The 72,089-nt window shown below is 39.4% G+C and overlaps 2 protein-coding genes across 3 annotated transcripts; both read right to left on the bottom strand.

Moving 5' to 3' along the window:
- Nucleotides 1–1,954: 1,954 nt before the first annotated feature.
- On the bottom strand, nt 1,955–2,731 carry LOC149186343 (uncharacterized). Its single transcript, XM_089409308.1, has one exon. The coding sequence runs from the start codon at nt 2,729–2,731 to the stop codon at nt 1,955–1,957; it is 777 nt and encodes a 258-aa protein (XP_089265434.1).
- Nucleotides 2,732–21,214: 18,483 nt separating this feature from the next.
- On the bottom strand, nt 21,215–59,053 carry LOC149186344 (short-chain dehydrogenase/reductase 2-like). 2 transcript variants are annotated; one of them, XM_089410970.1, is made up of 5 exons: nt 58,856–59,045; nt 58,417–58,693; nt 58,225–58,308; nt 57,543–57,716; nt 21,215–21,784 (listed from the first exon to the last, which is right to left on the bottom strand). In XM_089410970.1, exons 1-5 carry the CDS (start codon nt 58,900–58,902, stop codon nt 21,401–21,403), a joined length of 966 nt encoding a protein of 321 aa, XP_089267096.1. In that variant the 5' UTR covers nt 58,903–59,045; the 3' UTR covers nt 21,215–21,400. The 2 variants fall into 2 exon arrangements, with proteins under 2 accessions (XP_089267096.1, XP_089267097.1); XM_089410971.1 differs by lacking the exon at nt 58,225–58,308 and having other exon boundaries at nt 58,856–59,053.
- Nucleotides 59,054–72,089: the final 13,036 nt, after the last annotated feature.

The following is a 72,089-nucleotide window of genomic DNA, read 5'->3' on the forward strand; positions in this document are numbered from 1 at the left end:
TAATGTCAAAAATTAGAAATTGAGCTTGTTTCTACAAGAAATGAGCTGGATACAAAGAGAAGACAATATGAAAAGTTAGAAGAGGAGGTTGTCTCCATGTGAAATAAGTTGGAGAAAAATAGTATCTTAAATGCAACCACATAGGATAATAAAGTAACTCCAAAAAGGCTTGTAGGAGAAGATACCATCAACATGATTCATAAGGGAACAAACAAGACATAACAACATGATTAGTAAGGGAACAAACAAGAACAAGAAGCGGAATCAAAAGCAGATGAATGAGTCAAATAAAGTGTATTTTGCAAGAAGGCCATTTTCTCTTGGAGGTGAGTTCCTTGACGACTATGTTAGTGTTGTTGACCAATGTTAGTGGGGCTCCAAGGATCCCTCCATTCCCCTGAAAAATTTGCACAAAGAGAATTGCATAGAGGCGAAGGCCATGCCCTCGTGGAGTTTATAAGTAAATAACTCACAACCTTCAATGGATTAAGTATAATTTTGAATTATCAATGTTGTTGTTATAAGTATTTGCATCACATAGGATTTGGTGCCTATATTAATCAAATCATATGATCCTTCACATTATAAAATAAATCTAATTTAAAATATTAGAAGTGGCACCTGTAACTTAAAGTATCAAAATATTCCTTACAAATCCAAAGGTTTAATTATTCAACAAGTACATTTATTAATCCATAAATTTAAATTGGAAATTTATTTTTAAAAATGTTATTAACTTTTGACTAGGGGGAGGAAGGAAGGAAGTTACACACACACAAATCCTAAATTCAAACTGAAGTGATTATAACAAAAAAAAATATTAAGTAAAAAAGGAAGAATTTTAGAAAACGATACTTTATTAAAAAAAAAAAAAAGTATTTTTCATTTATATATATATCTATATATATATATATATATATATATATATATATATATATATATATATATATATATTATAGTGAAATAATTAAGAAGTTAAAAATAATTCAAGAAGTGGGTTTCACACTTATTATGAAGAATACATAAACTTCATAATTAACTTACCATTTGACGAAATTATCGATGAGCGCGAAATGGATACCGGTAATGGAATATTTCCTAAAAAATTTGGTAAAAGTGTTAATGTGCTATTTAAAATCAAATGATCACTTCTAGGAAAGGATATTATAATCTCTATCTATCTTACTCAAGATAGTAATTATGTTAGTACTGAATGTGCTAACCAATTAGTGATTTAGGAATCAAATATAATTGAAACAATGGATTCGATGAACAAAAAACAATATGACATAGGCAATCTACTACTAAGTATTGGAGACTATACTTTTGTCTTGAAATTCACTGTTAAATACTTTTTTCGTGACGATAGTGATATAATTTGGTGTTCATGTTGGATGGAATCAACAGGGTCCTTCATCATAAACATGGAAAATAAGTTTTTGAAATTTTCCTACAAAAAGAAAAAAATAATGCTACAAGATGTTACATTGAAGCTAGATTCAATAAGAAGAGAAAATGTAAAAGATATCTCAAAATTAATTCTTCAATAAATCAGAAGGCAATGAAAAATATGTAGAAGGAAGTTGAAATGATTACTGTACAAAAAAATGAAGAGGTTACTTTCCTCAAACACCATAGCGAGAAATTACTGACACAAATTAAGAAGCTTAAGAAAGACAAGAAGTTGCTGGAAAACAAATTACAACAATTTTTTTTTTTTTGACAGAAACGAGTAGGTTGATGTATTAATTCTTGGCTGGAAAGCCATAATTCAGATTACAAAGAGGTGCACAGAGATCAGATTTCTCTTCTATCAGGATCCAATTGACTTCCCCTCCACTAAGCCTGCGATTTTTACTAGCTGTAGTTCTTGTAACTTTATCTATCTTTCCTAAATTGCTGATACAAACAAACTGCTTCATTAAAAGGCAGTAAAACATTTTAAACAGGCTATTTAAGGGATGGGGTCCCAACTTTCGTCTCCATCTCTTAGGAGCGCTCCAGGGGGGAGAAGCACCGCTTTGTTGGCTTCAGCATCGGCTTCTTTATTGTTTTCTCTCTTAACATGAAGGAACTCCAGATTCTGGAAAGTGTTTGTCAGGACTCTAATTCTGCTCAGGAGTCTTGATAATCTTAAATCTGAGGGAGAGGATTTATCCACCATGGCCTTAATTATGGACTGGGAGTCCCCAAAAATAATTGCATCTTTGATGCCCAGAGAGATGAGCATCTTGAGTCCCTGGAGGAGAGCCAAGGCTTCAGCTTGAATGCTGGAGTTGAAGCCCACTCCCCAAGCATATCTAGATTCGATTCTGCCATCTGCATTTTTAATGACACCACCTGCTCCAGAACTGTCGGGATTGCCCTTTGCGGCTCTGTCAAAGAAAAGAGTTTTTCTTGCCTTCTTTTTGCATAACTCAACGAGTTCTTCAGTCTTGAGACGGATTTGCCAATGCTTTAGGGGAGGAGGAAGCCTGACTTTGTCAACGAACTGGAGGCCCAGAGAATCTCCCCAAGCTGCGTCTTGATCGCTAAGATCTTCCCTGTCCAACTGATCTCCCACACAGTCCTTCAGGTGACTTTTAATTTTAATCCAGATTATTTTAGGATCGCTCTTTTTATCATTAAAAATCCTTTTGTTTCGTTCCAACCAAATGTGCCAGCAGGTAATTTTAGGCAGGGCGAGCCAGGCGGTTTTGATATGAAGGTTTTGAGTGCCACCAGGATACATGCACATCCAATTTGCAAACAAGTCTGAGCAATGATTAGGAGTAGTGAAGTCAGTGTTCAGGGGACTTAACGCCTCCTTCCAAAGAGCAGCTGCGAATTTGTAGGAGAGCATCAAATGAGTGGTTGTTTATTCATGGTCTTCACACAGCGACCAGCGTGAGGGACCGTTAACGCCTCTTTTGCGAAGTCTGTCTTCAGTCAATATCCTGTGATGGCAAAGAAGCTAGCAGAAGGTATCTATCTTGGGGATCATTGAATGGGACCAGATCCCCTGCCAAGGCCTCGAATCAGGTGGCACGTTCGGATGCTGAGTGAGCTGTTTGTAGCCCTGCGAGACTGTGTACTTACCCGGGATCGATCCCCATCCTCGTGCGTCTGCTTTGCTGATGTTTAATGGAGCTTTGCCTTTTAAGTGGATGAGGAGGTTGGAGTATTCTTTGGACAGATGCGATGGCACCTCAAGATTTCCCCAGCTCTGCCAGTTGTTGTTTTCCCATTGAGATAAGTCCCACAGCGTTTTGACGCCAGCTCTATCCATCCAATCTTTTAACAGGATCAGAGAACGATCATCAACGATGGGGTCGCTGCCCATAATGCGGTCCTCCCAAATGTTAATACGCTTCCCATTTCCAGGGATCCAGTGCATGTGCTGTTTGATTAAGGCAGAGGCTCTGTCACACAGCTTATGAATCATAGTTCTAGGGGTGGTGATAGGATTGTCAAGGTAGCGGGCTCTCTGCCCACGGAAGTACTTTTTCCATAACACAAGCTGAGCCCAACCCGGATTTGGAGCAATTATCCTCCATAACAGCTTTGCGCCCAAAGCAATATTTTGCTTGTTGATATTCTTGAATTGCAGTCCCCCTTCCATTCTGGGCAAGGAGATTGTGTCCCGGCTTACTAATGGAATTCTATTCTCATTAGCTTTCCCACCTTTCCAAAAAAAATTCCTAATATACTCCTCAATTTTCCTTGTGATGCCAAGAGGAGCCATCATCACTGCAGCCTGATAGATGGGAAGGCTATTTAGAACAGCTTTTATTAGCACAGTCTTACCTGCTAGGTTGAGCCAGTTGTATCCCCAAGAACAGATTTTAGACTTGATTTTTTCCAGCAGAGGCAACCAGTCTTTACTGAGGGCTCTTTTTTGGAAGACAGGGAGACCCAGATATTTGAAGGATGACCAAGCAGAGGAGGCTGCAAAACCAAAGCAGTTAGAAATGGCTTGGATCATTCTGGCCTTTATATTCCAGCAGAAAATGTGACATTTGCCTTTATTGAGGTTACTTCCTGAGTCCTCACAATAGACATCCAGCACTTCCTTGAATTTTTTAGCCGAAGGAAGGGAGGCAGCACCCAGGAGAAGAGTGTCATCCGCGAACAGTGCATGGTTTATGCTTTTGACGCCTCTTACGATGCTTATTCCCATTATTTCTTGATCAACCTGCTTTTTATTCAAAAGGAAACTAAGGACGGAGGCTTGGAGGACGAAGAGCAAGGGTGATAGAGGGCACCCTTGCCTCAGCCCTCTAGAGGCTTTGAAAAAGTTTGTGGCCCTCCCGTTCACCAAAGGGGCGATCCAAGGCTCACTGATGCATGCCTTGATCTAGGTGGTGAATTTGGGGCCAAACCCAAATTTGTGCAAGACATCCAGCAGAAATCTGTGCCTTACCCTATCAAAGGCACTTTCAAGGTCCAGTTTGACAACCATACCTTTCTCTTTCCGGGTCAAGCTTGAGTGGATCGCCTCTTGGACTAGGATAAAGTTGTCCACAATCTATCTTCCCTGAATGAAACCTCCCTGATTCTCTGGAATAATGGAAGGAAGAATAAATTTCAACCTGTTGGCAATCACTTTTGTTATTAGTTTGTAACCTATGTTACAAAGGAAGATAGGGCGAAATCTGGAGAAAGTGTTGGCTCCTTTTTCCTTAGGGATAAGGGCTAAGAAAGCCGAGTTGGTACCTCCTCCTATTTTCTGGCAAGCTTGAGATTTTCGACCATTCTGCCTAAATCTTTTTCCACAATCTGCCAGCAAGTCTGCAAGAATCTGGTAGTGAAGCCATCTGGGCCCGGAGCCTTATCAGGCTCCATGGCGAATAGAGCGGATTTAATTTCATCATTAGTGACATCTGCTTCCAAGAATTGGTTCTTTCTGGCCGAGATCAGAGTGGGTACCTCATTCACTAAGGATGAGGTCTGCCCCTGGCCCTCTTTTTCACTATACAGACTTTTGAAATGAAGGAAGGCAGCATTTTTTATGCTTTGGATATCTCTGTGGGTGTTGTTCTCTTCCTTGATTTCAGAGATGGAGTTGAAATTTTTTTGAGCTTGGGATTGCTTGTGAAAGAAAGCAGAGTTCCTATCTCCTGCCTTGAGCCAAAGCCTACGAGATTTGACCCTCCAATACTCTTCCTAGGCCAAGCTTGCTTTTAGAAGCTTTTGCTGGAGCTCAGCCTCCTTATCAAGGACTTCTTTTGTGATCACTTCATTTTCCGCATTCAAATGGTGGTTCTCGAGGCATTCTTGAATCTTTTTCCTTTCCACTGCTGGATTGGGAAGGGATTTAGCCCAAGTTTTCAATGCAGCCTTCACTCTCCTAAGCTTTTCTTCCCAAACGAAGAAGGCAAAGCCATTGACAGGCTGCTTCCATGTGTTTTTTACTAGTTGCATAAAGGTCTGCTCCTTGACCCATAGGGGGTTGAATTTAAAAGGAATAGGGCCTTGATCCATATGGGCCACGAGATCAAGTTTGATGGGTCTGTGATCAGATACGCTGCAAGGGAGAATATGCATTCTAGATTCTAAACCAAGAAGAAGAAAAGAACTTTGAACAAGAAATCTGTCTAACCTTGCAGCAATGTGACCCGGGCCGAGCCTTCTGTTGGACCAGGTGTATTTGCCCAATGAGGGTTTGATGTCGATCATATCCCAATCCTGAAGCAGATCCTCCACCCATTCGCGCGTCGGGTCCCTTACTATGCTTCCTCCGCGTTTTTCAGCCAAGGATAAGGTGAGGTTTAGATCCCCGACAATGATGATGTTTGCCAGGTCTTCAGAATCTGCCAATCCTCTAATGGATTCCCAGCAGATCTTTTTCTCTCCAGCGCTAACTGGAGCATACACATTAATAAGGCAAAGGGTCTCATCTGAGTCCACATGTTTTAGCATTGTGAACAGCCAGTGAGAGTTGGCAACCTCTAGAACCTTTAGAATTTGTCTGTGTTCCATAGAGTGCCCAGGCCTCCTGAGGCACCCCGGGCTGAGACTGCTTGTCCTTCACTTCTTTTCCATAAATTTTTGCCTATGTGGAGGAAGGCCTTATCCTCCATTTTAGTCTCTTGGATGAGGAGTATGTCAGGAGAATCAGATCTTATCAGACTTTTGATGGCTTCTTCTTTTATTTTGCTCCCCATACCCCTACAGTTCCAGGAGACGATCTTCATCACTTGCTTTTGGAGTGGGGAGCTCCTTTGGAGCTCTGGATCTGGTTTCTAGTCATCTTCGGTGTTTTAGCCAAGAGTTTCTCGAGGGTAGGCTAGCTTCCTTGCACTTTGTCTTTGTATGTCTCCTGCTCTCTCTTTTCTCGGGCAGATTTCCGACCTCTCATTGATCGTCTGGTCGAAGATTGTGCACCTGCTATTTCTCCTTCTTCTTCTGAATCCTCCGAACTTTGCACATCCTCAGCCTCTTCTGAGGGTATCTCTTCCGTTATGACTGCATTGTTTTCGACTTGCTTTGGCTCCGGCGGGGGCTCATTGTGAGATGGTCCTTCATTCTGTATCTCTACTCCTTGAGAATCCTCTGTTGCTGAACTTAATTGAATAAATTTATTTCCTTGTTCTTCCATGTGAGGGGTTTGGAGCCCAGAGCCAGTCTGTGGGACTTTGGCATTGTTATTGCCAGATCTTGGTGCTTTGTTTTTGGATCTTTTAACCTGAGTCCATCCTTCCTCCTTACCCTTCTCTGCTTCACTGTTTTTCGGACAGCCTCTAGCAAAATGGTCATAGACATGGCATTTCCTGCACTTAAACGGGAGCTGCTCATAATCCAGTTTTTGAACATGCGACCAGCTTCCCACCTTAATCTTTATTGCCTCAGGCAGACCGACCTCCAGGTCAACTTCAACACAGATTCTAGCGCAATCGAATTGATCTTTGCTGTTGGCACGATCGATGAATTTACCTAAGGTATTTCCGATGTGCATGAGGGATTCCCAGTTCCAGCAATGCATTGGCAGATTGGGCAAACGAACCCACACAGGGACGGCTGAGGGGACGTCAACTGCTGGATCGAAATCAGGCGTCCATTTGTTAAGATACAGCCCTTAAGGTCCCATGAAATAGGGGCCATTGCGGAATATCAGCTCCTTATCTTCTTTTTCAGCAAATTCAAACAGGAAGAAACCCTTCCCCAGAAAATACGAAGTAACTCTGCTTTTAATGAGCAGCGCCCAGTTCCTTGCGACCTAGCTCTCTGTAGATTTGGGGGAGGGCCAGAGCCCAGTGAACTGCCCAACCAAAGCACGCTCAGCAAGAGAGAGGGCGACCTGGATCGGCTTCTCGGGAGGAAGCGAGATCTCAGGGATGTCATCCAAGCGTTTTACAAATTTCGCAGCCTCGGACGTTTTCTTTTTAGGAAGAGATCTCAGCAGGTTAACAAAAGCCTCGGCTTCAGAAGGGGCCGAAGGAGGCTCCATTGGAGCAGCTTTAGCTCGATCCAGTCGAGCTCACCCTAGAACAGCGGGCATAGCCCCCAGATCAGCTCAGGGTAGAACGATCAGGGGAGCAGAGTCCGGATCGCCAAAGAGGAAGGAGCAGCGTCGCGCAGAGGGCCGAGGCGGCGGATTCAGCAACAAATTACAACAATTTATTGAGAAGGAAGCATTGAAATATTGATGTTCAAGTTGATGAAAATGGAACGAATATTGATCTTGTCAATATTACAACACAAAAAAAAAATGATAAACCAATTGAAAGTCAAACATATTTAGATTTTGCAATTCAGATGATGAAAATTCCAAATTAAGATTATGCAACCAACTCAACAACATCAGTACCTGAAGTAAATCAAGAAATTTCCACACCGATAATAAAGGAAAATCAAATCACAAGAATTCCTTATCAATATCTTAATCACAAGAGAAAATATCTAAATCACTCTATGTATATGTATCATCATAATGGAAACAACAAACCTGTGTTCCAAAAAATACTGATGCAACCAACCCAACAATATCAATACCTGAAGTAAATCAGGAAAATTCCACAAAACGATAAGGTAAAATGAAATCACAAGAAGTCCTTATCGACATCTGAATCACAAGAGAAGAAATTTGAGTCACTTTGCGTATCTATATCACTTAGAACAAAAACAACAAACAACAAAATTGTGATCCAAAAAATACTAATGTCTGCAAAATATAGTCTTACAATAACAATTTATTCCAACTATCAAATAATTGCAAAGTTCCAAAGAAGATTGATTTAGGATGGTTAGATCCCTTCTTAGTTAAAAAATTTTATTTATCACTCAAAGGATCCTATCAGTTTATATCATCAAAGATGACAACTTGGAGAACTCCGAAGGATCCTATCTTTTTCCACAATCTGCCAGCAAGTCTGCAAGAATCTGGCAGTGAAGCCATCTGGGCCCGGAGCCTTGTCAGGCTCCATGGCGAATAGAGCGGATTTAATTTCATCATTAGTGACATCTGCTTCCAAGAATTGGTTCTTTCTGGCCGAGATCAGAGTGGGTACCTCATTCACTAAGGATGAGGTCTGCCCCTGGCCCTCTTTTTCACTATACAGACTTTTGAAATGAAGGAAGGCAACATTTTTTATGCTTTGGATATCTCTATGGGTGTTGTTCTCTTCCTTGATTTCAGAGATGGAGTTGAAATTTTTTCGAGCTTGGGATTGCTTGTGAAAGAAAGCAGAGTTCCTATCTCCTGCCTTGAGCCAAAGCCTACGAGATTTGACCCTCCAATACTCTTCCTCGGCCAAGCTTGCTTTTAGAAGCTTTTGCTGGAGCTCAGCCTCCTTATCAAGGACTTCTTTTGTGATCACTTCATTTTCCGCATTCAAATGGTGGTTCTCGAGGCATTCTTGAATCTTTTTCCTTTCCACTGCTGGATTGGGAAGGGATTTAGCCCAAGTTTTCAATGCAGCCTTCACTCTCCTAAGCTTTTCTTCCCAAACGAAGAAGGCAGAGCCATTGACAGGCTGCTTCCATGTGTTTTTTACTAGTTGCATAAAGGTCTGCTCCTTGACCCATAGGGGGCTGAATTTAAAAGGAATAGGGCCTTGATCCATATGGGCCACGAGATCAAGTTTTATGGGTCTGTGATCAGAAACGTTGCAAGGGAGAATATGCATTCTAGATTCTAAACCAAGAAGAAGAAAAGAACTTTGAACAAGAAATCTGTCTAACCTTGCAGCAATGTGACCCGGGCCGAGCCTTCTGTTGGACCAGGTGTATTTGCCCGATGAGGGTTTGATGTCGATCATATCCCAATCCTGAAGCAGATCCTCCACCCATTCACGCGTCGGGTCCCTTACTATGCTTCCTCCGCGTTTTTCAGCCAAGGATAAGGTGAGGTTTAGATCCCCGGCAATGATGATGTTTGCCAGGTCTTCAGAATCTGCCAATCCTCTAATGGATTCCCAGCAGATCTTTTTCTCTCCAGCGCTAACTGGAGCATACACATTAATAAGGCAAAGGGTCTCATCTGAGTCCACATGTTTCAGCTTTGTGAACAGCCAGTGAGAGTTGGCGACCTCTAGAACCTTTGAGAATTTGTTTGTGTTCCATAGAGTGCCCAGGCCTCCTGAGGCACCCCGGGCTGAGACTGCTTGTCCTTCACTTCTTTTCCATAAATTTTTGCCTATGTGGAGGAAGGCCTTATCCTCCATTTTAGTCTCCTGGATGAGGAGTATGTCAGGAGAATCAGATCTTATCAGACTTTTGATGGCTTCTTCTTTTATTTTGCTCCCCATACCCCTACAGTTCCAGGAGACGATCTTCATCACTTGCTTTTGGAGTGGGGAGCTCCTTTGGAGCTCTGGATCTGGTTTCTAGTCATCTTCGGTGTTTTAGCCAAGAGTTTCTCGAGGGTAGGCTGGCTTCCTTGCACTTTGTCTTTGTATGTCTCCTGCTCTCTCTTTTCTCGGGCAGATTTTCGGCCTCTCATTGATCGTCTGGTCGAAGATTGTGCACCTGCTATTTCTCCTTCTTCTTTTGAATCCTCCGAAATTTGCACATCCTCAGCCTCTTCTGAGGGTATCTCTTCCGTTATGACTGCATTGTTTTCGACTTGCTTTGGCTCCGGCGGGGGCTCATTGTGAGATGGTCCTTCATTCTGTATCTCTACTCCTTGAGAATCCTCTGTTGCTGAACTTAATTGAATAAATTTATTTCCTTGTTCTTCCATGTGAGGGGTTTGGAGCCCAGAGCCAGTTTGTGGGACTTTGGCATTATTATTGCCAAATCTTGGTGCTTTGTTTTTGGATCTTTTAACCTGAGTCCATCCTTCCTCCTTACCCTTCTCTGCTTCACTGTTTTTCGGACAGCCTCTAGCAAAATGGTCGTAGACATGGCATTTCCTGCACTTAAACGGGAGCTGCTCATAATCCAGTTTTTGAACATGCAACCAGCTTCCCACCTTAATCTTTATTGCCTCAGGCAGACCGACCTCTAGGTCAACTTCAACACAGATTCTAGAGCAATCGAATTGATCTTTGCTGTTGGCATGATCGATGAATTTACCTAAGGTATTTCCGATGTGCATGAGGGATTCCCAGTTCCAGCAATTCATTGGCAGATTGGGCAAATGAACCCACACAGGGACGGCTAAGGGGACGTCAACTGCTGGATCGAAATCAGGCGTCCATTTGTTAAGATACAGCCCTTGAGGGCCCATGAAATAGGGGCCATTGCGGAATATCAGCTCCTTATCTTCTTTTTCAGCAAATTCAAACAGGAAGAAACCCTTCCCCAGAAAATACGAAGTAACTCTACTTTTAATGAGCGGCGCCCAGTTCCTTGTGACCCAGCTCTCTGTAGATTTGGGGGAGGGCCAGAGCCCAGTGAACTGCCCAACCAAAGCACACTCAACAATAGAGAGGGCGACCTGAATCGGCTTCTCGGGAGGAAGCGAGATCTCAGGAATGTCATCCAAGCGTTTTACAAATTTCGCGGCCTCGGACGTTTTCTTTTTAGGAAGAGATCTCAGCAGGTTAACAAAAGCCTCGGCTTCAGAAGGGGCCGAAGGAGGCTCCATTGGAGCAGCTTTAGCTCGATCCAGTCGAGCTCACCCTAGAACAGCGGGCATAGCCCCCAGATCAGCTCAGGGTAGAGCACTTAGGGAGGCAGAGTCCGGATCGCCAAAGAGGAAGGAGCAACGTCACGCGGAGGGCCGAGGCGGCAAATTCAGCAACAAATTACAACAATTTATTGAGAAGGAAGCATTGAAATATTGATGTTCAAGTTGATGAAAATGGAACGAATATTGATCTTGTCAATATTACGACACAAAAAAAAAAATGATAAACCAATTGAAAGTCAAACATATTTAGATTTTGCAATTCAGATGATGAAAATTCCAAATGAAGATTATGCAACCAACTCAACAACATCAGTACCTGAAGTAAATCAAGAAATTTCCACACCGATAATAAAGGAAAATCAAATCACAAGAATTCCTTATCAATATCTTAATCACAAGAGAAAATATCTAAATCACTCTATGTATATGTATCATCATAATGGAAACAACAAACCTGTGTTCCAAAAAATACTGATGCAACCAACCCAACAATATCAATACCTGAAGTAAATCAGGAAAATTCCACAAAAAAGATAAGGTAAAATGAAATCACAAGAAGTCCTTATCGACATCTGAATCACAAGAGAAGAAATTTGAGTCACTTTGCATATCTATATGACTCAGAACAAAAACAACAAACAACAAAATTGTGATCCAAAAAATACTAATGTCTGCAAAATATAGTCTTACAATAACAATTAATTCCAACTATCAAATAATTGCAAAGTTCCAAAGAAGATTGATTTAGGATGGTTAGATCCCTTCTTAGTTAAAAATTTTTATTTATCACTCAAAGGATCCTATCAGTTTATATCATCAAAGATGACAACTTGGAGAACTCCGAAAGATAAAAATAGATTACAAGACAAAGAAATATATGTCACATCTTGTCAGCAATAAGCGTCGGGGACAAAGCTTTTAAGAAGAAGAAGGCAATGCTATGAATATTATATATTAAAATAATATAAATAACATAAATAATAATAATCAAACATATTGATTAATTAAATAATGATTAGTATACTAAAGAGGCATGTCTTTAAGGACATGACCATTCATGAAGGGCTATCTACCTAGGTATATAAGAGGGCACTCATTTGTAATCAATATCATCATATAATATCTCATATTTTTTGTATTCAAACATTATTATATAAATCTATTATTTTCCCCATGATGGACATTCTTATATTCTAGATATTATGAATATTTCGCTACATATACAAACCTTGCTCATTTCAACTACTAAGAAGATAAAGAATTGTTGAGTTAGTGGAAGAGGTGGTTGGCCACTAATATCCACTTGGATCAGTCCTCCTAGAAAAGAACTGGTATCTATAACATCAATTACCCGCATTAGATGGGGAAACTTCTAATGAACTTGGCTCCTAGTGAGCCACTTACTTTGGTGAAGAAATTACTCTACTTCGAAAACCCAATAGAGTTATACATGCTTTTAGCATGTATCATTTATTTTGGTGTCCATGATCCAATCCATTATACCAATCAAGAAGGTTTGTCCAACTCCCAATGATGTTCAATTGATATGAGTAAGTTTATTTTTCTAAAATTGCACCAACTCTAAATGTACTATTTTAATAGGATGTGCCACTTGATTTTCTCATCTAGACATCCATGATGTCACTCACTTTAGACATTCACATATTTGTATATATACGTGACTTCCTTCAAGCCCTAGGGGTAGACATTATTTCCACTTGTTATACATTTTTTTGTTTCTCCAATAGAAAGGCTCTTCTACTCTAATATTTTGATCCTCCTCTTTCTATTTAATATTTTGACGCTGGTATTATGACCATGTAATTCAAGGTTTCCCAGTACCTTGTCTAAGGAGGTAGGCCCCTTCCTTAGCCTGGTATTGCTAGGTAGTGTTAGAAGGTATCTTAGTATTTTAATTTTCAATTAGTTCATATTGCTGCTATTTAATTTACATTTCATGTAATTCTTTTAATCTCCTTTTGTTGTAACTCATAGTTTCATTTTGTTGTAACTTGTAGTTTCCTTTGCTACAACATTGTTAATGTCCTTACCCTACAACTTTGGTATTTTTCTACTCCTATAATCACATTATTCACTAGTTATTGATACTCCATGTTACATTGTTCTAAGTATTAATCACAGGACCAACCAATGGCTAACATAATTACTCATTTTCAGTCGAACTGAATGTTGCTACAACTCACTTGTAGCACACTTCTACTTTGTTTTCAGTGAAAAAGAACTATGTTATGACTAAATATTATTTCTAGTTTATTAATTCATCATACTTTGCATTCCAGGAATGTGCCATTGTATATTTGTTACAACTAATCAAGAATATAATTACACTGGAACAGGTCATTGTTAGTAATTAGTGTGTTTCCTTTTTTACAAGTGTGATTTACATTTCTTGCAATTGACTTTACTACAAGTGTGCTTTATTTCCTGCAAATGTAGTGTGCTATATTAGTGACCTATGAAAGTATGTAAATCTTGCACTGTGACAACAATTACATTACTACAACCTCTTGACACATAATATATTGCACTAGCATAGATTATTCATGACAGTTTGCAAGTTCCTAATTAACCTCAGATTCACAATTTAAATGAACAACTAATCAATTTATCATTAATAAATTTAAAGTAAATAAAAGGCACATCAGGTGCCTTGGCCACTCTTGGAGTTCGTCGATGGATCTAGGAAAAATTATACATCATCTTATTCCTCTATTATGCAAGTGCTTCTTTGAGAAACAATTTTATATGACCTTTTGTTATATCATCTCTCTTTTCTTCCACCATGGGAAGCTTATACAAAGAAAGTTCATTATTAGACATAATATTCAAAATGTCTAGAATATAAAGAAATTCATGTGGACAATATACAAATATTATATAAGTAATTGACAGTAGAAAATATGATTATGAAAGTAAAATTACAGTCTCGTATACATTAGGGGAATTTTGAGGTTAAAATTTGGCCCCAAAACAAAAAAAATGTACTTAAAAAATTAAATTTAAAAGAACCAATAGGATTTAAGATGGTGATGTCATACCTAGGGAAAATATTTTGGAGAGAAAAGAAAAAGAAAAACTATTTTTTTATTGTATTTTCTCGACTTATCTCCTTGTAGGTTCACTAGAATTTCAAGGGTAGACACTTGTTTGATGCATAATTAAATTCCACATCCAATGAGTACCCAATCTACATATTTATGAGTAGATCCACGTAAAAAAACAATTGAAAACCATGAAAAAACGTGTTCAAAATGTCTTTTCATGTGTTTCCATTCTTTTTTATGTGGATCTATTCATAAGTATGTAAAGTGGCTACTCGTTGGATGTAGAATTTAATTTTGTATCCAACATGTGCCTACTCTTGAAATTTAAGTAAACATACAAGGAGATAAGTCAAAAATATAATAAAAAATACTTTTCTTTCTTTTTCTTTAAAAATTCATAAGAGTTATTTTATTATTTTAACTAGTATTTTATTATATTCCTTTGGAGGCACATTTTAGACCTCAAAATTTCCCTAATGTATACCTAAGTAGGAGTGTCCATTAAAAAATAAACATGTTCTTTGGGACATGTTCTTTCGTCATTATGAATTATATTGTATTAATTATCATTATCATTATTCTTTATATTTAGTTTAAATACATATATATGTTCATAACAAAATTTTCTAATTTGGAAAATTATTGTTCCAAAGTGAAACTAACTCAAGACCCAACTCTATATACCCTAACCTCATTGGGGACATGCAAAGAGAAGAAACAATAGTCATATTTCTCTAATACCACTAATTTAGGTTGTATAAGAAATGAAATGAAAGGAAGAAATGAGAATGAATCACACACATTGAAAAATATAACAAAGAAAATAATACTATAGTGATAACCCAACTTCTACTAATAAATAGAATACTAGAATAATGCAGGACATAAGCTCACTAAAATGGTGGTAGTTATATTTGAAGAGAAAGAAAAAGATAAAAGCTACATGAAATTTCCAAATCTATTACAAGAGGTTGAAAGGGTGGTTTTTTAGCATAAGATGAAGTGCCAAAATGTTTGCAAGCCTCAAGGTGGTTACTTGACACATCAACTTCTTTGGGGCACAACTTTTGTGTATAAAATTTGTTTGGGGTGCATAATAGCTTGTTGGAAAGAAATTTCCAAGGATTACAACTTTTAAATCCGGCCAAGCTATACCACAACAACCCTTGGCTGCCCAGAATTGTAAAAAGAAGATCATTTAGGGCCTCAAAATGGCCCTAGAGTTTTGGGTCCCAAAAACAATGGAAAACTGCTAAGAGGATAGAGAACCATTGAGTCAATGGAAGAGGTGGGTGACCACCAATATCCACTTGGATCACTAGTGTAGGAGAACCTATGGTATTTCATACTTCTCCAAATTTCCAATCAATTCTTCCTTGATTTTACTTCTTAGTCCTGTACAATTTCAAGAAACCATCTTCATAATTGCTAAGTATGTTTTTAGGGGCCTCTAATCTACGGGGTGGGGAGATTACTTTTCTTTGATTTCTTGTGGTCCAAGAAACAAACACATAAGGTTCTAGGGTAATTTGTTTTCCAAGATCTTTGTCTTTTTCATCTTGTCCTTATCTTTGTTCCTTGTATTTGTGATATCCTTCCGCTTCTTATGCTTCTCCCCAGTTATACTAGCTTTTGATATATCTTCTGAAGCCTCACCATTTGATCCAATGCAAGGAGGGATTGTAGGAGGCGAGGCGAGGGGTGGGGCACACACTGGAATGCCTTCCCAACATCCCCTAGAGGTTCTACTATGCCTCCCTAGGGTTCCATATTGGATCTAATATTTTATTTTAGAGAATTTTTTTTAGTAAGGGCCTTGTACCTATATAAGGAAGAGCTAGGCTTTTTTTTCTACTAGTGATGAGTGTTTCCACAATTAGGACTTCCATATCCACGTTTTTTGGTTTGGGATTGGCTCCTCATTCTAGGGTATTGAGTTAAGGCCTTCATGATTTCCTAGGTATTATGCCAAGCAACATCATTTTGGATAACATAATTATTTCCTTTTTGAACTCCTTGATTGGCTTGCCTTGGATTTGTTGAGGTCAGGGAAAATTTTAAGAACCCCCCCTAAATTTATAAATATAATAAATGGGCGAATCTCCATGGTATATAGGAAAAATGGAAGGCGATTTTATCAATAATATAATATGTATATATAATTTTTGGGCGAATCTCTCACCAGGCATGGCGAATATTTTACTCAATTATAAAATCTTGTAAGATCTTGGCGAGTCTTTCACTAAATAATAAAGCTTTGTAAAGTCCTAGTGAATCTTAGCATAGGCTACATGCTGGTTTAATTCCCCCATTTAAATAGGCTACATTCCAGGTGAATACCATGGGTCAATACCATGTGCCATTTTGGTGAATACCATGGGTCAATACCATGTGCCATTTTTATTTTTATTAATTCTAATATTAGGGTTAATAATGGTTTTTTGCATGGTATTAATAACAATCTAGTCCATGGTATTTGTCCCATAGTATTTTGGCCATAGGTTTCACCTAATTATAACCAATTTTTTGAGTGTTCGTAAATATAAGGTGACTTATGGAGTAAATATAAAAAAAATGTTTTATTTGTTTACCATACCTCTGGTTTATTTATATTTTTATTAATTTACCATACCTCTTTTACAAATATGGTATTTGGCCCATAGGATTCACTTAAATAAAACCTCTTTCTTGAGCCTTCATAAATAAAACGAGGGTTATGGACTAAATATAAAAAGAAGTTTTATTTATTTACGATACGTCTAATTTATTTATATTTATATTTATTTACCATACCTTTTGAGTAAGTATAAAAAGACGTTTATTTATTTACCATACCTCCACTTTACTTATATTTTTATTTGTTTACACCCTTACATGTATATAAGGTGACTTATGGAGTAAATATAAAAAATGTTATATTTATTTACCATACCTCTCATTTATTTATATTTTTATTAATTTACCATACCTCTTTTATAAATATGGTATTTGGCCCATAAGATTCACTTAAATAAAACCTATTCTTGAAAATGGGCGAATGGATTCACTTAAATAAAACCTATTCTTGAAAATGGGCGAATGGAAGGTTGTAAGTCCTAATTTCAAGGGCTAAATTTACCTTTTTTACCCTCTCCCTTAAAATAAGGTGGGCTATTTGAGGTGATTTGTAAAAATGTACTATGATACAAAATATTCGCCCACTAAAAATTTAAAACCCCTTAATTTCGCCAAAGGGCGAACATTCGCCCCTAAAATTATCCTTGGTTGAGGTCCAATTAGGCCACTTATTTCTTTTTACCAATTGCAATTTCTGTTTTGGTGCATGTGTTTATGAGTCTAGTGGGGTTGGTTTTGGGCACTTTTGGGAAAATTTTGTATACTGACAATAAAGACGATATTCAAAAGAAAGTTTTTCAAAATCCACTTGTTGGGCATATTTTCAATCTCCCATATTTAGCTGAACCACTTTAGGGAGACCTTTATCCATATCTACTTCCACACTAGTATGGTGCAGGATAAAACAATATTGTTAAGGATGGCATAATCAATATATCTTCCTAATGAATTCCTTATTGTCTCCATGACCTTGTCATTCTAGCAATGCAGTGGTATATGGGACGATTGGACTTAGACAGGGAAATTTGTGTAGATGTCATTATCAAGGTTAAAGTCAGAGGTCTATATATTGAGATAAATGCCTTGTGTCCTATAAAAATATGGACCACTGCAAAAAGTTAGATCTCTATCTTCCTTAAGCTCAAACAAAAAAACTTAAAAACTCGTCCCACAAAATCTAAAGAAGATTTTCCCTTTAACCAAATGATTCTAGGTCTTCTCTACCTTGTTATGTATGGTCTTTGAAGAAGGCCATACATGTCCATGAATTTGCCAATTAACACTTGTTGAGCCAATTTGAGTGTCATTTGATAGGATTGAGCAAGGAGTAGAATCTCTAGAATTTTTTGGGCCTTTCTTATGAACTTTGATGGCGCTGATTTTGTTGAACTTCCCATGGATGTTATTAAAACCTTGAAGGCCTCTAAAACTAGATCAAGGTCCTCAGGAGGGGGGAAGTGACCCCAATCCACAACCAAATATTTCATTCTCAAAACTCACTATTAAAAATTAGCTTAAATAAATTAGTAATATATGTATGTATGAGTTCCAAGATTAGAAAAATATATTGATTAAAAATGATACAATTTTTTTTTAAAACTTACATGTAACACAAAGAAAAAATTTAAATGTTATAATATATAGAAAAATAAGTAATAAAATAAAAAAATTAATATATAACATATATTATTAAAAGAAAATTAAATTTCCCCGATGGGGGTGAGAAGCGGAGTCTGAGAGGATGGCATTCTCGAGGGAACGCGTGGGCATTCATGTTAGGTATGTGGTCTCAGATGGGTGGGTTGGCCTCCCAGCCGTCCCATAACACCTTGAGTACAAGAGATACTAAATTCTGGTGTGTGGGGTTTCATGTTGCCTTGGGTCTCGAGGGCGTTGGCGAGCATCTAAATGTTATGGAGGGTGGCAAGGGTGTTCGTTGGGAATTTTGTGTATGTGCGAGTATTGGTGTCTGTGGTGTGGGCATTATGGGAAGAAGCGAAAGTTGCAGAGGTTCCCATGTCCGGGTGAGGCGACGACATGACCATCAACGTTTTCTCCCCTGCTTTCGAGAATGTGTCGTTGATAATTGCCAAGTTGGGCTTCGTCACTATGAATGTGGAAGGAAAGCAGAGTATGGTTGTCTGTTTGGTGTTGTTCTCTGATGTTTCTATTTCATCTTGCATGGTTTCAATATGGATTGGGTGGGAACTAGTTTTTCCTGGAACGGGCGAGTAGTAGTGGTCCTCTTCGGTCCATTTACAAGCTTTTGTGTTGCTGGGTGGAGCCATTGGAGCAAAAATCTTGGGCTCTGGTTAGTGCGACTCACAGGTGGCCGCTTTAGGAGAGGTGCATATTTTTGGCTCGTGGTGGGTGGTTGCTTTGTGTACTGCATGTTCTTGGTGTTGTAGGGTGTGGAGGTTCAACCAGGGCTGGTGGTGTCTCCTTCTGTGCGGGAAGTGCGGGCGGTATCGAGTGGGTGGTCCTTTGTTCATTCCAGGGTGTTTGGAATCCAACCATGCGCTCTCTTCCTCGCTTGGAGCGTTCCTCTGCCCAAGTGCAGCGCAATTCAAGTAGTTATGGCGTGGGCATGTCCAACTCTAGGCTCGATATGGTGAGTGGCAGCGATGGCTCAGTTCACAGTGGTTAGAGCGGTGGTGGGTCGCATCGCATGCCATCGGGGGGCAGATGAGGTGGGCGGTCAAGGCACTCTGGGCGCAGAGGGCTTGTTGCTCAAGGTGGTAGGCACGGGGACTCAACGTTGGGTTGGGGTGGCCACACTTTGCTTGTCCAACAGCGAGGGGGCTCAGCTCGTCATGGTGTTTCTAGGCATCGTGTGTCGGCGCGTCATGGTGATCGTAGCCATCGACAAGTTTGTTGTGTTGAGTGATGTCGAGACTTGATTCAGTTAATTTTGGAGCATCTGGAGACCAACCTCCATCACTTCTGACCACTAGCATGGATAGAGGTGTTTTACATGTTATGTATGTTTACTGATACTTATGGCCTCTTAAGTTATGCACTGTGTCTCTTTATGTTTTTCTATCACTCTCATTTGTTTTTAGTGGTACTTAAGAAGTCTAGTTGGAATAAGACTACGTGAGTTTTTATTTTAATATACCTTTGTTTAGAACCATAAATAAAATATTAACTTATTGAAAAAAAAAAAAAATTAAAAAATTAAAAATATATATAATAAATTTTATTTCAAATTTCCAATATCTTTAATTTTTATTTTAATGAATGTAGAAAATTATGAAGATATGTTTTCATAATAAAAATCATCGTGTGCATTGCCAGTCGCATTTGCTATACCATCATTTACGTGTTAATCATCTCAACTAATTTCCATTCAATGACATTGTTCTGCATGTCATTGCTTCAGTGAATATGGTGTATTTCAGATAATTTACAAAGATATTTGCAGAGTTAAGTAAGCTTCGATATGATCAGTACTTAGGTTAACTGATTTTACTATTTAGTTAACTCTGTTGAAATTATGTCTATTATAAATTATGAGAATATTTGAGAATTTATATTCGTGGAAAAAGTCAAATGATTATTGACTTCTCCCCTGATTATCATATTTCAGGATATTCCTTCCCATCTACTTTAACGCGTGAAGCCGCTATTTTTTACGCCTGTTGTGTTAAAAAAGGATTCGATGAGGTATATACATCTCTAATTTGCTCAGAAATTTAAGCATATCATTTTTGGACTTACATATGTGGTTGCACTCAAGTTTCAATGTTGAATGTGCTTCCACCTATAGATGTTTCATTGCAAATAAAAAAAATCATACCAAACGTGCCTATTGTTAAAACTGAAGTGATGAATTGCACACACTAAATTCTAGACTAGATTTTTTTTTTTTTTTTCAACGAAACCTCACGTTTCCAAACTAAGATTTAAAGGATCATAAAAATTAACATCATTATTATTATTTATAAAAAATAATATATGAGTTAAACTTATATATATTAAAAAGACTAGTTCTTATATAGTAAATTAATAATAAGTAATAAAAATTTAGTGCCATAAATTAAAATTGAATGGAAATTAAATTTGACATTTGTGGAAAGCCAAAAATACATATTTTTACTATAATCGAGTTGTTTTTAGTGAGATTTTTTGGAGGTTTTTCCAATGAGTTTTTCTGGTCTAATTTCTCTAAAATCAGGCAGTAATTTATTGAAATTACAAGCTTGATGAGTAACACCTGGACTTTTCCGGTTTACAAGAATTTATTGAAATTACAAGCCCGATGGTTAACCCATACACAATAGAAGTGTCATAAAAGTTTTAAAGGGTGTTGAATCCATTTATATAGTCAAAAAAACCAGTTTAAACAAATATCAACCCTCTATCTCTTATTACTATTAAAAAATATTCCATAAATATTAAGTGAAAACTAAATTTCTACGACCCATTTAATAATTACTAATAATTAAATTAAAATTCTAAAAACTATACCTCAAAATAAATATATATATATATTTATTAACTACTTTATAATAAAAATTTAAATTCTTCTTACATAATTGCTAAATAATTTATTTATTTTTAACGTAAAACCTGCCCATAAATATCACTGAAAGTTCCTCATGGATTTATTTTCCATTCACTATGTACACTGAATACAGAGGCCATGGCTCCCTACTTCAAACTAGAATGAAGCAAAAAGCTTTTGCTTGTTAAAAAAGTGGCCCGAAGGTCCTCCCGGAGGGAGAAGGGCAACCCTCGCTACATAAGCCGCGCCTTCTGCTGCCGACATATCTCCTTCCTGTCCCGTCATATCAGTTTTGACAAGGGTTCCAGGATGCAAGCAGTTCACATACACCTTTTGAAGATCTCTGGCCAGAAGCCTAGTGTAGGCATTGAGGGCTATCTTGGATACCATGTATGCTGTCAGACGAGGTGGCCAACCCTTGCCCTCAATCTCTCCCGATTTCTCGTCATTCAGATACATGTCGATAAACCCATCTATCGTTTCTTCGCTCAGGTTCTCAACATCATCGAGCTGCATTCTCAGAGTCTCGTTTTCCAGATTCTGAAAATTTCACATTCTGTAATTAGTAATTCCAAAGTCATGTATTTAGCAATTCCAAAATCATTTATGCATTTTTCCGTGTTCCAGTTAATTTTAATCCAATAAAAATTTTAAAAAGTTGAGTTTAAATTGTTTAATTTGTATAATTTGAGTGTTTTAAAAGGTTTTTAAGGTGCTAATTTATTTTTGTATTCAAAAATATATTTTAAACAATAAAAAATCTTGAAATTGTATTCACACAAATTTTGGTGAATTTTTATGAAAAAAATTATTTCATCTATAAGTTAGATTACCCATTTTTTGGATTAGGTTAGAAAAGTATTCCAAAATTATCTTAGTTTTGTTGATTTAAAAAATTACAAATGTGGGTAAGTGACAAATATTTAAAAAATTAAGTTAGATGTAAATATAAGATAGACAATTTAAGATCAACCGATTTTCATCTTTAAACTTTTTAATGTGGCTGAAGTAACAAATTTTTTCCATCCATAATGTTTTGAAAATTGAGCATATCAAATTTCACTATAAAACTTATGAAAAAATCTATTCTTATTTTAAGAAAAAAAAAATTATTAACATATTAAAAAAAAAAAATCATTTATATCTACACAACTTTAAAATCCTCTCGAATCCTTTACTTTTCATTATCACGGGACTTTTTATTCTTTTACTCTCATCATTGTTGTCACACATCCAGTATTAATGAGAATAAGTAAAAATTTTGAACAATTTACTATATAGAAAACATGGAATAGTTATGTATTTATTCTATGATTTTAATATAACTGTAACATTGGATTACCTTTGTTATTTCTTCGAAACATTATTTATTTATGATTGGGCCCTTAACAAACATTACAATCTTAATGTTTATATGCTTTTGGAGACTAAGTCTAAGTGTGTTAGAAAAAGCAACAGAACATATAAAATATATTGCAGAAATACAAACATAGAAAACACATAAAATAAGAGAAACACATATACGTGGTTCACCCAATTTGGGCTATGTCCACGAAGAAACAGTCAATCATTCCTTTTATATTATCTAACAAACTGAAGAGATACAACCTACAACAGATCCGTTGTAATTCTCTCTTCGTTCTCACACAATCTCCTTTCTCTTTCTCACTCAGAATACAGATCTACATAGATGCAATACAATTCCTTCATATATAACGAAGGGTTGCCTTCTAGGGCAAAAAAACCATAAATTAAACATAACTTCTACTGTCAGATCTCCGCCTAATGAACAACCCAAATTAACTACGAAATTACAACATTTTACGAGGCAATTTTACATCTATTTTTAGCAACCCGCCCCCCCCCAGTGGACCCCTCCGCAACGTATATTTTACGGGTGGCAACATGAACTAGGGTCCAATGTGGCAATACCTCTAAATAAAGAAGATAATCAGGCTCCACACCCAACAATCTCCCACTTGGAGACTAATTATAGCAACTCCACCGCTACTTCATTTGTTGGACAATGACTCCACTTTGGACCTGGTTGTTTCTCATCTTCTTCATCATACTTGAAGACCAATTGAAACCAAACGGATTTTCATTTTTTCTCTGGTTACAACTTTTGTTAACATATCTGTAAGATTTTGGCTAGTGTATATCTTTTCCAGCTTCAATTATCCATCTTCCAACGTTGACCGTATGAAATGGTACTTGAGCTGTATATGTTTAGTCTTGGAATGAAATGCAGAGTTCTTTGCAAGATGTATGGCACTTTGGCTGTCACTGTATAACCTGCCCAACTCCTGCGTCTTACCCAATTCATCCAGAAACCTTTGTAACCAAATCATTTCTTTACTAGCCTCTATAGCAGCAACAAACTCTGTTTCCGTTGTTGAGAGTGCAACAACACTTTGCAGTTTTAAGACCCAACTGACAGTTGTTCCATCTACAGTGAACACATACCCTGTTGTGCTCCTCCTATTATCTCTATCACCCGCCATATCTGCATCAACATATCCCTATAGAGCAATGTTTGAACCACCAAAGCATAATGCTTGATTTGTGGTACCCTTCAAATACCTGAGAATCCACTTCACCGCCATCCAATGTTCTTTTCCTGGATTGTTCATGTACCTGCTTACAACTCCCACTGCATGTGTAATATCAGACCTTGTGCAGACCATTGCATACATTAAGCTTCCAACTTCTAATGCATATGGGACTTTAGACATATGAGCCATTTCTTCTTAAGTCTTGGGACACTCCTCCTTACTTAATTTGAAATGGCTAGCCAAAGGTATACTAACTAGTTTTGCATTCTGCATTTTAAACCTTTTCAAGACCTTTTCTATGTACTCACTTTGAGACAATGTTAATTTGTGATTCTTCATGTTTCTAATTATTTTCATACCAAGGATTTGTTTTGCAGTTTCCCCTGTAGCGTATATTTTACGGGCAGCGTTGCCGCCACATTACGAACTGGGGTCCAATGTGGCGATACCTCTAAATAAAGAAGACAATCAGGTTCCACACCCAACAAAGTGGAATTTATTATTGATGGGATTTCAAATATATCAACAACCCACCATTACCAATACCACTTTAATTATGACACAATCTATCCGGCTTGAGCCAGGATTTTCATTTAATATTGTACTTAATTACAACAGTCCACTGTTATTTTTATTTATATCACTCGTCCTCTTTAGTGTTCAATTAATGTCGGCTAATGTGACAACCCATGTGATAAGCCCACCCCTCTGGAGACTTCGATGTTGGCCAGCTCTGACGTCGTCCTCAAGTTCTGCTCCACATCTATGGTCGCTAGTTGTTGCGTTGATCCGACGGTGGATGCGAGACTTGAGTTTCGATGCCTCGGATGTAGTTTTGGTACCCATTCATTGTTTCTTCCTCTCGAAGATGGGTTTCAGTCCGCTCTGCAAGGGTTTTTCTACGCACAGGTATTCCATGGTATTCCGCTCGCTGCTGGGGTTTTGTTAGAGCCCGTTTTTGTTCTTTGTTGACATAATAGGCCTTTTTGTTCGTCTATGGCTCTTCTGACAGACATACAGGTTTTCAGGCTTCATTATTCGGCTGTGAAGAGGGTTTTACAAGCGGCTTATTTATAGGTAACTCAGAGTATTTATCTATGCTTTACTATATTCAATTTCCAGCTTATACCCAATTATTAATTTGATATGCAAGTTTTTAATTCGTGCTACTCCTCCCAGTTGGGATGGGGGTTTTGCAGGTGTTACAGTTTTCGGTGGAGGAGCTAGAGGAAGCCCTCACTCGGCCCGTCGTGCGCAGTGTTGATTGCCCAGCTCATTACCAGGTATTTGAGACTAGCTTAGAGTTTTCTAAGGGTTTTTCTTGTTGTTGATGCATTTCAGTCTTCAGGGGAAGACTTAGTCTACAACTGATAACTTATCATTTAGTTATTTCTTTTTATAAATATCTTTCACTGTGTAAATATCGTCGACCCCATACGGCTTTATGCAATTTGTATAATTGAAGTATTTGAAGGAATCGTAGGACTGTAACCCGGTCGATTCTGTTTGTTTGGAGATTTGGGACGGCCTTGCACTGCAGTTGCAAGATTACATTTATGGCCAACTATAAATCGTGTATTTCATTTAACTATAATCTTTTATCAATTTTGGATTTAATATATTGTTTCTCCGTAATTTCCTCAGCATATCCTTTAGGAGTTTTGAAAGTAGATTTGTTTTGAACTAGCCTCATGTGGAGACTGTGAGACCCTCGTCAACTGTGTTTTGTAAAGATACATTGTTTCTGTCCTAGCCCGCGAGGGTAAGGGTTTTGTTAAAACTTGAGTGAAGAGTAAGTGCTTGGTATCATTGTCGCAGGCCCTAAGTTCTGGGCTAGTCTGTTCTAAAGTTTTTCCATCGTTAATAGTTAATTTTTTGCAGGCCTGCTTCCTTAATTGCCTTGTGGTTTTGTATACTCTCTGAATGTTTTATCGATCATGTATACCTATATAAATATTTTTTTTTCCTTCTTTTCTACCCTTGGGCTCAGGGTTTTGCTCTTACTTAATAAGAGTTTTTGGCATACTGTTTCCTGAATATTTATAAGTAATTATGAAGTCTGTGTGGAGGTTCGACAATAATCTTTTCCTAAATGTTTTGTTCTGTTGTCAAGAAGTAAATACACATGCCAAGATTCTGGTAGATTCTTTATCACTTGTTTACTAGTTTTGTTGTACATTTTACTTAGCATAAGTAGTTAATCTACCACTCATCTAGAATTGTAAAATTACTCATGGACTATTCGTATATCTATCTTGAGTTAACCTGCTCCTTTCTACCATACAAATAATAACTAACATGCATAGCTTATTTAAAGATTTATGCCAGATTTCTATCATACCACTCATCCAGAATGTAAAAAGATTACTTATTGATTGTTCGTATAAATTTCTCGAATCAACCATCTCCTCTCTAAATAGAAATTAACAGGTATGGCTATATAAATATTTATATCAGATTACTATCATAATGAGATTTCTCACTTATCTGGTCATGTTGTTTACCAGATTGTCTGCGACTAAACCTGCTCGTTACCTTTTCCTCCCAACCTTGAGACTACTAAATCCATAAGTCTCCCCCCGAGTTGTTCCTAGTCACAGGAACCTCCTTCTCTTACTACAAGAATCCACGATGTCACAGCTATTTGGTCCTAACTAGAAATAGCTACTGCAAATTGTCTGACGTCTCAGCACAGTTCCTCTTTTTTTATGTTCTTTTGCTTCTTGCTCACTCTTTTTCTCTGATCTCAAATACCCCTATCCTCTTGATATTTCTTGACTAAATCCTCAAGAATTTAGTTAGAGACAGATAACTGTCTCAAAACTACTTAACAAGTAAAACAATATTTACCAATAATTGCTAAATTCACTTCTGAATAACTAGATTCAAGAAATAGTTTTATAATTAAAAATAGTATCACATCTTCCCCCCCGAAAGATGTAACATCGTCCCAATGTTTTTCTTCTGAAAATAGATCCAGAAAGTTTTCTTTCATAACCTGCTCATCTTCCTAGGTAGCCTCCTCCTGCCCATAGTGTTTCCATTGCACTTTAACCTGGGTGATAACTCGTTTCCGCAGCGTTACTTCTCTCCGATCGAATATAACCAGGAGCTCGACCAAGAACTCACCTTCCAGTTCGACCTATACATAGCAATAAAACACTTTAAATCATTAACCAACTTATTTAATAAATCTAAATTCAAAAAAAAGAAAATATTTCTTATATACTTTACCTGAATATCTTGCGAGTTGATTATGTGGTTAGCGTCATAAATGTATTTCTTAAGTAGAGAGACATGAAAGACATTGTGCACACGAATATGGCTAGGTATGGCAAGCTGATAGGCCACTCGTCCGGTTCGAGCTAAAATTTAGAAAGGGCCACAAAATCGGGGTGCTAGTTTAACACATCCGGTCCATTACAAGGTGCTTTTATTAGCTCGTACCCGAATGTAAAACATGATCCCCCACTTGGAATTCTCGAAAATTTCTCTTCCGATCAGCAAAGTTCTTTTGCCAGTCCTGAGAGGTTTTCAAATTGGCACGTACCTTTTTCACCATTTCCTCCAACTCTGCTAACATATCTGGTCTGAGCATCAACTTGTCCTCAGGACCACTCCAACTCAAGGGTGTCCTGCACTTACGCCTATACAACGCTTCAAATGGAATCATCTATAAGGATGTATGGTACCCATTATTATAGGCAAACTCTACCAAGTGCAAGTAGTCCTCCCATTTAGATGGTTGTTGCATTACACAAGTTCGCAACATGTCTTCTACTACTTGATTTACTCGCTCTGTCTGCCTATCCATTTGAGGATGATATGCAGTGTTGAAGTGTAGTTGTGTGCCCAATCCTTCAAAAAGAGCTTTCCATAATGTTGATGTAAATTTCACATCACGGTCGGAAATGATAATTTTGGGTATTCCATGTAATTTAAAAATGTTTTGCATAAAGATGTTAGCAATTTGTACCGCCTTATAAGTTGACTTACAAGTATGAAATGAACGTATTTGCTCAATTTGTCCACTACCACCATGATTGAGTCATTTTTCCTTATAGACTTAGGTAGTCCGGTAATGAAGTCAATGGATATGGTTTCCCATTTCCATTCAGGAATAGGCAGTAAGTGGAGTAATCCTAATGGGTGTTGGCGCTCCACCTTTACTCGCTGGCATTCCAGACATCAGGCCAAATATTCTGCTAACTCCTTCAGACCAGGCCAGAAAAATTCCTTTCTAAAGGCAGAAATCATTTTCTGGTATCTGGGGTGGCCTGCATAAGGAATCTTATGATTTTCATCTAAAGTTAAATTTTTAAGATGTTTCTAGTTAGGCACATATAACATTTTCCTATAAATTAGCAATTTTTTTGAATTTACCTCGTATCCTAATTGTTGTTCATGGCTATTCAAAAAATTTTCTTGCTGCCATAAATGTTTATACACTAAATCTTGCATGGCTATTTCATGAATCTGCTCATAAAAAGTAGTTCGTGATTCACTGAAAGAAATCTCATACAAACAATTTACCTTTCGACTTAAGGCATCAACAACCCAGTTCTCTTTTCCATTCAAATGTTTGATTTCGAAATCAAATTCGCTTAAGAAGTCAGCCAAACGAGCTTACCTAGCATTCAAAGTGGGTTGTCTGAAGTAGTTAGACTATGATGATCAGTCATTAACAAAAATTTCTTATCCATCAAGTAATGTCACCACATCTTTAAGGCATGGATAACTGCTATCAGCGCTAATCGTGGGCCGAATACTTTTTTTCGTATTATTTAAGCTTCCTTGATTCATAGGCTACAACCTTGCCTTCTTGCATTAATACACCCCCTACACCTTTGTTGGCGTCCGTACAAACCACATATTCTTTATTGGGATTAGCAATGCTCAAAATGGGTGCGGTGGTAAGTAAATGTTTGAAATGATCAAAGTTCCTTTAACAATCAAAGGTCCACCTAAAGGTTTTTCCTTTCTTTTATAGAGAGGTAATAGGATACGCCACCTTATAAAAACCTTCCACAAATCGCCTATAATATCCGGCTAGACCCATGAACGATCTTATATCAGCTACACCTTTTGGTACCGGCCACTCCAAGATAGTCTTTATTTTCTCTGGGTCCACTATGATTCCATCTTCGATGATGACGTGTCCCAAGTACTGGATTTGCTCCTTAAAGAAATCACATTTACTGTACTTAGCGTATAGCTGGTGTTCTCTTAAGACTTACAGAACAATACGGAGATGCTCCTTATGTTCTTCTATACTTCGAGAGTAGATCAGTATATCATCTATAAAGATTAACACAAACTTGTCCAAGAACTGATGAAATATATTGTTCATGAGGCACATGAAGGTTGTTGGGGCATTGGTCAGTCCAAAAGGCAGCACTACGAACTCATAATGTCCATAATGAGTCCTGAACACAGTTTTTGCTATATCTTCCTCTTTTATTCTGATCTGATGATAACCCGAGCGAAGATCAATTTTTGAAAATACGGTTGCACCCTTCACCTGATCAAATAACTCATCTATACGAGGAAGGGGGTATTTATTTTTAATGGCCAGCTTATTTAACTAATGGTAATCCATGCACATCCGCAAGGTTCTGTCCTTCTTTTTAACAAAAACCACTGGAGCTTCCCAAGGAGACACACTGAGATGGATATACTTTTTTATCTAACAGCTCTTGTAGCTGCATTTTTAATTATGTTAGCTCTGGTATGCTCATACGGTAAAGGGATTCAGAGACTGGGGCAGCTCCCGAAATTAACTCAATAGTGAAATCTATGTCCCTTTTTGGGGGTAGGCCCAGGATTTCCTCAGGAAATACATCCAGAAAATTTTGTACCGTTGGTATATTCTCTAATGAAATAGTTTGGTCTTTAAAGTCAACATACCCTACTTGTATTGCATAAACGTGGCAGCCTTTTCTGATGCACTTTGCTAATTTGGAGGCTGTTACAGGCCTTAATTGAAAAGGTTTTTGAATACCTTGAATTTCATGTCTTTCTCCTTTCTCATCCCGGTAATTAATGGTTTGGTTTTACAGTTAATAAGGAACCAATGTTTTTCCAACCCATCCATACCTATAAGGATGTCGTATGACTCCAGGGATAACACATTCAGATCTACCATGATAAACTGATTAACTAACATTAGAGGGCAATTACTGACTTTGGCTAAAACTCTTCTTTTTTCTCCTGTGGCTAGTTGTACTAACCAAGGATTTTTAAACTTAACAGCTTGCAATTTATATTGTTTCACTATCTTGGGGCTAATATAACTCAAGGTAGCTCCAGGATCAATTAAAATAAATATGGTTCGGTCAAAAACTTTACCTTCGAATTCAACCATGGTTGGCTGAAATTCTACCTGATGGTCTTCAAGGGCAGCGCGAATTTTAGGAATGCTTTTAGCCACTTCTCCCATAGTAGATGCTTCTTGAATTTGTGAGATCTGATCAGCGCCTTTAGATGTGGGAAGTTTTTGTCATAATGCGAACCTCCACATCCCCAACATTGTACAGGTGGTCTGTTAGTTAATTCTGCTTTAGTTCTGCCGGATTGCTTATTCATCCTGTTTTCACCTGGTACTTTAAATCTGGGCTGATTTCTACTCATATTCCGGTTAGGTTGACCTTTATACAAACATTTATTGCCTATGCCCTTATTCCCCTTGTGGTTGGGAGTAAATTTACTTCCTTTTTTGTCGGCCCATCTCTTTCCCATATCTCCATTCGGTTTGTTTTGCTGGTAGCATATATGCGCCTTACGTATCACTTCGTCCATGGTTTTTGGGTTATCAAACTCCAGTCGTTCTTTTATGAACAATGGGAGACTACTGATAAACCGTTGTACTTTTGCTTTTTCTTCGCGTATGTAAGGGACATAACGAAGTAATGTTGTAAACTTTGTTATGAACTCATCCATAGACAATTGGCCTAGTTGGAGATCATGAAACTCTTTTTCTTTTTCGTCATAAAATCTTTATGTTAGATACTTTTCTTTAAAATATCTTTGAAATTTTTCCCAAGTTACACTTTATTCATTTACTCCGCGGATTATTTTTACTTCCTCCCAACACAGGGTGGCTTTTCCTTGTAGCTGGAAAATGGCCAAACGAGCTTTTAGGCTCTGATCATACTCATATAGCTGGAAGTACTTGTTCATATTGATGAGCCATGCTTCCGTTGCCTCTTCCTGTTCACCGTCAAAAAGAGAAGGCTTTATTTTTTGAAACTCCCCTTGAAGTTCCAATTTTTGTCTTTTCTATGTCTTGTGATCCGACACATTATCTGATTCTTCTTCATGATTCTCTTCGCCACCTTTTATTTCCACATTCTCAGTTCGAAAATCTTGTTCCCCCGTCATATTTCTGCGCTTAGGGCTCATGACTAGTGGCTGATGATTATGTCTATTGGATAGACTCTTCATAATATTTTCCTGCTCCTACATCAATATTTCATTATCTTCTCGTAGTCGGGCCATCTCATCCTTTAATTCTTGTATAGTTTCTATGATAGCAGTATTGGTGTTTTGTGGCTCGTCTCCCAACTGCACCCATACCTCGGGATTGCCTTCTTGAAATGATGCTAGTTCTGTTCCCATTACGGTCCTGTGTGATGGATTTCCAGTTCTCATGCTCACTGCTTCCCTGCTTCATTTGTGCACATCACCAATATTGTTATTTTCCTTATTCCAGAGGTCTCTGTTTTGCAACTTGAGCGCTCTGATACCATATGTCACACATCCAAGTATTAATGAGCATAAGTAAAAATTTTGAACAGTTTACTATATAGAAAACATGGAATAGTTATGTATTTATGTTATGATTTTAATAGAACTGTAACACTTGATTACCTTTGTTATTTCTCTGAAGCATTATTTCTTTATGACTGGGCCCTTAACAAACATTACAACCCTAATGTCTATATGCTTCTCATGACTAAGATTGAGTGGAATTTATTATTGACGGGATTTCAAATATATCTCCATTCGGTTTGTTTTGTTGGTAGCATATATGCGGCTTACATATCACTTCGTCCATGGTTTTTGGGTTATCAAACTCCAGTCGTTCTTTTATGAACAATGGGAGACTACTGATAAATCGTTGTACTTTTGCTTTTTCTTCGCGTATGTAAGGGACATAACGAAGTAATGTTGTAAACTTTGTTATGAACTCATCCATAGACAATTGGCCTAGTTGGAGATCATGAAACTCTTTTTCTTTTTCGTCATAAAATCTTTATGTTAGATACATTTCTTTAAAATATCTTTGAAATTTTTCCCAAGTTACACTTTATTCATTTACTCCGCGGACTATTTTTACTTCCTCCCAACACAGGGTGGCTTTTCCTTGTAGCTGGAAAATGGCCAAACGAGCTTTTAGGTTCTGATCATACTCATATAGCTGGAAGTACTTGTTCATATTGATGAGCCATGCTTCCGTTGCCTCTTCATGTTCACCGTCAAAAAGAGAAGGCTTTATTTTTTGAAACTCCCCTTGAAGTTCCATTTTTTGTCTTTTCTATGTCTTGTGATCCGACACATTATCTGATTCTTCTTCATGATTCTCTTCGCCACCTTTTATTTCCACATTCTCAGTTCGAAACTCTTGTTCCCCTGTCATATTTCTGCGCTTAGGGCTCAGGACTAGTGGCTGATGATTATGTCTATTGGATAGACTCTTCATAATCTTTTCCTGCTCCTACATCAATATTTCATTATCTTCTCGTAGTCGGGCCATCTCATCCTTTAATTCTTGTATAGTTTCTATGATAGCAGTATTGGTGTTTTGTGGCTCGTCTCCCAACTACACCCATACCTCAGGATTGCCTTCTTGAAATGATGCTAGTTCTGTTCCCATTACGGTCCTGTGTGATGGATTTCCAGTTCTCCTCATGCTGATTGCTTCCCTGCTTCATTTGTGCACATCACCAATATTGTTATTTTCCTTATTCCAGAGATCTCTGTTTTGCAACTTGAGTGCTCTGATACCATATGTCACACATCCAAGTATTAATGAGCATAAGTAAAAATTTTGAACAGTTTACTATATAGAAAACATGGAATAGTTATGTATTTATGCTATGATTTTAATAGAACTGTAACACTTGATTACCTTTGTTATTTCTCTGAAGCATTATTTCTTTATGACTGGGCCCTTAACAAACATTACAACCCTAATGTCTATATGCTTCTCATGACTAAGATTGAGTGGAATTTATTATTGACGGGATTTCAAATATATCAATTGCCCGCCATTACCGATACCACTTTAATTATGACACAATCTATCTGGCTTGAGCCAGGATTTTCATTTAATATTGTACTTAATTACAATAGTCCACTGCTATTTTATTTATATCACTCCTCCTCTTTAGTGTTGAATTAATTCTAACTAATGTGATGGCCTAGGTGATAAGCCCACCCCTCTGGAGACTTCAATGTTGGCCAGCTCCGACGTCGTCCTTGTGTTCTGCTCCACATCTGTGGTCGCCAGCTGTTGCGTTGATCCGATGGTGGATGCGAGACTTGAGTTTCTATGCCTCGGATGTAGTTTTGGTACCCATTCATTGTTTCTTCCTCTCGGAGATGGGTTTTAGTCCACTCTGCAATGGTTTTTCCACGCGCAGGTATTCCATGGTCTTCCGCTTGCTACTGGGGTTTTGTTAGAGCCCATTTTTGTTCTCTGTCGACATGATGGCCCTTTATGTTTGTCTATGGCTCTTCTGACAGAGATACAAGTTTTCAGGCTTCATTATTTGGCTGTGAAGGGGGTTTTTACAAGCGGCTTATTTACAGGTAACTCAGAGTATTTATCTATGCTTTACTATGTTCAGTTTCCAGCTTATACCCAGTGATTAATTGGATATGCAAGATTTTAATTCGTGCTACTCCTCCCAATTGAGGTTTCGCAGGTGTTATAGCGCTGGAGGAAGCCCTCACTCGACCCGCCATGTGCAGTGTTGATTGCCCAGCTCATTACCGAGTATTTGAGACTAGCTTAGAGTTTTCTAAGGGTTTTTCTTATTGTTGATGCATTTCGGTCTTCAGGGGAAGACGTAGTCTGCAACTGATAACTTATCAGTTAGTTATTTCTTTTTATAAATATCTTTCACTGTGTAAATATCGCCGACCCCATACGGCTTTATGCAATTTGCATAATTGAAGGATTTGAAGGAATTGTACGACCGTAACCCGGGCGATTCTATTTGTTTAGAGATTTGGGACGGCCTTGCACTACAGTTGCAAACTTGCAAGATTACATTTATGGCCAGCTATAAATCTTGTATTTCATTTAACTATAATATTTTATCAATTTTGGATTTAATATATTGTTTCTCTGTAACTTCCTCAGCATATCCTTTAGGAATTTTGAAAGTAGATTTGTTTTGAACTAGCCTCATGCAGAGACTGTGAGACCCTCATCAACTATGTTTTGTAAAGATACATTGTTTCTGTCCTGGCCACGAGGGTAAGGGTTGTGTTAAAACTTGAGTGAAGAATAAGTGATTGGTATCACTGTCGCGGACTCTAAGTTCTGGGCTAGTCTGTTCTAAAGTTTTTCCAACGTTCATAGTTAATTTTTGGCAGGTATGCTTCCTTAATTGCCTTCTAGTTTTGTATACACTCCGAATGTTTAATCGATCATGTATACCTGTATAAATATTTGTTTTCCTTCTTTTCCACCCTTGGGCTCAAGGTTTTGCTCTCACTTAATAAGAGGTTTTGGCATACTGCTTATTGAATATTTATAAGTAATTATGAAGTCTGTGGAGATTCGACAGTAATCTTTTCCTATATTTTTTGTTCTATTGTCAAGAAGTAAATACACATGCCTAGATTCTGGTAGATTCTTTATCGCTTGTCTACTGGTTTGGCTATACATTTAGCACAAGAGTTAATCTACCACTCATCTAGAATCGTAAAATTACTCATGGACTATTCCTATATCTATCTTGAGTTAACTCGCTCCTTTCTACCATACAAATAATAACTAACAGGGATAGCTTATTTAAAGAATTATACCAGATTTCTATCATACCACTCATCCATAAATGTAAAAAGATTACTTATAGACTGTTTGTATAAATTTCTCGAATCAACCATCTCCTCTCTAAATAGCAATTAACAGGCATGCCTATATAAAGATTTATATCAGATTACTATCATAATGAAATTTCTCACTTATTTGGTTCATGTTGTTTACCAGATTGGTTTGCGACTAAACCTGCTAGTTACTTTTTCCTCCCAACCTTGAGACTACTATATCAGTAAGTCTCCCCCCGAGCTGTTCCTGATCACAGGAACCTCCTTCTCTTACTACGAGAATCCATGATTTCACAACTATCTGGTTCTAACCAGACATAGCTACGGCAAACTGTCTGACGTCTCAGCGCAGTTCCTCTTTCTTTCTATTTTTTTCCTTCTTGCTCACTCTTTTTCTTTGATCTTAGATACCCCTATCATCTTGATCTTTCTTGGCTAAATCCTCAGGAATTTAGTTAGAGACAGAGAGACAGATAACTGTCTCTCATAATTGTCTCTCAAAACTACTTAACAAGTAAAACATTATTTACCAATAACTGCTAAATTCACTTTGAATAACTAGATTCAAGAAATAGTTTTATAATTAAAAATAATAAACAACAACAACATAAATATTTATATTATCTAGAAATATCACAATTGTCAATTTGTTATTTTTTAAATTATTTATATCTAAATATATTCAAATTTTTATTTATTCCCTTAGTAATATATTTTAACTCTTGTATTTATAATAAATCATTTATAAATTATAATCATTTATAAATTTATAAACATGTTATAAATTAAAAAATCATAATTATAATTATGCACAAAGAATAAAAAAAATATTTTTTAAAATTCAAAGTTGGATAACGCCAACACTTTAAACTAGGAGACTCTGGAGAATCATTTTCTCTTGACTACCTCAGATATTTCATAATGATCACTAATTAGGAGTAGCTTTCTCCTCGTACCCTATAAGGAGAAAGCTAATTTGTTAAGAATTAAAGATCGTTATAAATTACATGCAGAATTAGTGATTATTATAGATTAATCCAGGATCAGTGATCATTATGGAACCCCAGGCGCAGTTAGGAGAGGATCAGGGATCGTATCGTTATGGATTAGAGGGCAAAAGTAGACACCCTTGTAACGAGCGTTACGTTTATATGAATTTGGTGAATTCAAGGACAAATACACATACTTTTTGAAAATATAACATGTATATATGTATATATCTGCTCATTATATTTTCTTAATATAATATATGTTGATTTTCTCTCTGAAATATATATATATATATGTGTTAAGTCACCTGGTTCGAGTTCAAATTCGACATTGACGATTTTTAAGTTTGACCATGAATTTTTTTGAAATAAAATTAGTCATTAAATTTAAAAATATATATATATAAAATAAAATAAAAAACCCATAAATTTGTAACCACAGTCACGATAGAAAAAAAAAATTTCCAAATTGCACACTAATATGATTATACACATATTTCAAAATCAAAAACATTTTCTTTTATTAAAACTTAAAACCTTTTCATGAAACATAACATCAAAAATTCAAAATTGCATACTAACATTATTATACGCATTTCAAAATCAAAATCACATCATTTTCTCTGAAGTTAAAAATTGTTCAAGAAACATAACATTAAAACATAAACATGTTCCAAAGAGTTTTACAAGTTTAAAGGATTTGGAATGCAAATTTTATTCCTGATGTTTCTGTGTCTTACTTGTTACATCAAAAAACCCTATATCATCAAGAGCACTAAGGTCAGTGAAACCACCAGAAGCATGATCATTAGATTCATGACTGTATGTAGGACTAGCTTTATCTCTATCAAAATCATCTTCATCTCTTGATCCATCCATAACAGGTTTGAAACATGGAATAGAAGAATTGGTTGAATCTTTTGTCACATTGTTGAAAGCAAATTGCAGATTACTACGACCATAAACAAAATATTCCAATCTCCCATATAATAATTTATTTCTTTTCTTGGAATGAATATGCTCGAAGGCACTCCAATTCCATTCACATGGTGCACTTGTTCCCTAGCTCAAGATACAAATTACAAACTTTTGCAATTCTAAGACCCACCAAACTGCTGGAGCACTATTGGTCCTATCATATTTTGCTGCCTTGGTTCCAAATATCCCTTCTTCTAACCTGTATGCTCGAAATTGTGATTTGATCAAAGCTGCAACTGATAGATATGGATTTAGCCTTTCAATAGCCTCGTAAAGTCCACTCATGACTTCTTCATCTTGATGCCTTGATACCCTGAATAATCTAGGGTCCAAATAACTTCTTGTTACATGCAAAAGATTGAGCATCATCTTCCATCTTTGATTAATTAGCTCCCAAATGTCTTGGTAATCAACTTCAATATTATTGAAAGCACTTGTACTGGCTTCCTTGCAATGGTCCATCCCATCATAAACAAAACTCATACAAGGTTTGTCACTATCAACCATGCGGAGGACTTCAATAATTGGAACACACAATTTTAAAAAAAATCAGCATTTTGCCAAAAGTTGTTGCCTAACATTATTGCTTCTACTTTCTTTGCCTTTTCTTCTTTTGAAAGGTGAGATCTCTCTCACTCAGCATTGCAGAAAATATATCCTATGCTTTCTTTTCTTCAACAACTCTTTTCAGAGTAATTTGCCGAATTTCAAGCAGAGATAGCTATGGAGATTTTATCATAAAATACTTAACCTCAAGCAATCCCGCAGCTGATGAGATTCACAATTCTGGATCCGGAGGATGATTGCTTCAAAAGAGGAAGCAATCATCCCTGTAATGAATGTTATGTTTATATAAATTTGGTGAATTCAAGGGCAAACAGATACATCTTATTGGATTTTTGAAAATATAACATTTCTTCTGTGATATATTTAAATATGAATGTTGTCTAATACTCCTACTAACATAGTACTGACTTTTTTTGCAATTGAGAAAAGTTTCCTCGATATATAGTAAAATGTCTAAAATGGCCCATGAAAGGCTCAAAAGTTTCAAATATGTTATTTCTTAAGGATAACCTGTTGAAATAAGTGTGAAATCGCATCACTGCAATCATTGAAAATCTCCAACTAAAATCGCAACCCACTGTACATACATGCATCACTCTATTTGGATCCCCAAGCATGGACTTTTCTGCTGATTTGGCTGCCGCCTTGGCATTTAACTTTTGGACATGGCCCGCAGGGTTGATTTTTTTATGCTACTTTGGACGCTAACGTTTCCACTCATGAGGCATTCATCCAAGCCACTCTGGATGCTGAATGCGCACACTTCCGTGATAGGAAATCTGAGGGGACACATGTTCCTTTGGATCGTTCGACTTTCCTCCCATCCGCTGCATGTCAGACAAGTGGCTTCCATGCGGTGCTACGGAAATCAAACCTTTCGCAACTCAACGGACGTCGTCGAACTAGGAAGCAGACCTGCGATAAGGCTATCAATCCGTCTCCTGAAACAAAATTACTGAGCTTTGGTTACGATGTGATGTGGGATACAGTTACCAGCTTACAGAAGAGGGTGCTCGTTGGTAGATGGTTTTTCGCAGACCTTCCAAAACAAAATATGTAGGAGTGGGTGCAGATTAAATGGGCACTTATGTTTTTAGGTTATTCGCCGAAAGTGGGCAGGCTTATGAATTCCTGGTACAATTTCCATTTTCTGCACCAAGAGAATCTGGAGTGGATAATGAAGATTCCTTGGCTCTGCAAGTGGAGCTTCTTACTATTGCACAGATGGTATGTGTTTCAATCCAATGCGTGATAGGCCGAAGAACAATTTTGTATGGATAAAACTCCAAGGATTACCCTTGGAATAATGGATGTGCAGAGTTTTGTCTTAATTTGGGAATGCCATCAGTCATTTTATTTATGTGGATCTTAAAAATGTGGGTCCTAAAAGCCTGGGGAAGATGGCATTTTATTTATGTGGATCCTAAAAGCCTGGGGCTAGAAATAAACGAGTGGCTTGGATATTGGTGGAATTGGGTTTCACTGGAGGTCTTCCGGACAAATTGATTTGGCCTGGGGACAGACCATGCATAGACAACGCCTCGACTATTGGTGCATCCCCTTTCGTTGCCTCCTCTGTCACCATACTCGACATCTTCTCGAGAATTTCTCTCGAAGACATTCTCATGGCAGTGGTTATCAGTGGCGTGGTGGTCTGAGACGTGGTCGCCAACCTGTTGACAATTCTGATCCTTTGCAGACAACAAGCACTGAATTTTCCTCTGATAAATCTTCTTTCATTTTCGACAATTCTTCTTATTCTCCCTCCACTTCTCCTCGCCTTTTCCCAGCTCCAATGTTGTCCCCAGAGAGATTGAGGCCCCCTCTCTTAGGAAGATAGAGGGTGCACTGTTGCCTCTCACTGTTACTCTGCCCCCCGTTCCTGCACCTCATCCCCCTCCTCTAGGGTCTTCGTCTTTGCGATTGAGCTCTCGTCCCTCGAATATCCCTTCAACTCAGCATCACCTTGTTAAATCCCCTTTACATATAGTCCTTCCTCCTCTAGATTTCTCTCTCTGCTCCATATCCCCACCTCTCCCCCTACTCCATATCCCACCCCTACTGGGCCCGACTTCGGACCTATCCCCTCACAACTTTGTTGGTAGTGACATTGATTTTTTAATGGTGAATCCGACCATGGACCTAGCAGCCTTATCCATCCACAAAGGCTCGCTTCTCAAAAACCCCCTGTTCTACCAACCCCAACTATGCTCACAACATCAATGTTCGCAGAAACTGTGGGAGGGGTTTTCGCCATCTTAAACCTGGTTCATCAACCATGTCACTTCATTTTTTGGATACTGTTTAACTTCGAGATATCCCCATTGTTGTTGTATACTCTCGGGCCCTTGAAGTAGACATTACTGATTTGTCGGCCTCATGATGAACTGCCTCTCTCTGAACTTCAAACAGGGGACCACTCTAAACTTTTATCCCTCAAACATTTATTTGGCTCGATTCGCCCTTTCATGATTTTGTTACAAGAAACCATGGTTGTTACTTGTAACTGATAAGGGTTCCTCTTACTTCCGCAATATATTCCTTGATTGGTACATGGTAGTTTTCGACTCCTGTGGTCTTTCGGGAGGCACAACTACACTCTAGGATCCCATATGGGCCACTCTAAGTGAATATAAATTTTTTGCTAGTATATTATTGATAGAGCATATTCGAGGTGTTTAAGGAAGGATATATTTTCTTAATTTATATGCTCCATATAAAGATAGGGAAACTTTTTCGAAGTGTATGGAGGATTGTGATGTTCTTAAGATTGGATCCTTGATTATGGTTGTTAACTACAATGCTAGCATTGTTCAAGGAGGAATTTTGGAGGGCCCATTGTAGAAGAGATCAAATGGCCTATTGTCTACAGTTCCTTTTTTACTCCAATCATCTAACGGATATTCGGCCTTTCCCATTGTCCCCTACTTGGCACAATGGTAGATCGGGGGATGACCATATTGGGAAAACACTGGATCAGTGCTTGGTTCATGAGAACCTCGTGGAGAGTTTGGGAAATTTGAAATCCTAGATTGTGAGGACCTAACCTCGTGGAGAGTTTGGGAAATTTGAAATCCTAGATTGTGAGGACCTATGTTCTATCATCTATTTATTGTCCTTCAATGGAGGACGGAGCATATCCGTTTGGGAATTCCTTTTAAATTCAACAGAACATGGTTGGAGGATGAGGAATTCAATGGGCTGGTTAATAAGTTTTGGAAATCATATGAGCAAGAGAATGATCTTTCCCTGATGATCGAATTTAAACAGGAGCACAACAAATTATAGATATAACCATACATACAGAGCTGCAGCAAAAATAATACTTCATTTCATTACTGTAAAAAACTGAAATATGCTTACAAACAGAAATGGAAATAAACTAGCTAAAGCGATGGTAGCTTATCTCTGAGAAGAGATGTGGCGGCTACATGCCTTTAAACTGTCTTACAATGAGACTCGAAGGCCTATTTATTGTTGGAAAACCCTAAACATCCAAAAACCTAACCCTAGGAGATGAAGCACCAAACTATGGGCCCCGTTTTGGGTAAATTGGTACATCAACTTCCCGAGGTCGTAACTTTGGCATATGATCTTCGTTTGACGCATACAATACCTCGTTAGAAAGATCTATCTGAGGATTACAACTTTGGAAAAAGAAACATTAGCTTTTGGACCCATATTGCTCCCAGTGTTCCTGTTATAACCCCAAGAAACTCACCTAGGTTGTATATCAATGATGCTTGGGAACATTACAAACTCAACAAAAATGTTGTAAATATGGAGGATAAGTGAAAGAAATGTTGCATATTCAAGCCAGATAACCACTTCTACTGTGATTGACCCCAGACATGGGTGAACACCCCCAGACTACAAGGCTTTTAACCACCAATTACTCACAGTTTTAAAGAAAATGTGATGATGGAAAATGCTAATCACACCAGCAGATGCACTGGACCCTGTGATGGCTAGCTGCAACTAGCTAAGAAGTCTATGAATCTATTCTCTAATACACAGACAGGATGACAGCGCTCTGGCATTAAAACAATAGAAACCTGCATACAAATTCAATAATACTAACTAGATTCTAACAGAGAGGTGGGATGACAGCCCCTCTACTGCTAAACATCAAGAGTAAATGAAAAATGCATACAAGCACAGCTTGTAACAAAGAAGAAGTGGAAAATGAGCAATTAACAACAAAAGAAGCTTGTATTAGTTGGAAATGAAGACCAGAAGCTGCAGGTTACACAGTAGTTACAGTCTCCAGAAGTTGAAGCTTACAACAGAAAATCACTCATCAATCTCATTACATCGTTTTTCTCAGTATATATAGAGTTTGTTTACAAAAAATATCAGCTAGCCTATGCATGGAGGGGTCATAATTGACCACCAACCACATTTACAGTTAGATATGGGTCCTCTGCTACAATCTGAATGTTTTTAATGAAAAAAATGGCTCTTTCTGTTGCTCTGGTGTACTCTTTGAACAGGTGGAATGTTTCATGAATAAATTTCAATAACTGTTGAATGAATTCAACTGCTCGAGGCAGTACTTTCTCGTCCTTGACTGTGCCGTTCTTGAATGCAGGTAGCTGAGAATTTAAAGCGCAGAGTACAGGAAGCTGATGGCTTGCTTTCTCCTTTGCATGCACAGAACAGGCCCAAAAACACTAAAGAATGCATTGAAAATGGACGAAAAGCCAAGGAAGAATGATGGCCGCTAGATGGCTCAAATGGACAGCTGAGATCGGGCTGCACAGGCCATCGGAAGACATATGTGGATGAAAGAATCTGAGCCGTCGGATCAGGTGAATTAATGGTGAAGATTTGATCTGAGAAGCTATCGAGCGGGTAGGTGAAAAGGAGGATCGAGGGCCGTTAGATCGCGGCGGGAGAGATCGAATGGCTATCAGGAGAGAGAGTTGTGCGATCGTTAACGAGCGGGAGACATATAAACAAGCGGGAAGCGGAATGAATGAGGGCCGTCGGATCATAGGATGGGCGATCGGACGGTCGATGGGAGGTTAAGATAATCGGCGGTTAGCGCACGGGGAACTGTACCGGAAGAGCGGTAAGCGGTTTCCCGCACCGCTTTTCGAGTTATGGTAGTAATAGTACAAGCGGGTGCGATGCAATAATATAAAGACGCGTGTCTGACGGGACGGCAGGGAAACCACTTTTCCCGCTGCCTAACGGACGAGCAGTTAACAGGGCGAGGGCTTGCGAATGGCGTTAGATCAACAGGCGGAGGATCGGGCGGACAGGATTTAACGCACATGTCTCGGGGTGATGTGACATGTATGGGCCCGCCGGGTTATGAATTATATTATACGCGCGGTGTTATAAGAGTTAAACTTTAGCGCCGGGAATAACTGCAACATGGGTATATGGGTTTTAAATGGGTTATAAACGGATTATGAGGGTTTTATTAGAATTATAAACAAAAAGCACCGAGAAGCCATTATGAAGGTTTATGCGGGGCTTTTAAAGGTTTTAAAACAAAAAGGAGCCCGGGAGCCCGAAAAGGGTTTATGAGGGGTTTTGATGCAAAAACAGGGGTAAAAAGGGTTTAAAGGGAAATAAGGGAAACTTATGAGGAATGAGGAAACGGAAGCAACGGAGTAAAAGGAATTAGGCAAATGAAGGGAAATGATAAAATAAACAGCTGCCAATCCTTTGCAACACAAACCAGCACTGTTTGACCTGATTCAATCCATCAAATGCTGCAAACTGTAGCAGAGCTAACACTGGCTCCTTTTGGGGATGAGATCCTCCCTGTGAGGTCTCAAGAACCTGCAGACCACTGCCTTTCCAACTGATAACAAATTAGCCAAAATTCCTAGTGTTCCATTGGGCATGGAGTCGATTGTACTTGCACAAAACTGATAAAAACAAAATATTCACAACCTTTAAGGCCAAAAGACCTTAAATCACATAAACTTTCAAAAATCGCCCATTAACTGGGCCATCAAAAACTGCGTCTTCCCCCATACTTTTCAGTATGAAGGTGTTGTTCCCTTGAACTTGTGAAATGATGAAAGACCCTGTCCAGAAAGCATCAAATTTCCCATGATTGCCTTTCTTCTCTTTCAATGCATCCCACTTCGAAACCAAGTCACCAACCTGAAAATTATTTGATTTTGCCTTCTTGTCGAAGGCTTCCTTGATCTTTTTCTGATGTGCTGCAGCTTTTTCAACCAGTTGTTCTCTAATCTGATGTATTTCTGTTAAATCAGTGATCCTCTTTGCCATTTCTTTTTCCTCATTCTGCTCAACCTTTAGCTTAGAAATCTCAACAGCCAATGACTCTATCATTTTAGTCATTTTATCAAATTTGGGGTCTGAAGATGATGCAGAGGAAGTAGAAGCTTGATTTCTTTGTCTCCTCCTGTCAGCTTGACTCTTTAGTTTCTCTACAACCATGATATTAGACTCAACTTCTAGGGCTGCATCCTACATGTCTGCCAGCGTAGCACATCTCCTTTCTCTCAATAACAGGCAGAAATCAGAGTCAAAAGCATTGGCATAAGTGAGTTTGGCAGAGGTAGGAGTAGGCTTTACCTCAACTGGTATCTTACTATACATTCAATTGAATCTTTTATTAAAGTCAGGTATTGATTCACCATTTTCCCTCTTCAAATTACCAAACTCAGTATGATAATACAGCAAGTCCTTTTTATCTCCCCATTGTTTCAAAAATGCATCATCTAATGCTTCAATATTTGTTATGGATCTCTGGAGTAATTCTTTAAACCACTTCCTAGCCTCTCCATCAAGGCTCTGGACAAAAACTCTCATCCACACATCATTCTCACTTATATCTAAATTATCAGCATAACTGTAAAAAGTTTCTAGGTGTTCTTCTGCTGTCACTCCCTTTGTACCAGTGAATTTAAGCATATATTTTTGATATTCTCCCACAAGCATAGGATTTAAAGGCACAAGCAATACCAATGGTCCATATCTGGCAGCTACAATTCTTTATATCCTCGTAGGTGCTTGCTATGCTACCATCACTGGAATGTTTGGAAGAATACTAGCAGATGGAGCAGTAAGAGGTAATGTGATGGATGGCAGAGATAAAGAGATGCTTTGGACTGAATGGTATATTTTCTTTGGATCTAAATTCAACGGGGAACCAACTAACAAAGGGGCTGAACTAATCTCTGAAGTTATTTCTTTATTAACAATGTTGATTTCCAAATCCTCAATCTGTATATCTTCAGCAATAACTGTATCTTTCAGAGAAGAATGAGACTTCTTAGGCTTACTTGATCCTGGTGCCCCTTTGTGTGAAGCTTTCTTCGATTTAACAATCCTCTCAGGTTTAGGCACCGGTTCAGCTGGTAGCTTCTGAGGATTTCTTCAAGTGTTTCTCACAAACTGAGCCAAAACTTCAATATGGAGTCGCCAAAGGACGGTCTTCCTCCAATGGACTCGCCAAACAGATTATTACAACTAGAAACTGTGTTCAAACCTTGTCTGTCATCAAAACTTGAAGCTGTGTCGTTCTCCCAAGGAAGCTGAGCTTCAATTCTCCTCTCCCCGGCAACGACGCCAATTAATGTTATCACCCCAAGAAACTCACCTAGGTTGTATATCAATGATGCTCGGGAACATTACAAACTCAACAAAAATGTTAGAAATATGGTGGATAAGTGAAAGAAATGCTACATATTCAAGCCAGATAACCACTTCTATTGTGATTGACCCCAGACATAGGTGAACACCCCCAGACTACAAGGCTTTTAACCACCAATTACTCACAGTTTTAAAGAAAATGTGATGATGGAGAATGCTAATCACACTAGCAGATGCACAGGACCCTGTGATGGCCAGCTGCAACTAGCTAAGAGGTCTGTAAATCTATTCTCTAATACACAGACAGGATGACAGCTCTCTGGCATTAAAACAATAGAAACCTGCATACAAATTCAATAATACTAACTAGATTCTAACAGAGAGGTGGGATGACAGCCCCTCTACTGCTAAACATCAAGAGTAAATGAAAAATGCATACAAGCACAGCCTGGAACAAAGAAGAAGTGGAAAGTGAGCAATTAACAACAAAAGAAGCTTGTATTAGTTGGAAATGAAGACCAGAAGCTGCAGGTTACACAGTAGTTACAGTCTCTAGAAGTTGAAGCTTACAATAGAAAATCACTCATCGATCTCATTACATCGTTTTTCTCAATATATATAGAGTTTGTTTACAAAAAATATCAACTAGCCTATGCGTGGAGGGGTCATAACTGACCACCAACCACATTTACAGTTAGATATGGGTCCTCTGCTACAATCCAAATGTTTTTAATGAACAAAATGGCTCTTTCTGTTGCTCTGGTGTACTCTTTGAACAGGTGGAATGTTTCATGAATAAATGTCAATAACTGCTGAATGAATTCAACTGCTCAAGGCAGTACTTTCTCGTCCTTGACCGTGCCGTTCTTGAATGCAGGTAGCTGAGAATTTAAAGCGCAGAGTACAAGAAGCTGATGGCTTGCTTTCTCCTTTGCGTGCACAGAACAGGCCCAAAAACACTGAAGAATGCATTGAAAATGGACGAAAAGCCGAGGAAGAACGATGGTCGCTAGATGGCTCAAATGGATCGCTGAGATCGGGCTGCACAGGCCATCGAAAGACATATGTGGATAAAAGAATCTGGGTCATCGGATCAGGTGAATTAACGGTGAAGATTTGATCTGAGAAGCTATCGGGCGGGTAGGTGAAAAGGAGGATCGAGGGCCGTTAGATCATGGCGGGAGAGATCAAACGGCTATCAGGAGAGAGAGTTGTGCGATCGTTAACGAGCGGGAGACATATAAACAAGCGGGAAGCGGAATGAATGAAGGCCATCGAATCATAGGATGGACGATCGGACGGTCGATGGGAGGTTAAGATAATCGGCGGTTAGCGCACGGGGAACCGTATCGGAAGAGCGGTAAGCGGTTTCCCCGCACCGCTTTTTGGGTTATGGCGGTAATAGTACAAGCACGTGCGATGCAATAATATGAAGACGCATGTTTGACGAGACGGCAGGGAAACCACTTTCCCGCTGCCTAACGGACGAGCAGTTAACAGGGCGAGGGCTTGCAAATGGCATTAGATCAACGGGCGGAGGATCGGGCGGACAGGATTTAAAGCACATGTCTCGGGGTGGTGTGACATGTACGGGCCCGCCGGGCTATGAATTATATTTTACGCACAGAGTTATAAGAGTTAAACTTTAGCGCCGAGAATAACTGCAACATGGGTTATATGGGTTTTAAACGGGTTAAAAACGAATTATGAGGGTTATATTAGAATTATAAATAAAAAGCACCAAGAAGCCATTATGAAGGTTTATGCGGGGCCTTTAAAAGGTTTTAAAACAAAAAGGAGCCTGGAAGCCCGAAAAGGGTTTATGAGGGGTTTTGATGCAAAAACAGGGGTAAAAGGGGTTTAAAGGGAAATAAGGGAAATTTATGAGGAATGAGGAAACGGAAGTAACAGAGTAAGAGGAATAAGGCAAATGAAGGGAAATGATAAAATAAACAGCTGCCAACCCTCTGCAACACAAACCAGCACTGTTTGACCTGATTTAATCCATCAAATGCTGCAAACTGCAACAAAGCTAACAGTTTCCAAAAAACGTCGTTTAGGGCCTCAAAACGACTCCGGAAGTTCAAGACCCAAAAAACTGCTTAAAATAGTAAATTGTGCTACAATTAAGGAAACTAAAAAACTGAAAGACACAATGGTGGGGGTCCAAATGGAATTGGAGGGTGGCCACCAATACCCACCTATATCATTTCTCCCCCCTTAGGAAGTAATGGTCCCCATTGCGTTGAGTTCCTCCATGAGAGGAGGAAACCTTTGTTGAACTTGGTCCCTGGTGAGCCACTTGCCCTGGTGAAGGAGTTGGCCTGCTTTGACAACTCGATATAGTTGGATCTTCTGGTGGGAGTGTGCTTTATCTGTGTGTCCATGATCCGATCAATTGCAGCTTGTTCCATACAATATGGATTTAACTCTGTGGGTGTGAACTATTCTGCAATGTCGGATGTGTCTAGTAATGGTGGAAAGTATGGCCAAAGGCGGTCCACATTGAACACTGGGTGCAGGCCAAGGAATGGGGGAAAGCTGAGTTCAAATGCATTGTCTCCCACAGCCTTGGTAATAGTGTAAAAACCACATCGGAGTGGACTAAGTTTCTGATAGGCTCCGGTAAGGTGTTCCTTTTGCAAATGCAACCAGACTTTGTCGCCCACCTGAAACTTGTGTGGCACCTGATGTTGATCATGTCGCTACTTGTACTTGGCATTTGATTTCTCCAAAATGTCGTGGACCTGTTGGCGAATATGTTGGATGTGCTCAATGAAGTTGTTTGCCTTATCTGTTTCGGACTGGACATGAGATGAATCTGCCTGAGTAGTTGCAAATGGCATGGCCACATCAATGGGACATAGTGCTGGAATCCCAAGCCCACCTGAAAAGCGCTATGGCCAGTCGAGCTGTGGAGAGCCCAGTTATAGCTGTGCTAAACATAGGGGAGGCTCTCATCCCATGTGCGTGGATGCTTTGAGTTGTACATGCGTAGAATGTGTACGATCATCCTATTGACAACCTATGTCTGGCCATCAGTTTGGGGATGGAACGTTGTGGACTTAGTGAGCTTGGTGTCCAACATCGACCAGAGACTGGACCAAAATGTACTGAGGAACCTGCCATCCCGATCTAAGATGATAGACTATGGGATCCCAAAGTGTACCCACACTCGTTCAAAGAAGAGTTTAGCAGTAGCTTCTGCTATGATATTCTTCTTGCAAACCGCCATAAAGGCCATCTTCGAGAACCTGTCAATGACCACAAAAACACAGTCGTTTCCATGCTTAGTAGAAGGAAGGCCCGACATGTAATCCATGGAGATGGATTCCCAAGGTCGACTAGGGGTAGGCAACGGGGTATAGAGGCCTTGCTTCTTGATGGTCGATTTGGTAATGGCGCAGGTAGTGCATGATCTGATGTACTTCTGATCCAGATTTAAACAGGAATGCAACAAATTACAGAGATAACCATAAACACAGAGATGCAGTGGAAATAATACTTCATTTCATTAACGTAAAATACTGAAATATGCTTACAAACAAAAATGGAAATAAACCAGTTAGGGCAATGGTAGCTTATCTCTGAGAAGAGATGTGGCGGCTACATGCCTCTGAACTGTGTTACAATGAGGCTCAAAGGCATTTTTATTATTGAACAATAAGAGCAAACCCTAAACAACCAAAACCCTAACCCGAGGAGATGTAACCACAAGAGTTTATGGGCCCTGTTGGGGTGAGTTGGACAGCCAACTTCCCAGGATCGTGACTTGGTCATATTATCTCCATTTGACGCGCATGATAACTCGTTGGAAAGATCTCTCTAAGGACTATGACAAAAAAGACAATTTTGGACGCACAAACACTGGCTGGTAGATTTCCAAAAAATGTCGTTTGGGGCCTCAAAACGGCTCCGGAAGTTTAGGACCCGAAAAACTGCTAAAAATAGTAAACTGTGCTACAATTAAGGACACTGAAAAACTGAAAGAAGCAATGGTGGGGGTCCAAGTGGAATTGGCAGGTGGCCACCAATATCCACCTGGATCAACTTCCCGACATCCTGTCGAAGATTCGGCCAATAGAAATATTTCTACAATACTGCCATCGCTTTCTCGACCCCGAAATGCTCAGCAGATCGACTGTAGTGTGCTTCCCAAATCATCTTGGCATGCTCGCTTGAAGGAACACAAAGGTGACTCAGGTGGCATAACAGGGCATCCTGGAGGTGAAAATCTAGAACATGCTAGCCCTCCAAGAGTCTCTGGTATGTGTGGCCGAATTCTGGGTCGCTTTTGTAGAGAAGTGGCCAATCATAAGTCTCGTGCCCACAAGAGTTGAGCACGGTGGTTAACACCATGATCGGTGTTCACTGCCCTTCTTATACTTGATATTCAAATGGAACTATTGCAGGTATGTGGCCCACTTCTGATGGCTATCATTCTGCAATTTCCCTTGGGTCTGTATGAACTGCAGGGGCCGGTGGTCTGTGTGGATGACCATTTCCTTCCCCAAAATGTAACGCTTCCATTATCGGCAGGCCTGCACAATGGAATACATCTCTTTGTCATAAGTGGAATATTTTCGGACTGTCTAAAAGTGGCTCACTGTGATATGCCATTAGATGCCCGTGTTGAGTAAGGACTGCCCCAATAGCATAATCAAAGGCATCTGTCTCGACCTCAAATGGTTATTGCAAGTCGGGTAATGCAAGCACTGGTGCCGAGCAAAGGCGATGTTTCAACTCTGTGAATGCCTTCTGTTGAGATTCAGACCAAAAGAATTTTGCTTTTGCTCCTCCCTTAGTGACTTGACTAAAGGGCCAAGTGATATGAGAAAATCCCAACACGAACCTACGGTAGAAGTTGGCAAGACCCAGAACGCTGCGGAGCTCTGTCAGTGTGGTTGGAGATGACCAATCCCGAATGACTTGGATCTTGGCTGAATGACTTGGTCAAGCCAAAAGTGCATTTCTCCAAATTGGCATATAACTTGTGTTGCCGCAGTGTTTGGAGAACCAGTTGGATGTGGTGGAGGTGCTCTTCCCAACTCTGGCTGAAGATCAGAATGTCATCCAAGTATACCACTAAAAATGAGTTGGTGAATGGCTGCAAGATGTCATCCATTAGCCTCATGAAGGTTGCAAGAGCATTCATCAACCCGAAAGGCATAACCAACCATTCGAAAAGACCCTTCTTGGCTTTGAAGGCAGTCTTCCACACATCGGAGGGTTCGATTGGTACCTGGTGATATCCTGACTTCAAATCGATCTTGCTGAAATATTTTTCCCCCTGCAGTTAGTCCAGGAGGTTATCAATCCATGGGATCAGGTACCTATTACGAACAATGATCTTGTTCAACACCCGATAGTCAATATAGAGTCTCCAAGTCCCATCCTTCTTCTATACAAACACGATCGAGCTCCCATAGGGTGATGAACTCGGACGGATGTGACCTTTCTGCAGCAGCTCTTAAACCTGCCTCTTGATTTCATCATTCTCTAGAATGGAGCGCTGATAGGTTGGTCCATTAGGCAGCAACACACCTGGGGTCAGATTGATGAAGTGCTTGACCTGACAGTGCAGAGGAACCCCTGCGAGGGAGTTGAAGATGTCCTCGGACTCCTCCACGACCTTGTCCATCTGTGGTTGTCGTGCGGAGGGGCCCCGTCTGGAGGTCGTGACCACCGTCTTCTTCTTTCCTTGAGGGTGCATCATCAAGAAAACAAATTTCCCGGTTTTGGAAATGAGCTTACTGCATTTTTTTTGTAGTAATCAAAGAGATGGTGGTAGGCAGTGCTATCTCCGGTATCTTGCACAATTATTCCAAAGTAACAATAACAGCACGAGGCCTTGATTCATACACAGCATGTCGCTTCCACAAGTATGGTTGGCCTAATAATACATCACAAACATCAAGGGGAGCAACGTCACACAATACCTCATCTGTGAAGGGCTTGATGTTGTATGGAATGCGACACTGTTGGCTCATGCGAAGATCCCATTCTTGGTGAAGCCACCCGATGGTGTACGGTTGTGGATGTGCTATGGTCGGTAAGCCCAGCCACTTCACGACCTTTGCCGAAATAAGGTTCTTTTGGCTCCCGTTGTCGACAATGAACTGTAGCGGGGAGCCCATTACCCACATCTGGGAGTGGAAGAGGCGCTCCTCCTCCTCTGGATCTTCAGGTTCCTCCTTCTGGATCTTCATGGTGGCAACGATGGAGTTAGGCTCCGCATTGATAATCTGCGTCCCTTTGTCATTCCCCTTGTCGGGTTCTAACTCAAATCAGAACATGCATCTGATTCTGAAACCTTTAGCTCGGCCACCAGTGACCGCTTGGCCCAACACTCACTTGTGTTGTGAGTGGAGCTCTTATGGAACTCACACCACTTTCCTGTGTCATTTTTCGACTTCGCGGCATTGTTCTTTGCTTGTAGCTTTGGCTTTGTCCTTTGTTTTGCGGTTTGGGGGCACCTTTCCCTTGCTTCGGATTCGCAGATCCAAAGTTTCGCTTCTTCTGTTTAAACTTTTGCTCGATCTTGACAGCATATTGGTTTGTCATGCCGAGCGAGGAGATGTTCAGGAATTCTATTTCGTCCTGGATGTACCTGTGCAGGCAGACGTGGTATTTGAGTACCAAATGTTATTTCAAATCCTTGATACCCAACTTTGTGCGAAGGGTATGGAAAATATTGGTAAACTTTAGCACGTCTTGGTCCCTTCCCTGCCACAGCGTGGCCCCACTTTATGTATTGATCCTCATAGATTCCGACAGGGTAGTACTACTCCTTGATGGTGGCCCGGAATGAATTCCAAGTGGGTGCGGCTGAAAACAATGAGGTCATACTTTCATCCTTCTGCTCATAGTAGGTTTCCCACCAGTCCTTGACATGGGGGGTGGCTTTGAGAAGAGCGAAAGTAATCTTTTCCCAACGGAAAAATCATGAACAGAAAAATACCCTTCTAGCAAATTTAATCATTTATCTACGGCGTCTACATCTATCTGACCCTCAAATATGGGAATGTCAAAGTTAACTTGTACCTTAAAGGGTGTGGCGATCCAAAGTAGCTACTGGAAGTAGATGTGTCGCCCCTGGGTAGCCGCTGAAGGATCTGGGCAAAGTTGTCCATCATCGCGTTCCTTTGTCGCCTGAGGGCCTCTTCGAGCAAGATTTTGATAGGACCTCTTGCCCCATCGTCTTTCTTTTCATCCGCCATGGGAGGCCATCGGGATTTGCGAGGCTGGACTTGCAAAGGTTCGACCAGTTCAAGCCCTAACTCCTTATATCCCGACCTCATTGGGGACATGCAAAGAAAGAGAAAGAGCAGACCCCTTTGATACCACTGATCCGTTTTTAAACAGGAACGCAACAAATTACAGATATAACCATACACATAGAGATGCAGCAGAAACAATACTTCATTTCATCACTGTAAAATACTGAAATATGCTTACAAACAGAAATGGAAATAAACTAACTAGGGCGATGGTAGCTTATCTCTGAGAAGAGATGTGGCCGCTACATGCCACTGAACTATCTTACAATGAGGCTCGAAGGCCTATTTATTGTTGAGAAAAAATGGAAAACCCTAAACATCAAAAAACCTAACCCTAGGAGATGAAGCGCCAAACCATGGGCCCCGTTTTGGGTAAATTGGTACATCAACTTCCCGGGGTCGTAACTTTGGCATATGATCTCCATTTGACACGCACAATACCTCGTTAGAAAGATCTATCTGAGGATTACAACTTTGGGAAGAGTAGCATCGGTTCTTGTATCCATGTTGCTCCCAGTTTTCCCAAAAAACGTCGTTTAGGGCCTCAAAACGGCTTTGGAAGTTCAGGACCCGAAAAACTACTAAAAATAGTAAACTGTGCTACAATTAAAGAAATTGAAAAACTGAAAGAAACAATGGTGGGGGTCCAAATGGAATTGGCAGGTGGCCACCAATATCCACCTGGATCATTTTGAGAAATTTGAAATCTTAGATTGTGAGGACCTATGTTCTATCATCTGCTTATTGTCCTTCAATGGAGAGCGGAGCATATTCGTTTGGGAATCCCTTTTAAATTCAACAGAACATGGTTGTGTTGGAAATACTGAGAGGGGGGTGAATCAGTATTTTCTTTCAATTGTTATTATTACCAGTTTAATTCTTCACAATTTAAATAGAGAAATGTATAAGTATAATTTTATTGAATAAAATAATAAATACAATATAAATGTGTTCCAAGCTCCAACTTGGTTTTGATGAGGCTCCGACCTCTAAGGCTTTGACCCTATCTTATCAAGGCACCAACCTTGGATTTAGGAGAACCAACTCCAAGGACACCAATCCTTCCAATTCTGAGGCATCAACCCCAAGGGCTCTGACCCTATCTTTCAAGATGAATCAGGTCAAAAGATTTTCCTCCCACTCTGTCTTCAGCTTCCTTCTTAACTCAGCCTTCGACTTCTACTACACCTTCTGCGTCTGCCAGACCTTCGGCTTCATCTTCTTCCGCTGGACCTTTCAGCTTCATCTTCTTCCGCTGAACCTTTCGGTTTCCTTTTTCTTCCGTTGAACCTTTCGACTTCCTTCTTTCTACTGTTCCTTCGGCTTCCTCTATCTCTTCAAGTTCATGAGTTGTGGACTTCTTCATGCTCTATTTTTGTGCCCGAGATAGATACTCAGAACTGAAGCATTTGAACTCATTTTTATACGAGTTTCACCAATGACCAAAGGACACGTCTATTGGAGGGAGGCCAACTTGTATATTAAAAATATATATCGGAGAGTCTTTTATCCATAGACTTGATTATTCACGGAAACCATATAAGAGCTGCTATACCCACATGGAGGTCCCACATGCCACATCATCACCTTTAATCGCAATCGCAACTTCATGAAAAATCAGAGTTATTCCTAAGACTCCTCTCGCATGCGATATGCGATAAATACAAATCAGAAGCGTTTACATTGGTGGGTTTTAAACAAAAACCCGACCAATCACCAAGCAGCGCTTTAACACAGAACCCAACGAACGTCGGTCCCACCTGAATGCACAAGACCGGACCCCAAATAAAATAAACCCGTGTCCATAAACTTCTCGGGTCCACTCAGTCCCAAGTCTTATCGGATTAATTCTCCACCATTGATCTCATCATTAATCTGATAGTTGTTGATCCACCCGATCAACAAACCCAATCACTGATCCTCCACCGTTTGATCAAGGCGTGCTGGATCCAATGGTTCACAATGATATCAGCGGGGGAGCTTGCGGGACGCTTAACCGCCCTTACGGAGCCAATAAGGATTATAAATCCTTGATCTATAAAAGTTCGGGTTTGTTTTGAGATCAACGTCCGATCACTTTATGACCCGATATCCATTGGATATACGAGGTCATCAGATCTATGACCTGCAGGTCTTCAACTAGCACACGGGTTAAAAACAGGCCTAACCCCCGCTGTTGACTGTGACGTAAGCGTTTGAAAATGAGATCGACGACTAAGATTTAGCGCGGGCCTTCAGCCACAATCAAAACATCCGTACACTCTTACCCCCGCTCTTCTGATAGTTGTTGTTGCTGTGACTTCACGGATCTACTGCTTCTATTCTATCTGTATATATATATATATATATATATATTCAATCCACTTGGGTCCTCCATCTCATCATATCATCATATATCAACTTTCATCACTATGAGCATTATGATCAATGGGCATCAATGGGCAATCATGTATCAAAGAATTTGCCATCACAAACACTGCTATATTGACATCAATGACAACCTAGATTAACAGGTTGGAGAATGAGGAATTCAATGTGCTGGTTAATAAGTTTTGGAAATCATATGAGCAAGAGAATGATCTTTCCCCAATGAGTTATTTCTCAGAAGAAACTACAAATTCTCAAGAGCCAAGTCAGAACTTGGGAAAGGAAAAAAAAGGCTCTTTCCCTGGAACTAAAGGATATCATTCAAGATATTGCAGATCTGAGACACATTATGGATCAGGGGGACCCTTCGGATCAAATGTTGGATAGACTCTCAAACTTCTGGAAAACAGGAAGAGACATATCCTCCAAATACAAGAGACTACTTGGCAGTTGAAGAGCAGAACACTCTAGCTTCGGGAGGGAGACAGGAACACTAAATATTTTCATAAATATGCTAATCATAGGAAGAATATTAACACTATCTGGCAGATTCAGGGGAGGAATGGGGAAATGGTGTACTCTACTGAGGATATTCAAAAGGAAGCAGTTCAATATTTCAAGACTTTCTTCCAAGCTTGTCAGGGAGTCAATATTGATGATCAAATATGGGGTATGATGGATTACCCCCTCATGTTCAACGAGGAAAAAAATGAAGCACTTTACCGACTGATTACTATTGATGAACTACTTCAGGTATTGAATTCCATTGCTAAAGACAAATGTCCGAGCCTGGATGGTTGGACTGTGGACTTTTTCCTCCATTTTTTTGACTTGATGGGTATGGATCTTGTGAACTTAGTAGAGGAATTGATGATCTCTCGTAATGTCTCTAGCTCCATAAATTCCTCCTTTATAGCCCTAATCCCGAAAATTTCAGTGACCACTACTTTTCTTGATTTTAGACCCATCTCTCTTTGTAATATCTCATACAAGCTCATTTCCAAAATTAGGGCGGAGCACTTGAAGGGTACTCTCTCAGTTTACATTTATCGGGAACAATTTGGTTTCTTGCACAACCGATTGATCCATGATGTTGTGGCCACAACACAAGAAACTATACATTCCATTCACTCCAAGAAACTGTGGGCTTTGGTTATGAAAGTGGACTTCAAGAAGGCATACAACTATGTTGACTGGGATTTCTTGGGCCTCATCCTGATGAAGATTGGACTAGCAATATATAATATAGAATGGATTATGGCATGTCTGTCAAATGTTCATTTTGCTATTCTGGTCAATGTGTATCTTTCCAATTTTTTCAAAGCCCAGAGGGGGGCTATGGCAGGTTTGTTCCCTCTCACCTCTATTATTTATCACTTATCTTAGTGATGGATAGCCTCAGCCTCAAGATTAATGTGGCTCGATCAGTGGGACTTTTCAGTGGTATCCGATTGGGCAACGGTATTGATATCACACACAATTATTTTGTAGACGACATCCTCACCTTTGGGATGGTGTCCAGGACTCAATGGATGGTGCTTCACTGTATTCTGAAGCGTTTTGGAGAGGCCTCGGGTATGTTGGCGAACGAGGACAAATCCTACATTATGAACTCTTTTGGTGAACATCGAGAGATTAATAGTATCATTCAAATTTTTAATTATCGTTCTCAACCCTTCTGTGATGGTTTCACTTACCTTGGTTTTAGATTCAATCCGAATAACTACAAGAGTGCAAATTGGCTATGGCCTTTAGACAAAATTCGTTATAAGTGCAAATTGGCTATGGCCTTTAGATAAAATTCGTTATAAGCTCAATAGTTAGGCTCATCGATGGACCCTTGATGGTAGATTCATTGCGGGAGATTTCTGAATATTGAACAATGTTTGCGTTGGTAGATCGAGCGTGGAGGGAAATTTCAAGTGACGCCTCTTTTTACTTTCTGGGAAATATGGAGGACCAGGAATGGTCATATTTTTGAGGGGCTGCAGATTAACTTACAAAAAATTGTTCACAACATAATATAGTGGGTGCAGACAATAAATTATCTCTCTGAGAAAGACAAGGACCTTTCGCACAGGTACAACCCTCATCCCATACAATTCTTGGCTGGGTTTTTTGACGGAACTGCTCAGAGAGGATATTGTGGTTGTGGTGTGCGGCTAAGAGTGGATCATAGTCGACAATTCAATATCTCATGGAACGGAGGCTCTGGTACAAATATGAGGGCAGAAGTCCTGGCCTTTTGGGGGCTTCTTTGGTTTTCTAGAAGATTATTGATTGATACGTTATATGTTTATGGGGACTCAAAGTTCCTTATTGATGGGATGGCGGCTAATATAAACTTTTCCCCTCACCTCAATGGAAGGATATCTCAGATACAACTATTCAGGCGGTCCTTCTCTCTGATCACTTTTCAGCACATCTATAGATAGCCTAATTTGATTGCAGATACTCTGTCCAAGAAAAGCCTCTCGAGCGATGCTGGTCATATGCACTACATTCACTTAGAGAATGACATAACGAGAGATGAGGGCTCTATCCCCTCCCCTAGCTTTTGTTTCTTTACTTGCCTCTTTGGGTCGAGTGTTGTTCCGTTGGAAATCTGCTTTCTGATAAAACTGTCAAGGTATGCATTTTGAAGTTTGTTGGGAGTTCCAGCTGTATATGATGACTTTCTGTTTCTATGCATATATTTTTCTTCACTAGATTCTTTTTGGGAGATCTATTGTCAATATGTAAGCCAGCTTACATAGAAGCATATTTTGCTGAAAAATATACTGGTACATTATATAAACCAGGGTTGTTGTTTACTTCTGAAAAAAAATATAATCGACTCAATACAAAATACGTCCTAGTGAATTCATTCGAACCGAAGCAGAGATAGCTATGAAGTTTTTATATAAAAGTACTTAACCTGAAGCAATCCCCCAGCTGATGAGACATTCACAATTCTGGATCGAGAGGATGATGGCTTCAACAGAGGAAGCAAGGCTTTCACCATTCTCTTGGCACCAACGTAATTTATATCAACGCATTCCTTTGCAGTATTGTAATCTTCAATGAAACCTTCTGTGAAAGATCTGTTGGCCTGCACGTAGATAAAATATGCAGCAATGTGATAAATTACAATCCCCATTAAACCTCATAAGATTCTAAAACTTTTTGAAAAACAGGATCAAGGTAAATCGAGGTTATAATAATCTATATTATATTCCCAAATTCGGACCTAAACTTATGGGAAGTCCTTAAATCTATAATCATTTCAACTCTTAAATGTGATCCAAAACATTTGAAAATTCTTTACATCTATAGTAAATTGAATTTATTTTTAAGTGTAAGCCTATAATCTATTAACTTCTCAAAGAATCTAAAACTTTTGAAAATCTTTTAAATCCATACTTAATTTGTTTCAAGTCTAGATTATAAAGACCATCAAAATATAAAACATTTATCCGAAGGTTAAAATGAATCATCCTACTTAACCTTTCGCCCTTTTCTAATGAGAATAATCAGAACGTTAAGAGCATCCCCTCCCAGCTGGCAGAACACCTCATTTCTCTCAGATAAATCAACAAAATTAGTAATGAAGAACTTACTGATTGGTACACTAGGCGAACGATGCCCCGAATATCCCATAAATCCCAGTCTATTTTCGCTCCCATCACTCCAAAATTATTAATCTGCTTTCCAGTAAATTTGCAGAACAAATCATAAATACTATCAATCACATGGTCCATATACTTAATGCTCTCTTCAATGTCTACTCTGTAATTGGGGTTGAAGGGTACCAGAATATCGATGCCGCCGAATTTGTTTTTTATCCAATCGGCCAACAGCAAAACACTTTGATCGCTCTGCACATCCAGCTGGTGGAAATGAACATTTGGGTATCCTTCATCAACAATAGATTTTGCAATGGCCAAGCCCTGGGCATTGTTACGGGCAGTCAGAATAACAGTGAGACCCTGTTTTGCCAGATGACGAACAGTCTCCAAGCCAATACCCCTGCTCGATCCGGCCACCACAGCCACTGTATTCTCTGTCCACCATTTTTCCTGATCCGATCTTCAAACAAACACATTACATTGATTGGATTAGATTCAATTCAGTTCAATCGAGATGATTCCGAAATTAAGTAAGTACCATCGATAATCATGGGAGGCAGGTAGCCATGAAAGTGGAATAATGAAACGAAACAGAAAGAGCGCATGGGACATGGAGGCGTACCCATTATAATCCTCCGCGGATGCTGAAGTTGCCGCCTCCATAGCCATCAGTAACCTAGTGAGGGACCTTTCTTGCTCGGCTTTGTGAGGTTCCAACGAGGAATCTTTATGAAGGAAGACTTTGACATAATCATGACAATGCCGTAGGAAAAGACATCAGTGGCCTGAACGGACGCTGAACGTCTTAGCGCGTGACAGGGGACCCCGCATCAAACATCTAATTTATCTCGACACTCTATAAATCTTTTTTATATTACACATAATTTCAGCATCTTTATATATAAAAATATTTTAATTTTAAATTTTATTATATATAGCTAGATATATATAACATTTTTCTCTCACATATATAAAACATTTTTATATAATTTTTATATATATAACATTTTTCTTTTCACATATTTTAATTTAATTTTTAATAGATATGAATAGCAAATATTATATGTACAGTTTGAGTCGGCATAATGGGGTAGACTATGTATGCCTTCCTAGACTTAGCAGTCAAATCGCTGCGCGAAGGTGGGTCCCTTGTCCCATAAACAAGGGGGTCTCATACACCAATTTGGTGTCTAGCTTCGCTGTGACCTTAAAAAAATAGATAAAAAAAAATTTGTAAAATTAAATTTTTATATTTATTAATTAAATTTTAATATAAAATTATGAAATATCATGGTTGTTAATATGAATCATCATTATTTTAACTTTTATATATTTTACAATTTTATATATATAAATATTGTTATTTTTAATTTTGTTAAATTATTTATTACATATTTAATTACATAAATATTGTGTGTGGTATTTTTCTTTAATATGTTTTACAATAAAAATAAATAAATATTTAATAAGATATATATAATTTATGTCACTAGGTTCAACAAATGAAATTGATTATTTTTTTTGGGTGAATTTAATCAATGAAATTGAGTATAAAAGGAACAATCCAAACACAAATAATTTTATGAAATTTGTCTAAAATTTTTATTGAAATTCAAGCAAGTTCATTATGAAATTACACAGAATTCAAAGAAATTCTTAGTAAAATAATAATAAAAAAACAATAAAAGCTAAAACCTACTCACTTCAAGTTACTTGCTCTATTGTTTCTAAATGTCAAACTTGACAGTGAGGAAAAAATCAATACGGATGAAGTTAATTTTGGAAGGGCGTTGGGAGTTGTCTTCTTAATTTAAGACTTTTTAAAATAATATTTTTATTTTCGTTTGTTTATATATATATTTTTTATACCATACACACTTTAATTATATAATTTTATATATTTATAACAATTATAATAGAAGAGTAATATTTCAATAAGATAAATATTATATATATAAAAATTAAAAAATACTTTAATCTTTACATTGTATTGTCATTTATCATTTTTGAATATATATATATATACTTACTTAAATTTATAAAAAGCTATAATAAAAATGTAATATTCCAATATTTTTATATATATTTATAAACTATTACAATGAAAATGTGATACTCTAATAAAATACAAAAATTGAATATATAAGGAACATATATAAATTAAAAAATATTTTAATCTTTAAAACATTTATTATTTTTAAAAATATATATATGAAAAGTGATATTTCAATTATATATATATATATATATATATATATATATATTAATTTTGTTGTTATTTAGTATGTGTGTTTTATTTATATCATATATATTTTAAATTTTAAATTTTGTGTGATACGTGTGTGCTGTTTTTTTATTTATACCATAAACGCTTGAATTACATAAATTTGTATATTTATAAATGGTTAGAATATAAATGCAATATTTCAATAAAATATAAAAAATAAAAGCATGCTCTAACTTATAAACTAAATTGTCTTTTTCACAAAGAAATACTAAAATATGGCAATAGAATTTCAATATTTTTTGTTATTTAAAATATATTTTTGAATGCGATTAATCGGAAGCTCACTACGCGGGATTGGCGAACTGCGAACTCTGATCGATCACCCTCGTGCCTCTGCCCTCGCCCCCAGGCTCTGCCTGGTCGGGCCTCTGCTGCTTCCTTGACCTCATCGCTCAGCGCGGACCCCACCTTCGGGGCCACGGCCGCCTGACGGTTTGCCCTTCCTGTCGTTCTCCGCGGGCCTGCAATGGCAGGATCCGCTTCCCCTCCCCCTGCTTCAGAGAACCCAGAGGTAATCTTTGCCTCTCTTCTGTCAGAGCATTCAGATGCCAGACCCCGCCCCTCATTATCAAAGTTCATCAAAAAGTTGGATGAGATCCCTGAGGTGATCCTACCTCCATCCCTCCCAAGGAAATCGGCAATAGCTTTATCAGAAAGAGGTCTTGTTGGTCAGTTCACGGGACTCTGGCCATCTCCAAGAACTGTCCAAAAATGGGTGGAGCGCAACTGGAGCACAATGATCCAAGGAAAGATCGCCATCAGATTCTGCGGGCGAGGATACTTCACCTTCCTGTTCGAGACTAAAGAAGATAAGCACCTCATCTTCCACAATGGACCTTACTTCATGGACACAAGAGGCCTCTATCTGAACAGATGGACCCCGGATTTCGATCCGGAAATGGACATTCCAAACGCGGTCCCTGTTTGGGTGCGCCTCCCTCATTTGCCACTGCACTGCTGGGGGGATGAATCGGTCAAAGCAATCGGCAATGCAGTTGGAAAATACATAGACAGATCGGAACCAAGGGAGAATATGCATGCATGTGCAAGGATCTGCGTTGAAGTTGATCTTGGGAAAGGACTGCCAGAAGCCATTAAGATAAAGGTGGATCAATGGATGCACATCCAGCAGCTGGATTACGAACAGCTGCCCTTCAAATGCAAGGTATGTCACGAGTATGGTCATTTTGCCAATAGATGTAGCAAGTTAAAAGTAAATGAAGTAGAACATAATGAGGAAAATGCAGAAGCACCATGGGAACAAGTTAAAAGGAAAAAGTCCTCCTCTAATCCGGGCACTAGCTCCACAGCCCCTTCGGCAACAAACCAACCTAACCCTCCTCCTCCTCCCTCCTCAGCTTTTCCCTCCTCCTCCAACCCCTTCGAATCTCTAGCAGCTGAAGTTCCGCCCTCCCCTCCACAATCCCCTCGCCCAGTCTCTCCGTGCACCAACCCTCCCCCCTCCCCCCCTCCTACCATCGAAAGAATCCTCACTAGAAACAAAGCAAAAGAAGCCAACCAGCCATCAGATCCCCCGAGAAAAGTTGGTCGAAAATCGAATAAAGAGCTAAGGGACGAAACAGCAGCCAAAGAGATGGCAACCGGTACCCAACAACCCATGGATTCATTCCTAGGCAAGCTAAAAGGAAGCGGCGAAAAGGCCAAGGAGAAATCAGGATCCCACCCCACAACTGGTAAATAATGAACTTGGTCTCTTGGAATTGTAGGGGGATCGGCTCTTCCTTAAAGATGAAAGCAATCAAGGACCTTATAAATCAGGAACAGCCAGACATTCTCCTAATCCAGGAGACCAAAACCACCGAGCAGGACTTTCTACTCCAAATCCAAAGATTCAAAAACTACACAGGCATCTCAAAAGGTTCAGATGGGGCCTCAGGAGGTATAGGAACATTATGGAACAAAAATAAGTGGGAAATCATCAATTCTCAGCTATGCAACTGGTGGATCAGAACAGATCTAAGGAATAAAAGCAACCAAGAAGTTTATTACATCTATAATATATATGCACCTAACCACTACAGAGACAAAGCCAGCTGCTGGAACTCGATAGAAGAGGATCTCACCACTATCCATAGCAGCAGGATAATACTGGGGGGAGATTTGAATCTAATTAGGCAGGTGGAAGAAAAATATGGCGGGAACTACCATGCAGACCCATCGAGAGACAAGTTAGAAGCCATCATTCAGCTCTTCAACTTGATAGACACCCCACTGTCGAATGGCAAATACACATGGACCAATAAGAGAACAGGATCACACAATATAAAAGAGAGGCTGGACAGGATCCTAATTCAGGAAGGTGTAGCAGGTAATTTCCAAGCAATCAGGAGTTACATTATTCATGGCACAGCTTCGGACCATAAGGCCGTGGTCCTCACCTTGGACAAAGGAATAAACTTAGGCCCTCTCCCTTTCAAATATAACAAAGCCTGGGACTCCCATGAGGACTTTCGCACCCTTGTACGAAATCAGTGGGCAAATGAAGTACTAGGCTCGCCACATTTCGTATGGGAAACAAAGATAAAACATCTCAGGACAGTCATAAAGCAATGGGCGAGGGAGAAAGCAACCTCTGAAAGGAAAAAGAAAACAGAGCTGTTAACAGAGATGGAGAGCTGGCACAAAGAAAAAGAACAGATGCAATACACAGCAGAAGATCTAGAGAAGGAAAAAAACTTGTACAAAGAGCTATATAGGCAAAATCGCGTGGAAGAAGAGGAGCTAAGAATGAAATCCCGCTGCTTATGGTTGAAAGCTGGGGATAAAAATACCTCTTTCTTTCACAATAATGTCAAAATTAGAAGAGCCAGCAATCAGATAGACAAAATAGAAGTGGAAGGGAGGGAGTTGAAGGAGCAAGAAGACATAAAAAACGCAGCATTTCATCACTTCAAGGCTCTTCTTTCGGCAGATCCCCAACAATATGACAGCGCTGCATTCCTAAGTGTAATAGAGAGCAAAATAACAGAGGAACACAATAACAAGTTGGAGCAAGATCCTACAGCAGAAGAAATCAAAGAAGCCACCTTCAACATGCAGCAAGATAAGGCCCCGGGGCCGGACGGTTTTACAGTTGCATTTTACAGGCAGCATTGGGAAACTATAAAGAAAGATTTTGTGAGAATGGTAAAAAATGTATTTAGAAAACACAAGTTGGGGGACTACACAAAGTCTTCGCACATAGCCTTGATTCCCAAGGAAGCAAACCCCAAATCTTTTGATAGGTTCCGGCCCATTTCGCTCTGCAACGTTTCATACAAGATCATAACAAAAATAATTGCCAACAGGCTGAAGAATTTTCTTCCTCTTCTAATTTCAGAGAATCAGGGCGGCTTTGTTCCAAAAAGGCAGATCATTGATAATGTTATTTTAATCCAGGAAGCCATTCATAGCAGCCACAATAGAGGAGAACGTGGAATGATCATCAAACTGGACATGGCCAACGCATTTGACCGAGTGGACCACTCCTTCTTAAGTGCAGTCCTAAAAAAATTTGGCTTTTCCTCCAACTTTGTTAGCATCATCAGCGGGTGTATCTCCAACCCCTGGACTGCCCCGCTGATCAATGGTCGCCCCAGCAATTTCTTCAGAAGTTCCAGGGGGCTAAGGCAAGGTTGCCCCCTCTCCCCTTTCCTTTACATTATCATGGCGGAGACTCTGAGTGTTCATCTAGAAAATCTTCGCAACAAAAAAGAAATCACAGGAATTCGCATTGAAAGAGGAATAAAGGAGATAAATCATTCGCTATTCGCGGATGACACTTTATTAATTGGGGGAGCCTCCAGTCTGATGGCTAGGAGGTTCAAAAGAGTTCTGGATGCATTCCTTCAAGCTTCCGGAGGCAAACTGAACAACAGAAAATGTAAACTGTACACTTGGAATGTGCCCTATCAGACACAGCAGAGAATAGCCCAAATTTTGGACATTCCACTTCAAAAAAATTGGAGCTCATTTCCTTACTTGGGTCTGCCCCTGGCAAAGAATCACATCAAAGCAGAGGTTTGGACAAATCACATTGAAAAGATGAAAGGCCTTCTCTTGAGCTGGGGCGCCTCTTGGCTAAACCTAGCTGGCAGAACCATCCTTATAAAGTCTGTCCTTTCAGGTCTCCCAATTTACCAATATGCGGTCATTATGGCTCCTGCAAGTATCCATAAACATATGGAACTCATAATGAGAAGTTTTCTCTGGCAGGGAGGTAAACAGGACACAAAGAAATTCAGCCTTGTCAACTGGGAACAAGTCACCCTTCCTTATGAAAAAGGAGGTCTCTCCATAAAAATTCCAAGCCTTTCCAACCAGGCGTTGGGGCTCAAACTGATCTGGAGGATTCTCACAGGAAATGGCTCGTGGTGGGTGGAGACAATAAAAAGGAAATATCTCAGAGGTCCAAACTCCAACATCCTCAATGAACCAATAGCAGACAGGCCATGCACTCCGATGTGGCGTCTCATCAAGAAAGTCTTGGCACACTTCAGAGAAAATGTCTCCAAACTCCCAGGCAATGGAAAGAACATCAAAATATGGTCTGACAGAATAATGAACTCCAATCCCAGAAACCTACTCCAAGAGCTCAGGCCCCTGCAAGATTGGATGGAGGAAAGAAAGATAATCACCCTGTACGATATATCTCTGTGGAACCAAAATAGATGGCTTGCCTGGAAAGATTTGCAACTCCCTCTGGACCTCAAAGAACTCTGGCTCACATTGAAGCTTTCACTCTCTGGATCAGCACCAATCAACAAGGAGATCGAAGACAGACACATCTGGGACATTGGTGGAGGGCCCTTCTCAGTAAAAGAAGGATATAAATCTTTACAAAATTCAAACCCTGCACCAAAATGGAACCTCCACACAGCTGCCTGGAAGTCAGAATGCCTCCCAAAAGTAAAACACTTCAATTGGACCCTTTTAAAAGGAAAAATTCTTACAGCTGAGAATCTGCGAAAGAGAGGAATTCAAGGCCCTTCGATCTGCTGTTTCTGCCGATCAGAGGAGGAGTCTATCCAGCACTCCTTCCTTCTCTGCCCCTTCGCTAAAAGTTGTTGGAAACAGTTAACAAGGCCCTTGGATACTCGGGGAATCCCCGACCAGATGCACAATCTTCAGAAGAACTGGAAGAAAGATTTCCCCCACTCTAGAAAAGGCAAGAATAATCTAATCAGAGTGTGGAAGTGCATCCCTCCTACCCTATGCTGGAATCTCTGGCTAGCTAGGAACAATCACGTTTTTAACAACAAAACGCCTAAACTAGACAATGTCATAGCAAAAACAATTGCTAACATTTCTGAAGCTGTCAGCGCCAACTTCATAGCCCCTCCAGACCAGACGAGCTGGGCACAAGAGGAAAGGGATTGGTACAGTAACTTCAACATCAGCCACTCTCAGAGTCCTCCCCCCCAGAACAAAGCACATCAGAAGCCTTCCAACTGGAAACTTAGGGGAACTAAAGAAGAGGTAAGCCAATGGATTTTCAATCAAAATCGCCCCCTTCTTTTCTTTGATGGCGCTTCAAAGAACAATCCCGGAGAAGCAGGAGCAGGAGGCATAATTAAAGACCATAAGGGGATTTCCATCTGCAGTTATGAATGGGGACTTGGAAAGGCCTCGAATAACATAGCTGAAGCCTACAGCTTATTCCTAGGCACTGAAATTCTCTCCAGACTGGGATTAAGGAACGTCATCATTATTGGGGACTCGGCCATCATCATCTCAGCTATGAGCACAGACAAAGAATTCAGCAAAGCAGGCCTCAACAACATAAGGATGAGAATTATCGACAACATCAGAAATTTGGGCGAAGTAACCTTTAGGCACGTCCTAAGAGAAAATAACGCAGAGGCGGACTTCTTAGCCAGCAAGGCAGTTAACAGGCAGCAAGGACAGGTTTGCGAGAATGAAAGAATATATGAAAGGGCGATACCATAAGAAACCAAATTGCCAGACAGCACACAAGAACAGCGTCTTCGGAATCTGTCATATCAGCAATCACTTCACCGGTCTCTCATCCTTCGTTTCTCCTTTCCCCCTCACTCCGCCGTCTTTCTCCCCTCCCATCGATCCCAGAACAATGCACTCTCATTCCTCTAGTGATCTCCCCTCTGACTCATCAGGCAGTCATCATTTCCGTCCATCTGGAGAGCGCACTTCGAACCTGAAGCAAGATTTGCTCCCTCATCTCAGATCCCGCTCTGCCCGAGATCGATACCTTATTGATTCCTCATTCCTCCTGCTTTATCCTCTCGAAAGACCAAATCGGTACTATACTACTCAGAACAGGTCCCCAATCCCGTTCCATGCCATATCAGTCATCCTTTCACATGAGTCTCAGATTCACTCTGCAGATATTCTCTGCATCGACTCTCTGTTTCAATGCCTCGACATCCATTCCACGTACAACAAGATTTTATTTGAAGATCTCAATCACTTCATGAGCAGATCACCACAGACTTGGCTCAAGCAAGGGGGGGATCCTCATCAAACTATATATAGAAGCTCGGATCAAAGCGACCATGCACACTTCATCGTTACTGGGCTCCTTCAGTGCGAAATTCTCAGGCGTCGACATTCTCCTGAAGCGGATCGCTCCCATCGGAAGCGTGTCCAGCGCTCCCTGATCGTGGTAATCTCTGTTTTCGTAATTCTTGTGTTTAAGTTCACTAACAGTTGGATTAACAGGGGCAGCAGAGCTCCTCAGGTCCCTCTGGTCCTCTCCGGCCCTCCCGGCGCAGCTCCGCCCTCCTCATTTCTGACTTATTCCCTCCCATTCACAGCTTTCCCCTCTGGTTTCCTTCCCCCATCTGATCTCGGCTCGCCTCCTCATTCACAAATTCCCCATCATCAAGTAGCTCGGATGGCAGACCAACAGGGTCAGACATCTGCTCAGGATAAGGCCAGCAATCCCCTTGACAAGATCTTCAACAACAAGGATTGCACCATGTGCAAAACCCACACTTTCATGATCAATCGCTTGACTAAGCAACTCAATGAGCTGAAGGACGATTATCAGGCTGACAGGAATTCGAAGCGCAAGAAGTTGGAGAAAAGAAAGGCTGAGATAGAAACGCTGAAGGAGAGATGCAGTCATTTGGAGGAGGCCATCGAGCACATCCGCTCCCTAACTCAGAGCTCCCAAGCAGAGGCTTCAACTAAAGCCAGCATCAGGAAAGACCCGCTTCCTGATGATTCCGCCACTCAAAAACTTCCATAAAGGTTATGCATTGTAAATTTTGCTGGATAGGTGGCTCCTTCGTAAGGCAATACAGTCGGTTTTATTTTGCTTTCTGTTTAACCAAGAGAAGCAACGAGGAAACTGGGTCTGCGAACCCGCTTTTGATCCTCAGCTCTCAGATCTATTTTCCTTATGTACTAGAACTCTGTTTTGTTGGCTTTTATAATACATAAGTATCCGATTCTGTAAAAATATATATATATATATATTTTTGAATGCATAAATGGATTCAACACCTTGTAAACCTCAACCCTCTGGGAGACTTGAATTATGCACATTAAAAAATTTAAATTTAAGTTTTTAAAAATCTCTGTCACATTTTGATGAAAGTTAACCAGAAAAAATGACTTCAAAAATGACATTTCCTCTGTAAGTTAGACTATGTCAAAAATAAATATGTAACACAAACATATGTAAATTAAAAGTATATTTTAATCTTTAAATTTTGTTGTCATTTATTATTTTTGAATATACATGTGTGTTAATTTTTTATTTATATCATATGAACTTAAATTGTATAAATTTATATATTTATAAACAATTGTAATAGAAGTGTAATATTTCAATAAAATACAAAAGTTAAATATATATGAGAAACATATGTATATTAAAAAATATTTTAATCCCTATATTCTGTTGTCATTCATATATATATAGTCACATTATATATAAAAAAGAGTTAACAACTATTCTTAGCACCAACCATCATAACTTTGCATCTACCAAGTGCCAAGAAGGCTCAAATCCCTTGAGATGCAAATCTCTTTTAGAGTGAAAAGGAATTTGATTCTCTCTGCACCCTCTCTATATAACCTGAACTAAGATGGATCTAGGCGGAAAGAGCTAACCAGCCATATATTGGGTATTTAATGCCGAAATAGGAGCACGCAAGTTAACGCGATAACACGGGAGCGGGCAATTTCGGCATTAAATAATATTTGCCCGCTCCCGTGTTATCGGGCTAACTTGCGTGCTCCTATTTCGGCATTAAATACCCAATATATGGCTGGTTAGCTCTTTCCTTGGTTTAATTCCCCCCTTTAAATATGTTATATTCCACATGAATACCATGGGTTAATGCCATGAGTCATTTTCATTTTTATTATTATTTTATTTTTATAGGGCTATTGATTGATATAGGTTGGTTTGATCCCCCTTTAAATATGTTATATTCCACATGAATACCATGAGTCGTTTTCATTTTTTATTATTATTTTATTTTTATAGGGCTATTTTTATTTTGTTACGTTTTTTATTTTGTTTGACCAAATCTTTTTATTTAATTTAATTTTTACAATGATTAAAAAAAAAAAACTACAACAATTTTTAGTATGTGTGTGTGTCAAATTTTATACAATTTGGAACTTAATTTTATTTTCAAAATTTTAATTGTTGATTTTTTTGTCAAACTTTAAAGTCGTGGAACTAAGAAAGGAGCATGAACATGATTTAGTATATATCATAGGTTTTTTATATACTAACCTAGATCCATATTGTAACGCCCTGCGTTCTTGGGCACGGGCGCGCACACCCTCCGTCATGGAAAATCAACTAAGTATGCATGCGAAGGTCCGTCGTCATTGGAGAGGTTGCGAAGTATATATATGATGGGCGGGCAGCACATATGAACGCACCCACACTTGGGCGAGCCGACGTTGGAGGCAAGCATACGTGGGCGTTCATGGTAACAATTGGAAGGTCGGCTTGGAGTCAGATGGCGACCTTGGCAGCGTATATATTACAATGGACTGCGGTGCATTTCAACCATCGAACTCTCATACACTCATACGCATAAGAGGAAAGGAAATCTGCGCAAGGAAGATAAGGAGATGCGCACATCTCATGCGCATTGTTATCTAAGGTGCAGTTTGGATTTCTAATGCCGATTTGGGTGGAGGCTAGTGTGCCGGGGTTCGTTTTGTGTACAGTTTCGTGCAGGATTTGGTAGGAAGGTTGGGTGGCTCGGGTGAGCACCTCTTCTTGTGCAAAGGTGCACGATACATTGTAAAAGGCAGGTGGCCTGCCTGTTGTAAAATTCGGTTAAGTGTGAGACTTGGTTCGGCCAAGACACACTGTTGTATTGTAAAATGATATTCTTAATACATTGTCGGGCAGACTTTTTGGGAGTTGCCCCTCCCTTTGTACTTGCTTATTGTTGATGTTCTCGGTTTATTGTTCATGGTTAATAATTGAGAATGGTCTTCACTAAAGTATAAAGGATAATGCTTTATTCAGTTGCAAAAACATAAGTTAAGTATGTTCATGTTGAAGTAGGCGTAGTCCACGGGTGTTAGTATTGTTAAAAAGAAAGTGCTCGGTGGTGCCGCACCTCGCTACAAGCGGTTGGAAGATCACCGCAGGTGTAGGGGCGTGACAGTTGGTATCAGAGCTCGGTCAGAGCTGGAGAGCAAAGGTTGCTCGTGGCAGTGATAAGGGTACTTGCAGGTGAAGGAAGTCGTTTCACACGAAGTGGAACAAGGGTTGGTTCAGGTTGCAGGATACTCGGTGGAATTGTTGAATGGTCGAGACTAGATCACAAAGGAAGAAGAAGCTGGTCGAAATGGCAGCTGGGTCTCAAGCCGGGTCTAGTCATGATGAGAAGGATACTACTATTGGGTTCATTGAAAAGGTGGTGGAAAAGATAGAGAATATGGAGATTTCTTGGAAAGAAGAACTCGATGAACTCCGAACACAGAATGATGAGCTTAAGACACAAAATGAGTACACTGATCTTAGGTGTGCACAACTTGAACAAAGAATCAAAGAGGTCGAGGAATCAAGAAATCAAGGTCTTGCAGAGATCGTGAACTTGAAGAAGACTCTTAAAGATACAAAGAATGAGCTTATGATTGTGAAGAGGGCCATGGGGCATAATTCATTTGGGGGAATGCCTCATATGAAGGTCAAGGAACCGGAATCTTATGATGGAACAAGGAAGGCAGCAATTCTTGGCAACTTCTTGTGGGACGTGGAGCAGTACTTGGAGCGGTTGAACCTGGTTGATGGTGAGACACAAGTCAAGGTAGCTACTCAGTTCTTGACAAAGGATGCTAAGATGTGGTGGCGAAGGAGGGTGGACCAGATTGCCAATGGCAGTGCTGATGACATCACTTCGTGGAAAGACTTGAAGAAGGCTTTGCAGACCCACTTCAGTCCTCAGGATGACACATGGGAAGCAAGGACCAAACTCAAGTACATAAAGCAAATAGGAAGCCTACAAGCATACCAGCAAGAGTATTCAAGTGTAGCTTTGGAACTTCATGACATGGCAGAAAAAGACAAGGTGTTCAACTTCATTATGGGATTGAAACCTTGGGCACGCAACGAGGTGAGGAGACAGAAGATTAGAACACTTGAAGAAGCTTTTGCTGCAGTTGATAGGTTGGTGGATCACTTTGAGGAAACTTCTGATGACAAGAAGAAGAAGACCGAAAAGCCAAAAGAGAAGAAGGATGATGGTGCTTCAAAATCGGAGGATGGCCCGAAAATGAAGAACCCTTTGAAGTGTTGGTTATGTGCAGGACCACACACGGTGAAGAATTGTCCCTCTAAACCAAAGGTGGCTACGGTTGCACAGTCTGATGATGAGAGTAATGATGCTTCTGTGGGGATGATGCAGATACTTGGTGCTTCTGCTACTACAGAAGTAGTCTCTAAGAGAGACCCAGAAAGAAACAAGTTAGAGTATGTTCGAATGAAGGTTGGAGGTACTAATGTGCTCACTATGGTGGATAGTGGAGCTTCTCACAACTTCATGAACGAGGAAACTGCAAGAAGAATTGGGCTGAAGTTTGTACCGGCAAAGGCACAAATGAAGACAGTGAATTCTCCTCCTATGGACATTCTTGGTATAGCTGAGAAAGTGGACACTACACTTGGTGAATGGACCGGAAAGGTGGACTTCACTATAGTGCGGATTGATGACTACGAAGCTGTATTGGGGATGGAGTTTATGAAACAATTCGATGCTATGATTGTACCACATTTGAAGAAGCTCTACATTTATGATGGAAGGGAAGATGTGCCCATCGGTGTGCCTACCGTTGGTGCAACAAGACCTTATTGTAAAGTGGGAGCAATGCAAATGGAGGATAAGGAAAAAGTGAACAAGCGGCTGTCCACTGTTGAGGCAAAGCTTGTGGAGCAGTCAGTGGTCATCAAGACACTTTCAGATAGCATCTTGGACTTAACAAGAAGGCTAGAGCTGGTGGAAGATGATGATGATGATGATGAGGTATATGTGAGGCCGGATGTCCAGAAGGAAGACCAGGTTGCTTATCTACAAAGGATGGAGATTGAGGATCCTGATAGATGGAT

Source organism: Pinus tabuliformis, chromosome 3_1 (genome assembly GCF_031772625.1).
Source record: "Pinus tabuliformis cultivar Carrire ecotype Pingquan chromosome 3_1, CPIR1, whole genome shotgun sequence".
Classification (NCBI taxonomy): Eukaryota; Viridiplantae; Streptophyta; class Pinopsida; order Pinales; family Pinaceae; genus Pinus; species Pinus tabuliformis.

Excerpts from the sequence above, each read along its gene's own strand:
- LOC149186343 (XM_089409308.1), bottom strand. The coding sequence starts at position 2,731 with ATGTATCCTGGTGGCACTCAAAACCTTCATATCAAAACCGCCTGGCTC.
- LOC149186344 (XM_089410970.1), bottom strand. The coding sequence starts at position 58,902 with ATGGCTATGGAGGCGGCAACTTCAGCATCCGCGGAGGATTATAATGG. Across the intron at positions 58,694-58,855 it reads TCCGCGGAGGATTATAATGG|ATCGGATCAGGAAAAATGGT; the intron begins GTACGCCTCCAT and ends GTTTGTTTGAAG. Across the intron at positions 21,785-57,542 it reads CAGCTGGGGGATTGCTTCAG|AATCTGGAAAACGAGACTCT; the intron begins GTTAAGTACTTT and ends TGAAATTTTCAG.